Source organism: Aquarana catesbeiana, linkage group LG11 (genome assembly GCF_042186555.1).
Source record: "Aquarana catesbeiana isolate 2022-GZ linkage group LG11, ASM4218655v1, whole genome shotgun sequence".
Taxonomy (NCBI): domain Eukaryota; kingdom Metazoa; phylum Chordata; class Amphibia; order Anura; family Ranidae; genus Aquarana; species Aquarana catesbeiana.
In genome coordinates, this window is record NC_133334.1 from 28,695,305 (window position 1) to 28,767,393 (window position 72,089).

Genomic DNA, 72,089 nt, shown 5'->3' on the forward strand with positions numbered 1-72,089 from the left:
CTCACCTCAACACATGTAAAAACTATTTTTATCCACAGAAAATGCAAACGCTGAGTGGGTATCCCACCAGAGGGAATAATAGAGAGAGAGAGGACTATACTAAAGGCCGGCCTGCCCCCTGCAGGAGAGAAACGGCAGAACTGCAGCTAACACTCTGCTGCAGACAGACCTGAGAAAAATAAACATAATAAGCGGAAATCTGCACTGCAAAGACGAGCGTGTTCCCTGCGCCGACCAGTCAGCTCCAGCCGCCAATGTGTCTAGCGCAGGTTAGGATTAAATAAAGACATTTTCTTTCCAGATTTCTTTAATCTGCCACAAACTTTATTCGAATTCTGTGGACACGTTTACGGTAGGTTAGTCCTGCAAAGGCCAGGACCCCCCCACAGATCAGGTCATTGCCATAGTCATTAAAACCATCAGTTTATTTATTTTTTTCCTTTTATGAAATCCATCCTTAACTGCTTCAGCCCCGGAAGATTTTACCCCCTTCCTGACCAGGGCACTTTTTGCGATTCGGCACTGCGTCGCTTTAACTGATGATTGCGCGGCCGTGCGACATTGTACCCAAACAAAATTGACGTCCTTTGTTTCCCACAAATAGAGCTTTCTTTTGGTGGTATTTGATCACCTCTGCGCTTTTTATTTTTTGCGCTATAAACAAAAAATGAGCGACAATTTTGAAAAAAAAAAAAAACGCAATATTTTTAACTTTTTGCTATAATAAATATCCCCCAAAAGTATATAAAAAAAAAATCCTAATTTTTTCCTCAGTATAGGCCGATATGTATTCTTCTACATATTTTTGGTAAAAAAAAAAGAAAAAAATCGCAATAAGCATACATTGATTGGTTTTAGCAAAAGTTATAACGTCTACAAAATAGGGGATAGTTTTATGGCATTTTTTAAATTAGTAATGGCGTCAATCTGCGATTTTTATTGTGACTGCGACATTATGGCAGACACATCGGACACTTTTGACACTATTTTGGGACCATTGTCATTTATGCAGCGATCAGTGCAATAAAAATGCGCTGATTACTGTGTAAATGACACTGGCAGGGAAGGGGGTTAAACACTAGGGGGCAATAAAGGGGTTAAGTGTGTCCTAGGGAGTGATTCTAACTGTGGGGGCGATGGGCTACAACTCACATGACAGGGAGCAGTAGATCTCGGTCATGACACAAGACAGAAGAGGGAAATGACTTGTGTACATAGGCATCTCCCCGTTCTGCTGCTCCGTGACACGATCGCGGGACACCGGCGGGCATCGAGCCCGCGGGACCCACGGGGGCGGTCACGCTGTACGTGGCGGGCGCACACGCCAGCTAGCCCCGCCAATTAAAGGGGACGTACGGGTACACTCATTTGCCCTCCGCTGCCATTATGCTGACGTATATGGGCGTGCGGTGGTCGGCAAATGGTTAAAGTGGAATTAAACCCCCCCCCCTTTTTTTATTTTACTTGTACCTACAGGTAAGCCTATCATAAGACTTACCTGTAGGTACAGTGAATATCTCCTAAACTAGGAGATATTCACAATGCATGCAGCCGTTGATGTCACCGGCGCATGCGGTCTCAAGGAGCGACATTCCCGTGCCCATCCCTTCAGAGCTCCGTGCCGCGGCAGTAACGTCACCAAGTGGCTGGAGGACACAAACCCAGGAGAAAGACCGGGTGAAGATGGAAGCCCTGTCAGCGCGCCACTGGAGGGCTTCATTCTAAGGCAGGTGTGTCTCAAACTGGCAGCCCCCTCCAGGTGTTGCAAAGCTACAAGTCCCATCATGCCTCAGCCAGTGCTAGTCATGCTTGTAACTGTCAGCCTTACAAAACCCTCATGGGACTTGTAGTTTTGCAACAGCTGGAGGGCCACCAGTTTGAGCCCCTTGTGGTAAGCATTTCATAATGTGCTGGTATGTGATGCATACTAGCACATTATGTCATTGTCTTGCAGAGTTTAAAATTAAAAAAAAAAAAAAATTACTACATCGACTCAGCTTGGACCACTGTACGTATGCATGTGCCAATCCCTATGGAAGCTGGAGCGCAATGTAGGCACTGCTACCACAGTGATTACCATTGGCTTCCAGGTCCTGTGCTAAGCAGCTGCTCACAGTATGCAGGAGGTTGGTCACTTGGCACAGGGCCCAATCAGAGAACACTTTTCATTTTCTCAGCCAATGCAGTGTTCTCTGATTGGATAAGGTGGAAATTGTGACATCACCGCCCTGCCTCTCCATCTTGTCCAGTCCAAGAACATTTTGCATTCATTAAGAAAATGCAAAGTGCTCCCTGAATGGTGCCCATGCCATGTATAATAAAGATGCAAAATACTCTTGCGCACAGGTGTATTGGCTAAATGATCCCAAGGGTTCAAGAAGGACTGTGGGTTTTGGCTTTGCTGCTCTTAAGGATGGGATTATCCTAATAGTAATGAAAAGAAAGAAAAAAAGAGCGCACCAGCCTAGTGCATTATCCTTGACAGATTTATTAATTAAAAGCAAGATAAAATCTACTCACAAAGGTCGGAGAAAAAAAATCGCATTGTATATGGCACAGAGGCGATTGGTCCAGTGGTAGCAGTTTTTCCAGGTCCTAGGGAGAAGGCGTACGGACTACTGCTAGCTAACGCGTTTCGAAGGTTACCCTTCTTCATCAGAGCCTTCTGCCATGACTGCCTGTGTTCACTATGCAGCAGGGCAGCCTTTTGGCGTGGGACCCGGAAACTAGAAAAGATCACTGGTACCTGCTTTGGTCATTTCTATCTTCTTTGGGGACAGTGTTGCCAACCTCCCGCAGCATTTTTTTTTTTTTTTTACTGACAATCTGAAAAATTACGGAACTCCTAAAAAAATCTAAGACAAGTGATATACAGTGGGGACGGAAAGTATTCAGACCCCCTTTTCACTCTGTTATGTTGCAGCCATTTGCTAAAATCATTTAAGTTCATTTTTTTCCTCATTAATGTACACACAGCACCCCATATTGACAGAAAAACACAGAATTGTTGACATTTTTGCAGATTTATTAAATTAATTTATCAAAGTCACACTCCATGAACAGAATGAACACAAAAAAAAAAAAAAAAAAAAAAAAGCAGACCATGTCCAAAAAATGCACCGGAAAAAAGGCATCAATCGCAACACGCATAGGCTTTTTTTCCGGTGCAATTTTGACACATTCTACGTTTTTTTTTTTTGGCTAATAGGAAAGTATGAAAGTTCTGTTCATGGAGTGCAACTTTGATGCCACATTAACCACTTGCCAATCGCCTACCGCACTTGTACTGCGGCAGGTCGGCTCTATTGGGCGAAACGACTTACCTGTACATCATTTTTCATGCAATAGACACTGTGGGGTGTGCGTGCTCCGCCGGAGGCGCAATCGCACGCTGAAAACTGAAATATCACATGATCCTAAGTATTCAGACCCTTTGCTGTGACTCTCATATTTAACTCAGGTGTTGTCCATTTCTTCTGATCATCCTTGAGATGGTTCTACACCTTCATTTGAGTCCAGCTGTGTTTGATTATACTGATTGGACTTGATTAGGAAAGCCACTTACCTGTCTATATAAGACCTTACAGCTCACAGTGCATGTCAGAGCAAATGAGAATCATGAGGTCAAAGGAACTGCCTGAAGAGCTCAGATACAGAATTGTGGCAAGGCACAGATCTGGCCAAGGTTACAAAAAAATTTCTGCTGCACTTAAGGTTCCTAAGAGCACAGTGGCCTCCATAATCCTTAAATGGAAGACATTTGGGACGACCAGAACCCTTCCTAGAGCTGGCCGTCCGGCCAAACTGAGCTATCGGGGGAGAAGAGCCTTGGTGAGAGAGGTAAAGAAGAACCCAAAGATCACTGTGGCTGAACTCCAGAGATGCAGTCGGGAGATAGGAGAAAGTTGTAGAAAGTCAACCATCACTGCAGCCCTCCACCAGTCGGGGCTTTATGGCAGAGTGGCCCAACGGAAGCCTCTCCTCAGTGCAAGACACATGAAAGCCCGCATGGAGTTTGCTAAAAAACACTTGAAGGACTCCAAGATGGTGAGAAATAAGATTCTCTGGTCTGATGAGACCAAGATAGAACTTTTTGGCCTTAATTCTAAGCGGTATGTGTTGAGAAAACCAGGCACTGCTCACCACCTGTCCAATACAGTCCCAACAGTGAAGCATGGTGGTGGCAGCATTATGCTGTGGGGGTGTTTTTCAGCTGCAGGGACAGGACGACTGGTTGCAATCGAGGGAAAGATGAATGCGGCCAAGTACAGGGATATCCTGGATGAAAACCTTCTCCAGAGTGCTCAAGACCTCAGACTGGGCCGAAGGTTTACCTTCCAACAAGACAATGACCCTAAGCACACAGCTAAAATAACGAAGGAGTGGCTTCACAACAACTCTGTGACTGTTCTTGAATGGCCCAGCCAGAGCCCTGACTTAAACCCAATTGAGCATCTCTGGAGAGACCTAAAAATGGCCGTCCACCAACGTTTACCATCCAACCTGACAGAACTGGAGAGGATCTGCAAGGAGGAATGGCAGAGGATCCCCAAATCCAGGTGTGAAAAACTTGTTGCATCTTTCCCAAAAAGACTCATGGCTGTATTAGATCAAAAGGAGCTTCTACTAAATACTGAGCAAAGGGTCTGAATACTTAGGACCATGTGATATTTCAGTTTTTCTTTTTTATTAAATCTGCAAAAATGTCAACAATTCTGTGTTTTTCTGTCAATATGGGGTGCTGTGTGTACATTAATGAGGAAAAAATGAACTTAAATTATTTTAGCAAATGGCTGCAATATAACAAAGAGTGAAAAATTTAAGGGGGTCTGAATACTTTCCGTCCCCACTGTATAAAAAGTATAAAGACAATATGGACAATACCTATAACAAGTCATTTGTCTGCTTTACACTTAAAAAGTCAACAGGGCATGACAAACTATCAGCCCCTGGTATTTACAGACAGTTGTAAAAATCTAATTTTTACAAACTTTGCCAGGTATGGCACATGTATAAAAAAAATATAAGCCAAAAGCTTTTCTTTCTGTATTTCCCAGCAGTGGGAAAAAAAACAATGCCATATCATAAGTCCAAGTGGGAGGAATTGTGCTCCATTGTTGGTATCCGTTAACCACTTCAGCCCCGGACCATTTGGCTGGCCAAAGACTAGAGCACTTTTTGCGATTCGGCACTGCGTCGCTTTAACTGACAATTGCGCGGTCGTACGACGTTGCTCCCAAACAAAATTGACGTCCTTTTTTCCCCACAAGTAGAGCTTTGTTTTGGTGGTATTTGATCACCTCTGCGGTTTTTATTTTTTTGCGCTAGAAAAAAAAAAAAGCGACAATTTTTTTTAAAAAAAGCATTATTTTTTACTTTTTGCTATAATAAATATCCCCAAAAATATAAATTTTTTTTTTTTCCTCAGTTTAGGCCGATATGTATTCTTCTACGCATTTTTGGTAAAAAAAAAAAATCACAATAAGCGTTTATTGATTGGTTTGCGCAAAGGTTATTGCGTCTACAAGATAGGGGATAGCTTTATGGCATTTTTATTAATAATTTTTTTTTACTAGTAATGGTGGCGATCTGCGATTTTTATCGTGACTGCGACATTATGGCGGACACATCGGACACTTTTGACACTATTTTGGGACCATTCACGTTTATACAGTGAGATTAAAAATGCATTACTGTGTAAATGTGACTTGCAGTGAAGGGGTTAACTGGGAGGGGGCGCTGCAGGGGTTAAGTGTGTCCTAGGGATGTGTTCTAACTCTGGGGGGGAGGGGCTATGTGTGACACGACACTGATCACCGCTCCCGATGACAGGAAGCTGTGATCAGTGTTCGTGTCATTAGGCAGAACGGGGAAATGCTTGTTTACATCAGAATTTCCCTGTTCTTCCTCTCCATGAGACGGCAGACATCGGACCCGCTGATTGGCTCCCCCTCTGCCCTATCAAAGCGCAATTGCGCCTTCCGTCACCACGTGCACCCCTCCCCCACCCCCAGTGTCTATTGCACAAAATGACGTACAGGTATGTCATTTCGTGCAAAAGAGCCGACCTGCCACAGTACAAGTGTGGCAGGCGGCCGGCAAGTGGTATCAAAGTCACACTCCATGAACAGAATGAAAAAAAAAAAAAAAAAAAAAAGCAGACCATGTCCACAAAATGCACCGGAAAAAAGTCATCAATCGCAACACGCATAGGCTTTTTTTCCGGTGCAATTTTGACACATTCTACGTTTTTTTTTTTTTGGCTAATAGGAAAGTATGACAGTTCTGTTCATTGAGTGCAACTTTGATGCCACATTAACCACTTGCCGATCGCCTACCACACTTGTACTGCGGCAGGTTGGCTCTATTGGGCGAAACGACGTACCTGCACATCATTTTTCATGCAATAGACACTGTGGGGTGTGCGTGCTCCGCCGGAGGCGCAATCGCACTCTGAATGGACAGAGGGGGAGCTAATCAGCGGGTCTGGTAGGACCTGATGTCCCCCGGCCACCCGTGGACGTTCCTGAGGGAGGCAGAACGGCGATCTGCCTATGCAAGCAAGACAGATTGCTGTTCTAATAGGGGAGAAGATAGAGATCTTGTGTTTCTGCTAACCAACTAGGCACACATTTAACGCTTTGATCGCCCCTGATGTTAACCCCTTCTCTGCCATTGTCATTAGTACAGCGACAGTGCATATTTTTAGCGCCGATCACTGTAATAATGTCACTGGTTTCTAAAAAAGTGTCAGTTAGGCGTCTGATTTGTCTGATGCAATGTCGCAGTCCCGCAAAAAAAAAAAAAAAGCCATGAAAATATCCCATAGTTTGTAGACGCAATAACTTTTGCACAAATCAATATAAGCTCACTGGGATTTTTTTTTTACCAAAAATATGTAGCAGAATAAATTTATAAAGCAATTTGATTTTTAAAATGTTTTTATTGGGTGCGTTTTATAGCAGAAAGTAAAAAAAATTGTTTTTTTCTTCAAAATTTTCGGTCTTTTTTGTTTATAGTGCAAAACATAAAAACGGCAGAGGTGATAAAATACCAAAAGGAAGCTCTATTTGTGGGAAAAAAAAAAAAAAGAACATACGTTTTATTTGGGTACAGCGTCGCACGACCGCGCAATTGTCAAAGCAACGCAGTGCCGTATCGCAAAAAATGGCCTGGTCATTAAGGGGGTAAAATATTCTGGTGCTAAAGTGGTTAAACTCTTAAAGTACTGCAGGAACCTTTATGTGTCCAAAGTTGCATGTTAGGGTTAGGCTACTTTCACACTGAGGCGCTTTATAGCGCTAAAAACATCGCCTGCAAAGCGCCTTCTCCTCTCACTCCAGTGTGAAAGCCCTGAACCCGAACATGCGACTTTGGACACAAAGGTTCCTGCACTACTTTGACGTCACTTGAGTGGGAGAGAATGTAAAGCTGCAAAGTCGCAACTCCGTAAACAGAACTGTCATACTTTTTCTAATAGCCAAAAAAAAGAAAAAAAAACACCCGCGACAAAATTGCGACGCTTGCATCTTTGGTGCGGGTCCATGGAAGTCTATTACATGCAAAACGCAATCTGCTGCAGGAAAAAAGTCCGACCCCTTTCTAAAAAAAAAAAAAAAAAAAAAAAAAACCCCACAAACCATGTTTAATGGACTGTAGGCAGTTTCAGCAAAACGCTCTTAACCACTTGCCGACCAGCCGCCGGCGGCAGGTTGGCTCGTTCCCACGAATCGCCGTAACTGTACGGCGGTCCCTGCAACAGCTACAGCGTGCCCGCGGCGCGGGAGCCGATGCGCGTGGCCGGCGGTCGCTATGTCCGCCGGCCACCCGTGATCGCTCCACAAGAGCGCAAGAACGGAGATCTGTCAGTGTAAACAAACAGACGCCCGTTCTGACAGGGGAGTAAAGAGAGATCGCTGTTCCTCGTGATCAGGAACAGCGATCTCTCTCCTCCTCCAGTCAGTCACATCCCCTCCACAGTTAGAAACAAATTAAAACGTGGTTGTTGCGCTCATCCAACAAAGGCATGATAAATACAGTACATAAGCATATAAAAAGACTACAAAACCAAAGTGACAGTGCTAGTGGTAGATGCACTAATGCAATAACATAAATACAAAATATCAAAAAAAGTGGCAGTGCTTAAGGTATCATGCTAGTATTAGTTAATAACTAGTAACTGTGATAAAACATACAAGTAAATAAATCAGCCCACATGTGACCGGAAACGTGCAAAATAATAATGAATCACAGCGAATTATTTTGCACATGTTTCCGGTCACATGTGAGCTGATTTATTTACTTGTATGTTTTATCACAGTTACTAGTTATTAACTAATACTAGCATGATACCTTAAGCACTGCCACTTTTTTTGATATTTTGTATTTATGTTATTGCATTAGTGCATCTACCACTAGCACTGTCACTTTGGTTTTGTAGTCTTTTATATGCTTATGTACTGTATTTATCATGCCTTTGTTGAATGAGCGCAACACCACGTTTTAATTTGTTTGTCACTTACAATTAGGGGCAGGGTGTACCCTATCCGGTGTAGGCAGCTCTTCCACTAGCTCTTATGTTTCCACACATGGTAGCGCAGGAATAATTTTACATTTTGCACAGTTAGAAACAACTCCCTAGGGAACACATTTAACCCCTTAATCGCCCGCTAGTGCTAACCACTTCTATACAAGTGACATTTACACAGTAATCAGTGCATTTTTATAGCACTAATCGCTGTATAAATGTCAATAGTCCTTAAAAAAGTGTCAAAAGTGTCCGATCTGTCCGCCGCAATGTCGCAGTCCCGCTAAAAGTCACTAATCAACGCCATTACTAAAAAAAAAATATAACAATGTCATAAATATATCTGCTTATTTTGTAGACGTTATAACTTTTGCGCACGCCAATCAATATACGCTTATTGTAGTTTTTTTTTTTTTACCTAAAATATGTAGAAGAATACATATTGGCCTAAACTGAGGAAGAAGATTTTTTTTTTTAGGGATATTTATTATAGTAAAAAGTAAAACTTTTTTTTTTTTTTCCCAAAATGTTCAGTCTTTTTTTTTTTTAGCTTATAGTGCAAAAAATAAAAACCGCAGATCAAATACCACCAAAAGAAAGCTCTATTTGTGGGAAAAAAAAGGACATGAATTTTGTTTGAGTACAAAGCCACAGGACCGCGCAATTGTCAGCTAAAGCGACGCAGTGCCGAAGCGCAAGGGGGGCAAATTTTCCGGTCCTTAAGTGGTTAAAAACGCGTAGGAGGGAGCCATGGGTAAATACTCTCGAGTGAGCCCCCCCCCCCATGGTTTTGGAATCGGAAGTCCGACAAGCTCATGTAGGTGGAGAGGCCAGCTGTCCACAAACCTTCACCCGTACAGCGTTCCTTTATAATGCGATTTGCTAATTGACGGCGTTAAGACTTTATTCGTCATTTCACAAAAAAAAAAAACACACAAAAGCGGGGAAAGCTCATGTTGAACAGTTTTTATTGGAATAAGTATGTGCCCTGTACAGATTTGACTGCCGATATTACTATGAACCCGGCGAATTATTGCAAGGCTGTTTCACAGCAAGGGGGGGGGGGGGGGAGGGGAACGATTGGAGGATACGGCACGTATGACTGGAGCACGTTTAATGATTGGAAAATGGAATTGAACATTGCATTAAAATAAATTATTTTTTTTAATAAAACAAGAGGAAAATCTTGAAGCCTCATTTAAAAAAAATAAAATCACAGGTTTATTTACCAGTGCAAACAGAACTTGACCCACTAAACCTATACAGTTCTCTATGAAAAAAATCTAAAACTTGTGAGTTTGGCTGCTCAATAAAGTAAACGTAAACCCAAACGGAGCGACTTTTAGTCTGCCAAAGCACTACGCATCAAAAAAATAATTTTTTATTTTTTTAAATAACATACTTCAGTTCCTCTTTTGTTGCATCCTACTGCCGATTTCCTGCAGCCACTTCTTGTCTGGCATTTCTCAGGGCGGCTTTCCTGACGGGTGACAACAGCGGACCACGTCTGTGCAGGTTGTGTGGAAAAAAAAGGGTCACTTGTAGTCTTTCCTTTTCAAAATGTTACTTGTAGTTCTCTCATTTGCAGATTGCTGACGTGGCTGTCTGAGTGGAGCCCGAGAGCGCTCATTGGTACCTTCGCAGTTCATTGAGAACTACAAGCCGTTCGCCGCAGTGGCCAACGGTACTTGTAGTTCTCTCATTTACAGATTGCGGTGAATGATGCGGGCTGCGTGGGCGGAGCTACCTTCAAAATGCAACAGCGGGTGCAGGGAGAAGATCCCCCCCACTCACTTGCGACAGGGAGGGTGGGATTGAGGGGGGGGTCAGGTCTGAATTATGGGTGTAATGTATAACATGCTCTGAAAGGTGAACTGATCCTTTAATGGGAAAAAGGTCTATATGGGATTTTAGGGGTTGGATTTACATATAGTTCCATTGGTGAGCTAAGGGCTATGCAAAGCCTGAACTTCTCACAATGTGCATTAGAAGCTGCAACAAGTCAGACAGAGCCGGTCTCACTTCCTGGCTGGAGGACGTTCAGCATCTACCCCCACCCCCCGCCCCTTCCCTCCCCCTCTTATTCATTGGATTTCAGACCCTTCAATCACGGAGGCTCATCATCACATATGAATGTTACCCTAAGGCACAGGTGTCAAACACAAGGCCCGTGGGCCAAATCCGGCCCACCAGGCCATTGCATGTGGCTCTCACACCTCTCCTGCAACTACGGCACCCCCTAGCCTCGCCCCATCTTGTCTCAGCAGATGGCATCAGAGAGGAGGACAGAACTCCTATGCCAGATCCTGCACTTCTCTGTGCAGTTAAGGAGAGGCTCATCTTTGCCATCCTCCTCCCCATCTCAGGAGTCGGCAGCAGAGAGCAGGACAGAACTTCCTACAGATCCTGCGCCTCTCTGTGCAGCTGCGGCACCCCCTGGTCTCAGCAGACTCTGGCAGTTGACTCCAGCCCTCCTCCAGACTCTGCACTTTCTGCTTCCCAGCAGAAGCACAAGGTAAGAGGGGTGCACTATGGTGTAAAGGAGGGTGGGGGGGCTGATGACATCTGATGTAAGGTAGGGGGGGTGTTCTGTACATCTAGTCTTACAGATACAACCGACCCTTTGAAGGCAGCCATGATGAACCGGAGGGTGCTTCTTCACGATGACAATGCTCTGACCCCGACTACAGGTGGTTATTTCAAACACACATTACCCAAGGCATTGTCCACCATTGTCACCACTAGGAACCCTGCCCTAAAAAATGCCATCACTGGAATGCCTGTGGACAGGAAGTGGCTGCACGAGATACAGCAACACAGGAGGAAAAAGGTAAAAACAAAAAGGTTACTAAACAAACTCAACTGTTTATAATACACAGTACTAGGAGCAAACTAAATGTTATCCAGTTATGGCTTACATTGACTTTAAAGTACTGACCACTTCCAAGCACGTGCCCGAGACCGCCCTAAGTAGGGCCATTTCCCATAGAGATTAATGGGGCAGGGGACCGCATGCACAATGCAAAGAGGACTTTCCTGGAGGAAAGGCGGTGTGGTTCAGGGCTGCACAGTAAAAGATCAATTGATCGGAGGTTGAAAGCATGCTTATGACCAGATGGGCAATGCACCACTACCACAGCGATCTCCCCTAGCTTCTAGGGTCCCATGCCAAGCGGCTGCCCTGCAAACCCAGGAGTCCTCTTGCGTGGCACAGGAGCCATTTAGGGCAGCGTTTCTCAACCCCCAGTCCTCAAGGCGCCCCCAACAGGTCATGTTTTCAGACTCTCCATGATTTTGCACAGGGGAATTGATCAGTTTCACTGCCTTAGTAATTACCACAGCCGTTTCATCTGAGGGAAATCCTGAAAACATGACCTGTCGGGGCGCCTTGAGGACTGGAGAAGCACAGCCGCTGTTCAGCGCAGGACATGGAGGCCAGCAGTGATCACTTTAGTAGTGGTGAATGCTACAGCGATATCCAGCTTCCGTGAGAAACGCACATACAAGCTGGACCAATGTATGTTCAAATAGCATACAAAAGCGTTTTAAAAACTAGTCTATGTAGTACCCCCGTTTCCCCGAAAATAAGACCTAGCGTGATTGTCGGTGATGGCTGCAATATAAGCCCTACCCCCCAAATAAGCCCTAGTTAAAGTCCTTGTAGGTCTTATTTTCAGGGTAGGGCTTATTTTCGGGGAAACAGGGTAGGGCTTATATTGCAGCCATCCCCGACAATCACGCTAGGTCTTATTTTCGGGGGAAACAGGGTATGACATACATCCTGGCATAATTAATGGAATACCGCCTCTTTGCAGGATGTACGTCAGACTACATATACTAGTTTTTAAAACACTTTTGTATAGTATAAGGAAAGGCCGTATGGCCAAAACGCGTTAGGAAAGCCCAGTGTAAGTGGAAAGAGTTTAGCCCTTTCCTGTGAATCATTTTTTTATCTTTTATTATTGTCCATTAAAAAAAAAAAAAAACGAAAAAAACCCAAAACAAACAGTCCCTGTGTAATGTGGAATGCACAAGTACAAAACTCCACTTAACTAGTTGCCGCCCGCCCACTGTCAAATGACGGGGCAGCTCTCGTTCTGGGACGCCGTCATATGATGGTGTCCCAGAATGGCCACTTGGGGGCGTGCAGCTCGGCGATCGCAGCTGCGCCGCGAACCCCCGATCTCTAAAGCCTAAACTTTTTTTCTCTTTAGGTTTTGGAGAGACATGGGCAGAGTAAATTCTGCTGTTAAAGGGTTACTAAAACCTCTTTTTAAAAAAAAAAAAAACATGTCATACTTGCCTCCACTGTGCAGTCCGTTTTGCACAGAGTGGCCCCGATCCACCTCTTCTGGGGTCCCTCAGCGGCGCTAGTAGTTCCCCCCCCGCATCGAGTGCCCCGTGGGAAAAGCGCTCTCCTATGGGACACCCATGCGGGCGCGCTCACGTGTCCTGCTTTTGCGTCTATTGACATAGAAAGCAGGGCTCGGCCCACGTCATTGGATTTGATTGACAGCAGCGGGAGCCAATGGCTGCGCTGCTATCAATCTATCCAATCAGTACACGAGACACCAGCTGGAGCTGGTGTGTTCATCCCTGGGGAGAAGAAAAACGGGTTTAGGCAAGTAAAACGGGGGCACTGGGGGGGGGGGGGGGGGCTGCAGGACTACAGAAGGGTTCATAGAATGCACAGGGGTATACAACCCCTTTAAGTTGTTAAGACTGAAACCATTGGGGAGATTTGCCCTCACTTCCTGTCCCTGTAGACACCAGGACAATGAGATAGGAGAGGGAATGACTGGGACATAATCTCATGGGCCTCACGCTCCCGTGCGAGTTCACTGCAGTGAGTTTTCAGCCCATTTATTTAAATTGGGTGAAATCGCACCAAAAAAAAAAAAAAAAAAGTAGTACATGCGCTACTTTTAAAAATGCACTGCAACCGGATCGCATGATAGTTTGCTACCATGCAATCCAGTGCAGGCAAATGCATGGTGTTTGCTATAGCTGATTTGGGTGTCATTAACTTTACACTTGCTGCAGAACGCAGAAAAAAAAAAAGTGCGTTTTGAATGTGGTGCGGGAAACGCTTACAGAGGGTGGGTTTCCCAAATCCGCGCTCCAGTGTGAACTGGCACGAAGTCACAAAAAGGAATAAAAATCAGAAAGAAACTGCAACCCTTTTCCATTCTATGTTAAAAAACAAAACAAAAAAAAAAAAAAAACGGAGTTAGGCTTTAAAGTAGAACTACAGGAAAAAACTATTTTTTTTTCACTGTGAATAGCGTAAGGGAGGGTTATAACCTCGGTCAGATTTTTATTGCCATCAGTGTCCGCTTGCGGAGATTTCCCTTTCACTTCCTGTCCCCTAGCCAAAACAGGAAGCGACAGGAAATCCCTGCAAATTAAGGGAATCCCCAGAACTAGTGTCCCCACTGGAAGATTTCCCCTCTATTACTTTTCCGGGGACAACCCAAAATTTCAACAAATAGAGAGGGCGAATCTCCTCATGACCCCCCCTTTCACACTGAAGCGCTGCTAAAACAGCCGCTAAAGCAGCGTCGTTTTTGCGGTGCTTTAGTGGCATTTTAGCAGCGCTTTTGAGTCGCTTTTTTTTTTTTTTTTTTTTTTCAAGGTCACGTGACAACCAGAGAAAAAGACCCAATTAAATGGACAGGGGCGTTTTTGAAGCGCTCCCAACCCGCCCCAAAGATGCAGCTTGCAGGACTTTTTCTACCGTCCCGCAAGCGCACCGCTCCAGTGTGAAAGCCCTTATTCAAATGAATGGGAGGCAGTTTTCAGGCGCCATTTTTTGTGAAAAAAAAAAAAAAATAATAAAAACAAAATTATTATTCATCAAGCTCAACTGGAGTCAGATTCTGTTGCACAGAGTAATAACCATTTCTAGAAGTAAAAAAAAAAAATAAAAATCGCAACGGGCATTTAGGAAAATTATACAAGTGATTGATTGAAGGGGTAGGATGGAAACTCGATGACCAAAACAAAAGTGCAAAACGAGAAAATATCTGGCAATCCCTCTTGTCCTCCATCAAGTCTTTTGTCCAGCGACCCCCTGCGGACTAATTAGCTTATTTTTGATCAGCAATCCCCCCCCCCCCCCCCCCCCCCACTGTTTTTCCTGTGTAGGATAACAAGCAGCAATTTTAACCTTTGTTTTTCCAGGGTGGACCGCCCACACTGAAAAAGGTAAAAGCTCTTTAACTGTTTGGTAAAATAACATTAAAAAATAGTTATGGGTTATACATGAGTAGAGGCGGGGTTAAGGATAACGCCTCCCTTTCTTCATTAACAGGTGACACTGAATGGCACGAATTCTGTCCTTCGCTGGGGCAAATTCTGGTTGCAGTTCCAAAGTAGACTCATACCATCTCATCGCTTTCTCAAACTCCTCCTAGTGGTGGAAAAAAAGAATGCACCGGGTGTTAATTGCACACACAAAATGTTGCTAATTCACAAATCCAACCGTCCAAAAAGGTTTCTATTTGCAATATATTGTCTTTTAATGTTTTTTTTAAAATCTCTATAATAGAGATTATATCTCTATAGAGATATATAGATATCGATATCTAAAAATAACTATATATATATATATATATATATATATATATATATATATATATATATATATATATATATATATCTCTATTTATATCTCTATTTATCTAAATATATCTATATATCTCTCTATAGACAGATAGATATATTATATATATCTGTGTGTGTGTGTATATTATAATGATAGATAGATATAATATCTATCCATCCATCTATATATAAATATATACATATACAAAACGCACACCTCTACCCCCACAATCAATGGTGGTATACACAGGATTATCAGTTATAATTGTTTAGTATGGGTCCTGAACTTGTAAGATACACAGACAGACTCAACTAACAACTAAAAATGTACAATCTACAAATTAAATATAGTTGTGAATTTAAAAAAATATGCAAGTCAAAGCAGCTTGTTTATTTACAACGTACATCAGGGTATAATAAAAAAAAAAAAAAAAAAAAAAAAAAAAAACACATGCAATGCATTCATATTTTCCCATGTTGCATCCCATTAAAGACCTGCAAGTACAGCCAAATTATTTTTACTCGCCCTAAAATACATTTCTTGGAGTCCATTGAGAGAAGAGTAGAAATCGTTACCCATTGGGTTATGTCACTGCTTACAGGAGAGGTTTTCACACTGGCAAAACAAAACAAACAAAAAAACAACAAAAAACAAAACTGTACGCCAGCCCAGAAAACCCTCCACCTATCAGCATATCTTAGCTTTGTATCAAAGCAGTACCCAAGAGCATGAATCTAAACACGGAGGGGTGGGACCTGCGCCCCTCAATGGACTCCCAGAAAAGGATTTTGCAGTCAGTACTGTTAAGGGACACAGGAAGTCTTTAACCTTTTGGGATATCCGAAAGGAGTTTAGCTGAACACAGCAATCAATTCTGAAAAGTGGGGACTGTCTGCAGCTCAAACAGCTTTTTTAAAAGGACCTCCTACCTGAAGTGGGCATCAGATGAGGCCAAAATGTCCACCTGACAGAAATGAGAGAACGTGTGACCAGAAAACCAGACAGCAGCCTTGCATATCTGGGAAACAGCCGTTTGTAGACTGATTGCACCTTGACGAGAAAGGACGGACACCACATCCCTGAGAACATAAACTTCTATGGATGGTCTGCCTGGGCCACCTACAGATGTTGGAATGAGAAGCTGGTGCACCCCTTACACAGTCCATCCGGGAGGACAAAACAGGACTTTGTCTTCCTGAAAGAAACAAATGGCTGAGAGATAAACTCAAAGCTCAAATAAAAAAAAATGTGCTGGCAAAAAAGTAAGCTAGTCTTTAACAGAGCAGGGCTGTGGAAAAGATGTCCAACCTCCTCGGACACTAGCAAAAAAAACACGAGACACAATGCTGGTAGTGGAAGGGTTTATCCTAGGGGCTGGCCTAGTTATTTTTTTTTTTTTTTTTGCCACTGTCCCAATCTTTCTGTAGGTGGCAGTATAACCAAAAACATTAAAGGCTTTCTGTTCCCCTCGTTGGATGAGAAGGAAAGTATTTTTAGGGGAATCTTCTGCCTCAAAATTCCACTAAGAAACTAAATGCTGCAGATGCGGTGTTCTGCGATGGCTGCACTTACCATTGCTACATACACGTTGGCCAGTGTGAAGTGGTTCACCACAAAATGGGGAGCTATTTCTACCGCCATTGTGGCGACAATGATGGCGTCGTTCCATAGTTTGGCATTGTGAAAGATGTTTGCTAGGCTGATGAGGGGCACATCCTAAAAAAAACAAAAAAACCACAAGTATACAGGATTAAGAAACATTTTTAGATCCAAATTCTTCCCTTAAGATAAGCAATGTCAGGCAGCTGGACAATTCATCTGAAATCTTTCATTCCTGGGCTGCAGCAGCTTGAATGGCTGTGCCACACAGACACATGCAGTCGCCACACACAACTCTAAAGGAACGGCATGGTTATGCCGTTCCTTCAAAGCGCATGCGCCGGTGGCATCGCCGGCTGTTTGCTGGAATACAGTGGGGACAGAAAGTATTCAGACCCCCTTACATTTTTCACTCTTTGTTATATTGCAGCCATTTGCTAAAATCATTTAAGTTCATTTTTTCCCTCATTAATGTACACACAGCACCCCATATTGACAGAAAAACACAGAATTGTTGACATTTTTGCAGATTTGTTAAAAAAGAAAAACTGAAATATCACATGGTCCTAAGTATTCAGACCCTTTGCTGTGACACTCATATATTTAATTCAGGTGCTGTCCATTTCTTCTGATCATCCTTGAGATGGTTCTACACCTTCATTTGAGTCCAGCTGTGTTTGATTATACTGATTGGACTTGATTAGGAAAGCCACATACCTGTCTATACAAGACCTTACAGCTCACAGTGCATGTCAGAGCAAATGAGAATCATGAGGTCAAAGGAACTGCCTGAAGAGCTCAGAGACAGAATTGTGGCAAGGCACAGATCTGGCCAAGGTTACAAAAACATTTCTTCTGCACTTAAGGTTCCTAAGAGCTCAGTGGCCTCCATAATCCTTAAATGGAAGACGTTTGGGACGACCAGAACCCTTCCTAGAGCTGGCCGCCCGGCCAAACTGAGCTATCGGGGGAGAAGAGCTTTGGTGAGAGAGGTAAAGAAGAACCCAAAGATCACTGTGGCTGAGCTCCAGAGATGCAGTCGGGAGACGGGAGAAAGTTGTAGAAAGTCAACCATCACTGCAGCCCTCCACCAGGACGACTGGTTGCAATTGAGGGAAAGATGAATGCGGCCAAGTACAGGGATATCCTGGACTAAAACTTTCTCCAGAGTGCTCAGGACCTCAGACTGGACAGAAGGTTTACCTTCCAACAAGACAATGACCCTAAGCACACAGCTAAAATAATGAGGGAGTGGCTTCACAACAACTCTGTGACTGTTCTTGAATGGCCCAGCCAGAGCCCTGACTTAAACTCAATTGAGCATCTCTGGAGAGACCTAAAAATGGCTGTCCACCAACGTTTACCATCCAACCTGACAGAACTGAAGAGGATCTGCAAGGAGGAATGGCAGAGGATCCCCAAATCCAGGTGTGAAAAACTTATCGCATCTTTCCCAAAAAGACTCATGGCTGTATTAGATCAAAAGGGGCTTCTACAAAATACTGAGCAAAGGGTCTGAATACTAAAGACCATGTGATATTTCAGTTTTTCTTTTTCATTAAATCTGCAAAGAGTTTTTCTGTCAATATGGGGTGCTGTGTGTACATTAATGAGGAAAAAAAAATGAACTTAAATGATTTTAGCAAATGGCTGCAATATAACAAAGAGTGAAAAATGTAAGGGGGTCTGAATAATTTCCGTCCCCACTGTATCTCCTAAATGGTGCACATTTAGGAGATCTTATTTTACCTACAGGTAAGCTTTATTATAAGCTTACCTGTAGCAAAAAAAAAAAAAAAAGAAAAAAAGAAAAAAGAAAAAGGAGTTTACTTCCACTTTAAAGAACCAAGTTGTGTGACCACTTGCAAAACCACTGTACCTGATGGATGTCAGGAATACTAAAACTTCCAACACTCACTGAGTCCTCCAACTTGACATACATGCAGTATTTAAACCCTGATAAAAAAGGAGGAGTGGCAGAGCCCCAGCAGCACATTGATTTTTCATTTCACCTCAATATGAACTACAAAAAAAAAAAAAAAAAAAAAAAAAAAAAAAACAACTTCTTTTGGAATTTACAACCATTTCTGATTATGCTTTTATTACATCTTTCTATGCTTGGACCTTACCCGGCACCCCCCTCCCCCATCTTTAAGCTCTTGCTGTCAGCGCTATAGCTGAATGACGGCCACAGCGCGGACCTGATTTTCTGGGAGGCCGTCATATGACGACCTCCCCTGTGCACGCGCCCCCTGCAGGGCGCGCTGTGATCACCGAGTCACTGAGACTCGGGTGTTCACCGGTCCGAGTAAGGGGCCGATCCTGACCCCTTACCATGTGATCAGCTGTCAGCCAATGACAGCTGATCACATGATGTAAACAAAAGCTCGGTAATGGGTTTTTTTTTCTCCTCACGCTGACAGCGCGAGGAGAAAAAAAAGCTGATCACCAGCTTATCTACAAGGGACATCGGTCCCGAAGAGGAAGAGGCAATTATATGCCTCACCTGTGCCCACCAGTACCCTCTGCCAGTGCCACCTATTGCCACCTGCCAGTGTTACCTATCAATGCCCACAAGTGCCACCTATCAATGCCCACCAGTGGTGCCAATCAGTGCCACCTTAGCAGTGCTGCCCACTATCGGTGCCCATAAGTGCCGCCTCATCAGCGTACATCAATGAAGGAGAAAAATTACCTGCTTGCAAAATTTTATAACAAAATATATAAAAAAAATTTAAAATTCGGTCTTTTTAAATTTTTTTTAAACAAAAAATAAAAACTGCAGAGGTGATCAAATACCACCAAAGAAAGCTCTATTTGTGGGGGAAAAAAATGATAAAAATGTAGCATGACCGCGCAATTGTTATTCAAAGTGCATCAGCGCTGAAAGCTGAAAATTGATCTGGACACTAGGGGGGGTTTAGGTGCCCAGTAAGCAAGTGGTTAAGGGACACCCCCGTTTTATGAGAGAAACCCCACCAGAGCTCAATGCACTAAACTGGCTTTCCACGATTACGGGATATTAACATCTAGAACAGTGATGGAGAACCTTTGCACCCCAGATGTTTTGGAACTACATTTCCCATGATGCTCTACGCTACATTGCAGAGTGCATGAGCATCATGGGAAATGTAGTTCCAAAACATCTGGGGTGCCAAGGTTCGCCATCACTGATCTAGAACCTCGCACTTACACATTTAATGAAAAATAGCGGCAGGCCACACTGCATAGTGGAATACCAGAGGAGCCTGTCAGAGCTCCTGTGCACTTGGGGGGAATAATTTTATGGAAGCCCATCAGAGCTCTGATTTTGGCTCTCCTTGATCAGCCACATCCAGAAGTGAAAACGTATGTCCTGAGCCATAATGCTACAGAGAAGAGCGGTCTCAACGCAGAAGTCAGATGCCCCCCCCCTATGCGTGACAGCAAGAGCTCTCCAATCAACGGGGAGTATAAGCTCTGCTGATTGCAAAGCTTTAGTTGTGACTGAATTGAGGGTATGTCAGATTGCCGCAGATAGGCCGCTGCTTTCACACCGATAGCCACACCCTCCTCTAGGGGAAGACTATTCCTCTCTTGATGTGGCTATCTTGCAAAGAGAGACAAAACTTTAGGATAGGAACACCTTCTGTTTTGATGTACATTAAATATATTTAGCTAAATTTAAAAAAAGGAGAGTTCAGTTGGGCTTTAAGGAGTGAAAAATATGTGCAAGCCCCGGCTGGTGCCTGGTAGGCTGATACTATCACTACATTATCCCCACGTTGTTGCCAACTTGACGTCTCATTCAAACAAACATAAATCGCTGGGCTAAAAAACAAACATAAGATGCTGCACCAGTTCTACTGCATTACTGTACAAAACTCTTTAATGAATTAAAAGATTAAAACCATCACACTCACAAAAAGGGAGCAATAACGCATTTCGAGGGACATGCCCTTTTCCTCAGAGCTCTGAGGAAGAGGGCATGTCTCCTGTAACCCGTCAGCTGTGCCCTATCTGATGGCTATGTGTCTGGTGGTGATTTGCATAATATAAGGCCAGTGTTATTTCTCCTTTTTGCGAATGTATTGGTTTTAATTTTTTAATTTATTAAACTACTTGCTGACCAGCTGCCATTGTTGCACAGCAACAGGTTGGCTCCCCTGCGTGAATCGCCGTAGCGGAGGTGCCCGCGGCGCGACGACGGAGCCAAAGCGTGGTGCCGGTGGCAGCGACGTCCGCCGGCGACCCGCGAACGCTCCTCAGAGAGCCAGAACGGGGATCTGTCAATGTAAACAGACGGATCCCTGCTCCGTCAGGGAAGTAGAGAGAGATCTGCTGTTCCTAGTGATCAGGAACAGCGATCTCTCTCTACTCCCAGTCAGTCCCCCCCCCCACAGTTAGAAAACACCTAAGACACAACCCCTTGATCGCCCCCTAGTGTTAACCCCTTTCCTGCCAGTGATATTCATACAGTAATCAGTGGCTATTTTTAGCTCTGATCACTTTATGTCAATGGTCTCAAAAAAGTGTCAAAAAGTGCCTGATCTGTCCCCTGCAATGTCGCAAAAATTGCTGATAACCACCGTTACTGGGAAAAAAAAATAAAAAAATAAAAATGCCATAAATATATCCATTTTGTAGACGCTATAACTTGTGCAAACCAATCAATATACACTCATTGGGGTTTTTTTTACCAATAATATGTAGAAGAATACACATTGGCCTAAACTGATGAAGAAATTTGTTTGTTTTTTTTGGGGTTATTTATTAAAGCAAAAAAAATATTGTTTTTTCTTCAAAATGGTCGCTCTTTTTTTTGTTTATAGTGCAAAAAAATAAAAACCGCAGAGGTGATCAAATACCACCAAAAGAAAGCTCTATTTGTGGGAAGAAAAGGACGTTTTGTTTGGGTACAGTGTCGCATTCCCGTGCAATTGTCAGTTAAAGCGGCGCAGTGCCGTATCTTAAAAAATGGCCTGGTCATTAAGGGGGCAAATCTTCCAGTCCTTAAGTGGTTAAAGAGTTATACAGAAATGCACTCGGCTGGTGCATCATTGTCTTGTGTTTGTTTTTAGCCCCGGTTGTCCCTGAATTTAAAGGGGCGTTTCGGCCCCCGTTTTTATTTTTTTTTTAAGTCAGCAGCTACAAACACTGTAGCTGCTGACTTTTAATAAGGACACTTACCTGGTCCAGCGAGTCCGCGATGTCGGTCCCCCCGAGGCCGATCCGTCCATCGGATCAGCTTCCGCCGCCGCCATCTTCACGAAGGGAAACAGGCAATAGAGCCTTGCGGCTTCACTGCCCGTTTCCTACTGCGCATGCACGAGTCGCACAGCGCTTTGTGAACGGCCCCATTGTTTTCTGGGACACACAAATGTCCCAGAAGACAACGGGGCCGCTCGCCGAAGAGGAGGAAGCACCGCGGAATAGGAAGAGGCAGATTAGGAAGACTGCCTAGCAACAGGGGTTTCTGGTAAGTTAAAAAAAAAATTTTTTTCAAATTTTTTTTTTTCAAATTTTTTTAAAGAATATTAATGCTATTTTTTATTTTAGGGTGGCCCTCCACTTTAAGAGGGTAGCAAGGCTTTGGTGCATACATTGGTGGTTCAAGTTTATGGAAACCCTACAGCGGTTCATTTTGGGTTGCTGAAGATGGAAGATCTGTCCATTTGGGCTCCATGAACATTGGACTGCCAGGAAGATGTAGCGCTGACTGTTTGCAAAACCTGAATCCCTGATGGAAGAAAATCTTGAATTGGACAATGACTGACCTTCATGTGATGAGGGGCGTAGTGCAAAGCTTGGCGTAAGCAGTCTATGGCTTTTTTTCCTTGACCTCTTACTCTCCAGTACAAAGCAGCCATACTGGATAAAACCCATGATGTCTGGTTCTACAGTGTGAGGAAAAAAAGCAAAGGGATGAGGGGACATCAAACAGAAATGAACACTAAAAGCATATCTTGGCTTGTTACAATAAGGCATACGTTGTTCTGTATAAGGCCAGCCTTAGACGGTTCAAATCTCAGCTGGTTCAGCACAAACGGCCGAGATTTGAACCGTGTGTGGGCAGGCTGAATGTACCAAGCTGATCGATCAACTTGGGTACAACCAGCCTGCCAGACTTACTTGCGATCATCGCTAGCAATAACGACTGTCTTCTCCGGACGGGACGGCTTTCCCCGCTGGGAGAACAATGTCTCAGCAGGAGGGATTCCCCTGTCAGCACAATCTGTGGTGATAAAAGAATAATGCGAATTTTGCACCATCTATGACCGGCCTAACTACCGGTAAGTCAGGTTGGCTTCTTTAACAATTTAATTTCCCTGCCATTCTGGAAATTACTTTATACGTCTAAATTGTGTTCTGTATTTCAGAAACTCAGCTGCTCCCTGATGACAGACAAGGTCCTGGCAGTGGCATGGGAAGCCTTGTGGTCTGTAATAACTGTCAATGCAAATCAAATGGTGTCCATGGCCACTGCCAAGACCTTGGCTCACATAAGGGCTGGGGGAGAGGGGAGCAGCTGAGTCTTTCTGGAATCCCAAAGCTTTCCAACACCCCCGACATAATTAATAATATTAATGACAGAAAAAAAACAAACAAACAAACAACAGCTTTAATCACCTTTTCCAGCATCTTCATTATTCTGGCTCCCACTTGCTCTAAAGATTGTGGAGGGTACTTGTCCTTGCCAAGGTTCTGTAAAACCTGAAGGATAACACATAATGGCATCAACATCCTACCAGGGAGAATTCAGGTGTACTGCATGGGCAGAAAAGTTAGGAGACAAGATATGGGCAACAGTATGTGGACACCTCTCCAAAAAAATAAAATGGAGTTCAAGTGTTTCTAGTGAAGGGCACTGGTAATAGCAGCAAACGAGGACACATTAGACCAGGCAGACAATTGGGGACTTCCAAACTGATCTAACGAATCATCTTTTGGCTGAATGGGCACAGACTCCCACAGACACATTCCAAAATCTTGAGGAAAGCTTTGAGGAGACAAACCCATTTTAATGGCCATGGTTTGGAATGGGGTGGCCAACAAGCTCAGGATGGTCCGGTGTTGGTCAATGGTCCAGTTTTGGTCCTGGTCCCGGTGTCAGCCATGGTCCCCGTGTCAGCCATGGTCCCGTGTCCACAAACTCATGGCCAAATAATGCAGCACAAAGCAAAGACTGCAGCCAAATCAGATCAATTCATAAGCAGCAATTGAAATACAAAAAAAAATTCCCAGCACTCAACCCAACACAAATTAAGCTGTTTCAACATTTCAGATTTTGGAGGAATTTTATTATTGTTCGGTGGGTTGCTGTGCCTATGTGCCCCTTTTCTTTTTCTAGTTAGAAATAAAATTTGAGCGACTTCCATTTTTTCTTTGTTGGATTTGTGCAGACATACACCGGAGGTCGGCTGCCTTTAGCAAGTCTTCTAGTGTTCCGGTACCATTAAGAGAGTAATTTTTTTTTTTTTTTTAAGAATCATACTTACCTAGGAGGATGCTGCATATGTCCCTCACTGGCTCTAACACTGAGAACGGAGCGATCAAACACCGCCATCAGTTACCGCTGTCTGCTCTGCTCCCCCCACGCTCACTGGAGCGCTGGGCTGTGGAGTGGCTGGCTCAGGCTCTTAGCTGTTTGCCGAGAGACTGAGCCGGGTGCCGGTCCAGGCATGTGGGCTGATCGAGACTTCATTGTCGCGATCTTACCCAAGCCTGGACCGGCTGGGTGACGTCAGTCACTGTCTGCTAAAAACGGGTCACAGGAGTGCAGAGGGATCCACAGGAGAAGTACAGTCAAGCAAGATTTAGCTGTACTTCTCCTTTAAGGCAGATGGGGTTGTCTCCAGGGTATTTTCACAATCAATTTTTATCATTGCCATACAGTGGAACCTTGGATTACGAGCATAATTCGTTCCAGGAGAAAGCTTGTAATCCAAGGCACTTGCATATCAAAGTGAGTTTTCCCATAGAAGTAAATGGAAACGAAGATAATTCGTTCCGCGTTGACTTCTATTGCATGCAATACCGCATGTGGCCAGAGGTGGGGGGCGCCAGAGAGCCTCGGAAATACTCGGGGACAGCTCGGCTGAACTCGGAAACCCTTGGAATGGCTCGGAAACAGTTGGGAACGGAGTATTTCCGAACGGCTCCGAACCGTTCCGAGTGTCCCCGGCGCCCCCCGCACCTCTGGCCAAATACTGCACACCCCATTGGCTTGAATCCTGCTAGTTTTGCGAGACAACCGAGTCAAGATTTAAAAATAAAAAGTTGCTTGTCTTTCAAAACGCTCGTTAACCGCGTTACTCGTAGACCAAGGTTCCGCTGTAAAACTCTGTACCAGGTCGGGAGCTCAGACAGTTTAAGGTGATCGTAAACTTTTCTTTTAATAACGCAGTAGCAGGGGCCAACGGCTCCCGCTGCAGGCTCCAGGTCCAGTGAGGAGAGAGAGAGAGAGAGAGACAGTGGAGAGAGACGCTGCTCTCAGGCATATAGTGCTGGATCATAATCGGTCTCTGGTAAGTATTGGGGGGGATTCTATACACAGGTGGGTTTTTTTAACCTCAAAATGGTAGTAAACTTTGTTTTTCAAAAATTGCTGACAGGCAAGGTATTTATGACAGAAGGGAACCCTATCGGTCTCTTCCATCATAAATCTTCCTTCCTCCTGCCTGTCATCCGCATGCGCAGCTCAGTGGATTACGGCCTCAGATCTGTGCCGCGGTGATGCGACTCCTGCACACATGCACGGGAATGACGTCATCATGGTCCCGGCCAAACAGCTGAAGGCACAGAACCTGGAAGGAAGACAGGGGGGCGAAGATGGAAGGGCCTGCCGGATCGATCACACCGCAGCGCTGGAGGGCACTGTTTCACAGGTAAGTGCTATAAATGTGCCAATATGCTGTGCATACTAGCACATTATGGCATAACCCACCTGGGGGGGGGGGCCCTAAAAAGAGAAAAACAATCGAACTTAACTACCGCTTTAATGCAGAAAATGCATTAAGGTAAAAAAAAAAAAAAAAACCTTCCACCTTTACAACCACGTTAAATGTAGGTATTACACTGTGCAGAGATGCCTTGATGTAGCACTGAGGCTTCACATATACAAATATATGAAGCATAATCGGCTCACCTGAGACTGGACAAATGAGGCGGAGATTTGTCTGTTCAGAACCACCCAGCACTTCAGGGGGGTCGAGAGAGTAATGAGAGCTACGGCAGGTATACCTACTTTATGAGGTTTTCTTCATATAAACAAATCACCTTATGAATTTTATGAAGGAGTCTAAGCTGAATATACATGGGGCCATTTTGATCTCCATCTGCTCTGGAACACTTGTCCCTCACTATATATACCATATATGAATTATGAATTTAAGGTGGGTCTGGATATGGCCCTTACCTCTTTCAGCTGGCTCTCCCCAGTGTAGTGTATAGCAGCTCTATTGGCAACCCCGTACAGATGGTCCAGTGTATGCATGCTGGCCGCCATGTTGGCATTACAGAGAGGCTCCACCCCTGGTTCTTGCAGCGGAGTGGCAAAGTCCACATGTTCTGTAATGCTAAAGAGACAAATCCAAGAGTAAGAGAAGAACATTTCATTTGAAACTGATGGGTATGCAAACAATGCAAGGGTTTTTGTATATTATGTGAACAATTTGCCTTCATTTTCATTAACCGCTTCAGCCCCGGAAGATTTGGCTGCTCAATGACCAGGCCATTTTTTTGCGATTCGGCACTGCGACGCTTTAACTGACAATGGCGCAGTTCATTGGTATCAGTGAGGGGAATTATGCCCCATTGTTGGTATCCGTTAACCACTTAAGCCCCGGACCAATTGGCTGGCCAAAGACCAGAGCACTTTTTGCGATTCGGCACTGCGTCGCTTTAACTGACAATTGCGCGGTCTTGCGACGCTGTACCCAAACAAAACTGATGTCCTTTTTTCCCCCACAAATAGAGCTTTCTTTTGGTGGTATTGGATCGCCTCTGCGGTTTTTATTTTTTGCACTATAAACAAAAAGAGCGACAATTTTGAAAAGAAAAACAATATTTTTTACTTTTTGCTATAATAAATATCCCAAAAAAAAAAAAAAATTATTACAAATTTCTTCATCAGTTTAGGCCGATATGTGTTCTTCTACATATTTTTGGTAAAAAAAAAACCCCGCAATAAGTGTATATTGATTGGTTTGCGCAAAAGTTAGAGAGTCTACAAAATAGGGGATCACCTCTGCGGTTTTTATTTTTTGCGCTATAAACAAAAAAAAAGCGAGAATTTTGAAAAAAAAAACAAAAAACACAACAATATTTTGTACTTTTTGCTATAATAAATATCCCCATTTTTTTTAAAAAAAGAAGCTAATTTTTTTTCAGTTTAGGCCGATATGTATTCTACACATTTTTGGTAATAAAAATCACAATAAGCGTATATTGATTGGTTTGCGCAAAAGTTATAGCGTCTACAAAATTGGAGATAGATTTATAGCATTTTTATTATTATTTTTTTTTTTTTTTTACTAGTAATGGCGGCGATCTGCGATTTTTATCGGGACTGCTACATTATGGCGGACACATCGTTACACTTTTGACACATTTTTGGGACCATTGTCATTTATACAGCGATAAGTGCTATAAAAATGTACTGATTACTGTAAAAAGGTCACTGGCAGGGAAGGGGTTAACACTAGCGGGCAATCAAGGGGTTAACTGTGTTCCCTCTCTGTGTTCTAACTGAAGGGGGGGTAGGACTATCTAGGGGAGATGACATACTTTTCGCTGTTCATACTCTGTATGGTTCTCGGTGTGTCACGAGTGATTGCGGGAGCCCAGCGGTCATCGCGCCCGCCGTGCACTCGCATCGGCTCCGGGGGCGAGCAGCGGGCCCGCGCGCCCCTAATGGCGACAGGGCGAATCGACGTAACATAACGTCGTTTTGTCCAGCTGTGCCATTTTGCCACAGTAAAACTACGGCGGCTGGTCGGTAAGTGGTTAAAGTGGATGTGAACCTGACATTTTTTTTTTAAATTAAGGCTTGCACCTTGTACAGTAGAGGATTTCATGTCATCTGTGCCCAGTCTTGCCACGAAGAGTTAATCCAGCTGAGAGCAAACCTCTCATCTTTTTCAGTGAGATAAAAACTGACAGACAGAGAAATAGGAGTCAGTTTCTCTCCCTTGCTGTGAGTGACAGGTGATTTACATATTTCATGCAGGAGCTGGAGAGAGACATTCTGTGTACTTCAGATCCCCTCATTTCTTCTCCAGCTCCCCCAGGATTGGCTGCTCGACAACTCGGCATGATTGGGCATGTTGAAGTCACATGGTGACTTTTCTGGGTTTTGACTGGATGTTAGAGATCATAGCAGAAGTTCAGCGTAAGAAATACACAGGAGAAATGACAAGGGGAGTGTAGAGGTGGGCGGAGAGTCTACTGACATCGCGACTCCACCCACCGAGCTCCGGACAACAGACCCGCCCACAGAATCTGCAGTTTTGCGATTAGGAACAACTATCCCTCTCCTCCTGCAGGCAGCCCATCCCCCATACAGTTAGAAACACCTCCCAGGGAATACATTTAAAACCTTGAACGCTCCCTAGTGTTAACCCCTTCCCTGCCAGTGACATTTATACAGTAATCAGTGGCTATTTATTAGCTCTGGTCGCTGTATAAATGTCACTGGTCCCAAAAAAGTGTCAAGTGTCCGACCTGTCTGTCGCAGTCTCGCTAAAAATCGCAGATCAACACCATTACTATTAAAAAAAAAAAAAAGAAGGCAGGCATAAATCTATCCTATAGTTTGTAGACGCTATAACTTTTGCGCACACCAATCAAAATACGCTTATTGCGATTTTTTTTTTTACCAAAAATATGTAGCAGAATACATATTGGCCTAAACTGAGAAATAATTATTTTTTAAACATTTTTTTTATTGTTTAATATAGCAAAAAGTAAAAAATAGTTTTTTTTCCAAAATTGTTGCTCCTTTTTTGTTTATAGCGCAAAAAATAAAAACCATAGAGGTGATCAAATACCACCAAAAGAAAACTCCATTTGTGGGGGGGGGGGGGACATCAATTTTGTTTGGGTACAACGTCGCACGACCGCGCAATTGTCAGTTAAAGCAACGCAGTGCCGTATCGCAAAAAAAATGGCCTGGTCATTAATGGGCCAAATCCTTCTGGTCCTTAAGTGGTTAAAGTGTTACAAAACCCAGGAGCCTGCAGTCACTATATCTGGTCTCCCACAGTACACAGAACACGGAAATGCAATAGTTTAAGTAAATATAAACTGCTAAATACCTTTTCTCATCAGCAGTATATAGCAGTCTTGTGACTTGTATCAGTGTCTGGTTAAAACTTGTAGGAGGAGTTTTCAATCTCCACGATCCTCTGTCTGGACAGTGCCGATTGGCCCTGTGCTGATCACATGCACTTTCCCCAAGAAAAAACAAAACAAAACTCTAGCAATACACACCAAACCAAGCATGTGCAGCCTGACTCCTAACGCTCTGTTCTGTCAGTAGATGGGTTGGAGTCAGTTAAAGGAGGAGGAAGATCAGAGAGAAGACAGGATCACAAAACCTTTACACACAATGCAGAGGATTAACCCCTTAGGTTCTACAGTGAGTATAACAAGCATGCTTTACTGCATATGCAGACTGTTTTTACTGTTGTGGGTAAGCTCTGACAACAAAAAAAAAAAAAAGCAAAAAAAAAAAAAAAAAACCTGGAAGCCGATTGGCTTCCATGCAGAGCTTCATCAGATTTTGCATTTTTAGTAAATCAACCCCCATAGTGATTTAGGACTATATACCACCTCCCTCTCTCCCCACCTTCATAACACTGGGTGCTGGGAACAATGCTAACTGATAAGAGTGCAGCAAAGGCATAAGAGATCACTGGATGTTATCAGCTTACTGGATTTCTGGCAGGTTCAACCGTTTTTTTTTTGTTTTTTTTTAAAGATGGAAAAAATTCACATGCATATTTTTTACCTAAAGGAAAACCCAACATAAAGATTACCTATAGGGACAGTAAATGTCTTCTAAATGTGCACCGTTCGGGGGCGTGGCCAAGATGGCAACCTAGGAGGACGTGTTGCTTGGAGCTCTGCTGAAGGACATCCTAATATCCTGACTCCTGGCTAATACTTTGCGAGGGGAACCTCCTATAATAGCCTGAATGCCATATAGAACATGTCGGCGGGCCACAAAGCTACGATTCCCGCAGAATCTGGACGATATAGCCCCGATTGCGAACTCACACGTGGCGGAATCCCCCCGGAGGATATCCAACATGGCGTCTCAGACAGAGGCCGCAGACCCGGCTGAGACGGCACAGCTCGGATTCCCGGAGGTTATGGCTGCGATCGCCTCCTGCCAGGCTGCTTTGACGAGCAAGATCGAATCTGTGCAGCTGGACGTGAGTCTGATTAGACAGGACCAGGACAAGCTTCGGTCGAGAGTGTCGGAGGTGGAGGAGCGGGTAGGCCTGACCGAGGATGCGGTCGCGGACCATTCTGCATCCATCCGCACGCTACAGACGAAAGTCCGGGCTCTAGAATACAAAGTAGATGATTCCGAGAACCGGAACCGAAGAAACAATCTTCGGATTGTTGGCATGCCAGAAGGCGCTGAGGGGAAAAATCCTACGGTCTTTGTGGAGGAGCTACTGAAAACCCTGCTCCCAGCGGCGCAGTTTTCCCCCTTTTACACTGTGGAACGAGCGCATCGGGTCCCTCCTGTTCCCGGGCCGCCTGGATCCAACCCCCGCACCCTGATCTTCCGTATGCTTAACTTCAGGGACCGGGATGCGGTACTGAGAGAGGCGCGCAGGGTAGGTGAAGTAAAGTTCCAAAATGCAAACCTGCTTTTTTTTTCCAGACTATTCTGTAGAAACACAGAAAATGCGTAGGTCTTTTGACCAAGTGAAAGCATCGCTTAGAGCACGGAACATTAAGTATAGCATACTTTTTCCGGCCAGACTGAGGGTACAGGATGGTGAGACGGTTAAATTCTTTACATCTCCCCGGGAGGCTGCCACCTGGCTCGAGGCTCTCCAACAACACCGTTAATTTAGTGTTTGCTTTCTTTTCTCCCTGATTTGACATGGAACTCACAATGTAGTTATCATCTTCTTAAGTGCTAAAGCTGTTCTCTACTACTTGTACTCAGCGATGGTGACTTTGGTGCAAGCAGCTAGTTTTGTGCTAACCCGTTACTCTGGATGTCTTGGATGGCAAATCCTTCCGAGCACACCTAGAGTGGAGGAAGATTGACCCATGGATGACCCTCTAGGAGCTATCCCATCGCACCAGTTGGTGTTCTGATCGCTGTGTGGGATAAGGATGATGTTGGATCATTTGTCCAGTGCAGTTCCACAGGGACGTGCATGAAGTGAACTATTGAACTTTAGATCCTGATGCCTGCTTGGACTTTACAAATGCTGAGAGCAGCTACTGGGAGATAACTAACCTGAAGATGGTCTATGGGAGGGAGGGGGGGTCCTGTTCTATATATTTTTTTGGTCTTGGTTTTATTTTCCTTTTCTCTTGAATAGGTGCCCCCGTGATAACTATTAAGAAAGGATTACCGTACTTTATATATTTTTAATTTTCAGCATCGCAGTTTAAAGCGATTACATCTGGTATGGTAGTGCTGTTATTAAGAAATGTGCCCCTGTAATCAATCCAGGAGAATTGTTACACTTACTGTACGTTATGGTTATTAGTAATCAAGTTAAGAGAGAGAGTGTGCCTAACACTTGGGCATTGTAACTAAGATATTTACCCCTGCAACAGCCCAGGTGACATGAATCTGTATAACAAATGATATATGTTTTCGTTACTGGCTGAGTTAAATGAGAGGAGGCCCAGAGCCCTCACACTGTAACTAAGATCTGTGCCCCTGCATCAGTTCAGGAGAAATAGGCTGTTATATTATATATGTCTTGTAAGCATCTCTGTTGTCTGGCTAGACAACCTCATCGTATTTGAGTCCACGTCCCTACTACGGTTGTAATAGTTGGGATTTATGGGTACTGACACATCACCTGTTTCAAGGGGGTGTGGGGGAGGGGGGGATGGTTTCTGCCGTTGCAGACACAAGGGAGTTGAATATGTTCTTAGTTTTTCTAAACGAGGAGTTGCTCTTGATACAAGAGGGACAAGTTGCCCTTCACTACAGTACGAATTAAGTGTAGATATAAGCTTAGATCTATTTCTGTATAGAGTACATGATGCTGGGATATGCTGTCCCTTCAGTAGTTTGGGGGATGGGTGGGGCTTGCGGATCCTGATACAAGTTTCTTTTGGCAAATTGTTAGATGGCTGACATCTCTATTATATCGTGGAATGTCAGGGGATTAAACTCAGCCGTCAAGAGGTCTCTCGTCTTTAGATATATACAGAAACACTTACCCCATGTATGCATTTTACAAGAGACGCATCTGATTGGCTCAAAAATTATTGGGTTAAAAAAGGCCTGGGTGGGAGCACATTATCATTCTACCTACTCTGGCTATGCTAGGGGGGTGAGTGTTCTGATCCGCAGGTCCCTCCCATTCCAGATTCTTGATGTTAAGACGGATGTTGAGGGAAGATATGTGATAATCCATATGACTGTACATACTAGGCCAATGGTGTTGGTGGGTCTGTACCTTCCCCCTCCTGCGAGGGCTCAACTTCTCTATGACATTATGCAAATTGTCATGGGATACCATACACAAGTAGTATTTATTTTTGGAGACTTTAATTTGGTGCCCTCCCAGGAGGCGGATAGACTTAACCCCGGGTCTCGCATCTCGTCGGAGCTGCAGAACTGGGCAAGTACGTTTGCGCTGACAGATGCATGGCGACACTTTCATCCTAGGGACCGAGAGTACACCTGCCACTCAGCTTCATACAGGGCCCTATCCCGTATAGACTTGGCATATGTATCAGGGGGTGCACTCTGTTGGACGAGGGAGGTAAAACACTTGGCACGAGGTATCTCAGACCATGCTCCCCTAAGCCTTGTTCTCTCTTTGGGTAGACCTACAGGCCCTAGGCTGTGGCGTCTCTCCAGATACTGGGCGCTGGACGAGCGGATTCAGGAGGTGCTGCCGGAGGCTATTTGTAGCTTTTGGCTGCGACATAATGAATCTGTGGACTCCCTGATCCTCTGGGATACCTTTAAGGCCTGGGTTAGGGGGGAGTATATATCCCGTATCTCTTCACTTCAGAAAGAGGCTGGTCGATCCCTGGAGCGGTTGGAGGGAGAGGCGGGGGAAACTGAAGCTGCATATGTAAGAACACCTACTGAACCCAATTACCACTCTTGGCAGAGAGCTCTGAGGGAACTTTCCCTATTTAATATAGAACAAACTAAGAAATCCATGCTGCATTCCACACAGAGGATATTTGAATATGGTAATAAAAATGGGAGATTGTTGGCTTGGCTGGCGCGGGGACAGATGGCAACCACACATATAGCGGGGGTACGGGATGATAACGGAGTGTTGCTGACCTCTCCGGAGGATATTAATGCTAGATTTTCCCATTTTTTCAGTGATCTATACACTTCCAGAACTAGTGGTAATTCTTTGACATTGCAGGAGTACTTGAATAACATCCCCTTTCCTACACTATCTGAGGAGCATAGGGCAATGATGGATAAGGATATATCCCTGGAGGAGGTACAGGCTGCGATTGGGGGCTTGCAGAAAGGGAAAACCCCGGGGGTGGATGGGCTCCCCACGGAGTTCTACTCTCAGAATATGGAGCTGCTTGCTCCTAAACTTACGTCACTTTTTGCTGCATTTGCGGGGAGGGGTGCTTTACCGGAGTCCATGGAGGAGGCGGTCATAGTCTTGATCCATAAACAGGGTAAGGATCCTCAGGAGTGTGCGTCCTACTGGCCCATCTCATTACTTAACGTGGATACCAAAATTCTAGCCAAAATCCTTGCCACCCGTCTGTCCTCAATCATTTCCACATTGATCCACGTTGACCAGACCGGTTTTATGCCGGGCAAGGGGACAGACATTAATATTAGGCGTCTCTTCCTCAACCTGTCCATTGCCCATGATAACTGTGGGGATAGAGTGATCGCCTCCTTGGACGCTGAGAAGGCGTTTGACTCTGTGGAGTGGGATTTTCTTGGGGAAGTGCTGGAGAGATTTGGTTTTGGTCCTGGCTTTCGCCAATGGATCAAACTTCTGTATAGAGCACCGAGGGCTAGGGTGCGCACCAACGATAGGATATCTGACCCCTTCCCACTCCACAGAGGCACTCGCCAGGGGTGCCCGCTATCGCCTAGTCTGTTCGCTCTGGCCCTGGAGCCACTGGCGATTTTGGTCAGGGAGTCTTCGGAGATCAGGGGGATGCAGATTGGTAGACTTGAAGAGAAAATCTCATTATACGCGGACGACGCACTACTTTACTTGAATGATGCAGGACCATCTCTGCTGGCCGCTCTGACCATCTTTGATAGATTTGGTGCTGCATCGGGGATTCGAATAAACTGGTCTAAATCGGTCCTTTTCCCCCTGGATGGTGGGATCCCTGTCGCGACGGGTGGGGCGCCCCTCCAGTGGGTCTCAGAGTTTAAGTACCTCGGGGTTCGAGTATCCAGGGATGTTGCCCATTACTACAACCTGAATATTCTTCCATTGCTTTACCTCCTTAAAAACGTTGCCGTGCATGGTCTGGACTGCCCCTGAATTTGCTGGGGCGTATAAACATCTTGAAAATGATGCTTCTGCCCAAGTTCACTTATCTTTTTAGAAATAGTCCGATCTGGCTTCCGGCGTCCTTCTTTCAGGAAATAGATAAACAAATTATCTCCTTCATTTGGAATGCAGCTGTTCCGAGTCTAGCTAAGACCACACTGCAACTCCCTACACAGCTGGGGGGGCTTGCTCTCCCTAATTTTAAACTTTACTACTGGGCGGCGATGCTAGTGACGACGTACTGGTGGTTCGAGGGGAAACGTTCTAACGCGGCTGTATGTGTGGAGGCGGCGAGGCTGGGCTCGTTACAGGATCTCCAAAATCTGGTATATAGGGGGGTAAAAGCATATGCGGAGCTTCCTGCCCCGACCAAGGCAACACTCCAGGTGTGGAAAATGGCTAGAAGGAGCTTTTCTTTGGTGGGACGTTGGGCGCCGGTACAGCCACTTTGGGGAAATCCTCAGCTGCCCCACTACCGAACAATTCCTGATCCCCAGTTGTGGGCAGGATTCGGAATCAAAACCCTAAGAGACATTATGCCCAATGGAGAACTGTTATCCTTTGCACTAATGTCAAGGACGTATAGGCTCCCGGGATGGATGTTTTTCCGGTACGCTCAATTGCGTCATGCGACCCGGGCACAATTCCCTGTCCCGCCACTAATACAATTAGATCCGCTAGAAGACCTGTTGTCCAGTGAGGACCTGGGGAAACCCCTATCTGCCATAATAATATAATTTGTTGCTGCCCAGGGAGCTGCCCAGGATGGACAGGTTGTGGAATACCTGGAAATTGGACATCCCTACGTTGGATAGAGAGGACTGGGAGACCTCTCTGGAACAGGGTCCCAAACTGGTGATATCAGCAGGGGATAAACTGACACAAATAAACTTTCTTCATAGGGTTTACTTTACCCCGGAGAGGTTATCCAAAATATATCCTGACAGAGATCCCCATTGCCCTAGATGTCAAACTCAGATTGGCACATATCTCCACATGTTCTGGGACTGCCCTGCTTTGTCAAAATTCTGGCTGGGAGTGTATGATCACCTAAACTTTAGAATGGACTTGTCCGTTCCCAAAACACCCGAGATAGCCCTACTGGGAATACACGAGGATGAACACAGGTCGCACCATACAAAAATATTAATCTCGCTTCTATTCTATTACGCAAAAAAAAGAGATCCTTGCTAGATGGACCTCTGCTGAACCCCCGATCCTCCTGGGAAAAGAGAATTAACAAAGCATTGCCCCTCTATAGATTGACGTACACTAGTCGGGGATGCCCATGGAAATTTGATAAGGTTTGGTCACCATGGATGAGCTGACAAGGTTTTGATGTACCTGATGGAAATACCTAGTATGTTTTACAAGTAATTACTTATTGAATTGCGGTAGATGCTTTGAAAATGGTATGATAACAACTATGTGAGCAAGAGATTACCTCCAATCAAAATATGATCTGCATTTATATGTACTCGTATACACATGGTCTGTGTTACTCCTTTCTCTTTTGTAGTGTATATTATACCTTTCAATAAAGCACTCCTGATTGTTAAAAAAAAATGTGCACCGTTCAGCTGGTGACGTCACCAGCGCATGCGCTCTGAAGGAACGGCCACCCGGGCCATACCTTCAGAGTCCTCTGCCGTAAACAGCGGGTCTCCCTCGCACATGCACGGGAGTGATGTCATCGCGGCTCCAGCCACTCACACAGTTGGAGTCCGTGAACCTGGAAGGAGGACCGGGTGAAGATGGAAACGCCTTCAGCGGTGACAGTGTGTCGCTGGAGGGCTTTGTTCAAAGGGAAGTTTCACATAATGTGCTAGCATGCTAGGCATATAAGCACAATTATGACATTGCCTTGCAGGTTGCAAAAAAAGAAAAAAGAAGAAAAAAAGAAAAAAAGAAGAAAAAAAGAAAAAAGAAGAAAAAAAAAAAAACAAAAAAAAAAAAACAGCGGTTTACTACCGCTTTAATATTTATTCAAACGAATATAGCAAAACACTTTCAGCCCCCCGTTCACACCAGTGTGCAGTGCGATTGGACATGAGATTTGACAGTTCCAAATTGAATGACAAGTCGCAACCCATTGTCGGCAATGGAACCGTTCACATTGTCGATTTCATGTGCAACTTGCATTGACATCGGTGCACGAAAATCGCACAGATGTCAGCAAGCCGCAGATGAAATCGCACTGGCCGGCGGTTTCGAAATCATGATGGAGCGTGATTTCAAAGCCGCATTCAGTGTGAACAGGGACTTAACGGCATATTTACCAGATTGTATTGGACCAAATAAATGAAAAAAATTCATTGATTCAGTCATAATACTTCACTTGTATTAGGAGAAGTACTGCATTGTGGGCACCACTTTAGAAGCCCAGTGGTTACTGTAGTTTATTCAGCAGGCAGTGGGATAGAGCAGTGATAATATGTACAGGTTTATTAACAGCCAATAGGATTTCAGCTTACTAAAGTCTGATCACTGATAAAAAGTGCAAACCCTCTGCTATGAATTCTGGGTTGAAAGACCGGATTCCTTCATTGAGGACTGCACTGCTGACCTCCTTCCAATAACACAAGTCACAAGACTGCCATGCCGATCCTCTGGATTCTATACTTTCCATGGCACTCGCCCAGAAAAAAAAAAAAAATGTGCAGACCGGTTCTGACCCTGGCTGAGCGCTCATCTCTAAAGTTCCCGGCAGTTTTAGGAAGGCGTGTACCTGTAAATAAGAAAGAGAATACTTACCTTTTCTGCTGCCCGTGTCACTGCACTCTGCACCATTGCTGAGAAATGTATTCTCTGCTGGGGAACCGATACTCTGAGGAGTCTGCTGGATCCCCCGCAGTTCTCACTGGTTCCTCTTGCTCTTGGGGTTGTAAAGGTTCGGGGTTTTTTTTTTCTTCAAAATAACAAACATGTTATACTTACCTCCTCTGTGCAAGGGTTTTGCACAGAGCGCCCCAATCCTCCTCTTCTGGGTACCCCCAGCGGCGCTCCTGGCTCCTCCTTTTCACGAGTGCCCCCAGGGAGAGCTGCATTCTAATAGGGGCACCCGTGCGTGCGCGCTCCCGAGTCCTGCTGTTGCATCCATTAATACAGGCAGCAGGACTCGGCCCGCCCCCCCCCCCCCCCCCGGCTCCTGTGTTACCAGATTTGATTTACAGCTAATGGCTCCTGCTGATATCAATCTATCCAATGAAGACTGGAGACAGCTGCTGTGCACATCCACTTTGCTGGAAAGATCGGGTTCAGGTAAGTAAAAGGGAGGCTGCTGCACTAGAGAAGTTTTTTCACCTTAATGCATAGAATGCATTAAGGTGAAAAACCTTGAGTGTTTACAACCACCTTTAACATCATTAAAGGATTTAGCAGTGATGGTGAGGCTGGAAGGAGGAGCTAGTGAGAGATGCGGGAACCTGGTAGGTTGACACTCCAGGAAGTGTTGGTTGCTCTGAGGACTTCTGGGTACTATTTCTCAGCATCAGAGGGGAGTTCATTTGCACGGGCAGCAGGAAAGTGAAGTATTCCCTTTCTCCCTAAAGCGAAGCTCCAATAAAAAAAAATAAAAAAATAAAAGTCAGCAGCTACAAATACTGCAGCTGCTGACTTAATAAAATCGGACACTTACCTGTCCCAGCGATGCGGGAGAAGCCCCGCTCATCTCCCCCTCTTCTCTGCGGCGCCAGCATTGTCACTGTGGGCACTCAGCTGTGGCTTCACAGCCAGGCACGCACTGCGCATGCCTGAGCCGCGCTGTGACTGGCCGGGCAATTATCTGGGACCTGTCCCAGATGATTGCCGAGAGGGGAGAGGTGATCTTATGTCCGGGGGCCGTGGTGCCCCGGGAGGAAGTGGGAGCTGGAACCCTCTAAAAAGAGGGGTCCCCCCCAAAAAAAAAAATGGCATGTCAGGGGGTCACCTTCCTTTAAAGCAGAAGTTCCATTTTTGGGTGGAACTCCGCTTTAACATGTATCCCAATCTGTCCAGCTATCTCCTAATTGAGTCCACCTTTAAGGCGATCCCTGAAAACCCATCCTGCTTCTACCTAAGAACTGAACATTTATTTGCACCATCAGATCACCCCCCCCCCCCCCCCCCCACAGTTATTACCTTTTATTTCACCTTTCACACTCCCTTTTAGAATGTAAGCTCTAATGAGCCGGGCCCTTCTTGTACTGAATCTTATTTCAGGTGTACTGTCTGCCTTCATTCTTGTAAAGCAACATGCAAACTGTTAGCACTATATACAGTGCTGTGAAAAAGCATGTACTCCTAATTATTATTATTATTTTTTTTTTTTTTTGCATATTTATCAATATGATTCAGATTTTTTCACAGAATTTAAAAAAAGACAAGTGAAATCCAAAAATGCAGTTTTTTTGCGGAGAATGCAACGTTATAGCAAATTTTAAGGCTTCATTCATTTTAACCCCAGCTGCTGGAAGAATCCAGTGGATTCCTGCAGATGGATTCACAGGTGGATGAAGATGGTGTTAGATGCTCAGCCTGTATAAAGCAACGACAGACTGACAGGGGCCGTGGCCACAGCTGGTAATTGGGTGCAATTTGTACACACAACACTCTCCTGCATAGGTTGAGGAACAGAGGATTGCCCCTGGACATCATACACTTCTGTATCCAGGGGGATTATCTGTCTCTAAATATTATACATATATATAGGATTACATGTGAACACCCACAGCAGCTGTAAGCCTGTCATTGCATTGTACATGCTGAGTGACCACAACGGTCTGCAAGCACCCCTGAATCCACCAGCGGGATCCTTCCTGCAGCTAGAGTCGAAATGTCATGTGACTAGGCCCTAAAGCAGGCATATGCAATTAGCGGACCTCCAGCTGTTGCAAAACTACAAGTCCCATCATGCCTCTGGGTGTCATGCTTGTGGCTGTCAGAGTCTTGCTGTGCTTCATGGGACTTGTAGTTCTGCAACAGCTGGAGGTCCGCTAACTGCATATCCGTGTCCTAAAGCGTTTGTAAACCTAAATGCTGTTTTTACAAATGTAGGCTGGGAATTTCCTGATAGAAGGCAGCGTATTAAAAAAAAAAAATGCTTTCAAATACCAATATTCCATGTTTTTTGCCCCAGGTCGCAGCACTGCCTTGCTCTTTCTCCAATCGGAAACGTCCTGGGCGGTGGGTGGGGCCAGTCTGCCCTGCCATGAATTGCAATGACAGGTGGAATCACTGCCAATCTTACCTGTCCTCTCAGGCTGCCCAGCTGCCTATGTCACCAGTAGTGTTCAATTCCTCCCGTCATTGCAATTCAGCAGACTTGTCCCACCCACCGCCTTGGTCGTTCGGATAGTGATCCATGGCAATGTGAAGTGGTGCAGAGGACCCTGCAGATCGTCGACACCACTAACAAGCAAGTGACCTTAATGTGGACTTGGAGCAGCACTCAAAAGGTAGGGACTCTGTTCCCGTGATCGCAAAAGTAACGAGGTGCATGTGTGCCGATATACTCATCCAAAGAGATGTAAGCAGTAAATAGATAAGCAATGCGAGAATACCAATGCGCAAACCACTATAAAAGAAATATATATGAACCAACGAATAGCTGCCAGCATCACAAGGTGCCCTCACACTGCATAAATGGATAAAGAAAAATAATGTGGCGCATATTCAGTGTAAACAGTAATATAAAGCGCAATGTTCAAAAGTGCAAAAATCAGAAGAACTTCATATAATATGATCTTGCATACAACTGTGGTGCAAAGGGTGCATCAAAATATTAATAAGTACATAAAAATGAATGTCCAATCAAAAAGTTACAAAAAATAATATATAAAGTGCTTGTGCAAATAAACAGGAAACATCCAAAGTGTTGTCACCATCCACTCAGTAATGTCCAATCATGGATAATAGAACGTTAATAAAGTAAAGTGCTTTGTGCAAGAAAAAAAAAAAAAGGAAGACATGCAATTCATCCAAGTGTTGTCACCATCCGCTGTGTACCAATAGTTTGCCCCAGCCTCTCACCTCAGAGACCCCTACGGGTCTAGTCAAGCCTCTTGTAAAGATGGGACAATGATTCCCCAGCAAACAGTTGATCTCCAGAGGTATCCACAGACCGACTATATAGGGATCACTTCCGTGGCTCATCAAGTAAAGTTTACATGGAATGAGAGAAGGTGGGCTCCATAGTGTAGCAATCCAATAAAAGTTTATTTTAAAACACACGTAGTAACTTTGTTAAAAACGGCGCAAACAGCTTCACAAACGATACAACTTCTGGTCTCGGCCGCGACCGGAAGTGACGACACCCGTCTCCTTCCTGACACGTTGCGTCACTGAACACGTGACTTCATCAAGGGGCATGGAGCCTTATTATAGGCTTACCTCTACCCTTCTCCAGAAGAAGATCACAGGTTTGTCAGGAGCCAGAATGATGAATCATTGTCCCATCTTTACAAGAGGCTTTGACTAGACCCGTAGGGGTTTCTGTATGAGGCGAGAGGCTGGGGCAAACTATTGGTACGCAGCGGATGGTGACAAAAACTTGGATGAATTGGATGTTTTCCATTTTTTCTTGCACAAAGCACTTTACTTTATTAACTATCTATTATCCACGATTGGACATTACTGAGCGGATGGTGACAACACTTTGGATGTTTCCTGTTTATTTGCACAAGCACTTTATATATTATTTCTTCTATATTTCTATATTATTTCAACTGTGCAAAGAAATTTCCAAAAGTGCAAAGGTGCATCAAAGTATTAATAAGTACATAAAAATGAATGTCCAATCAAAAAGTGACAAAAAAAAAATATATATATAAAGTGCTTGTGCAAATAAACAGGAAACATCCAATTCATCCAAAGTGTTGTTTATTTGCACAAGCAGTCACTTTTTGATTGGACATTCATGTTTATGTACTTATTAATACTTTGATGCACCTTTGGAAATTTCTTTGTATGCAAGATCATATTATATGAAGTTCTTCTGATTTTTGCACTTTTGAACATTGCATTTATATTTATTACTGTTTACACTGAATATGCGCCACATTATTTTTCTTTATCCAGTAAATAGATATGAATGCCCCTCCCCCGACCAGCAAGTGTAACAACGAAGTATGGAGCAACCTCAGTCCCCCCCCGAAGCATTTTTCCGCACCCATGGGTGCTTAGTCACAGTCCCTGGTGGGAGGAGTTAAATGTGTTAGTGGGCGTGGTTTCTTGGTGGAGACATGTAGGCGGAGGACGCTCCATATTTCGGTGTTCCACTAGTGGGTGTGTTAGACTGGTCAGGAGAGCGGTCTCTTCTCCATTTACTGCAAGCAAGGAGGAAGTCACTGGCAGGATCCACATTTCATCCAAATACATTGCATTAAAAAAAAGGCACACCCTGTTTATTGTAGAGACTGCTTTTTTTTTGGAGGGGGGGTTTACAATTGCTTAAACTAAAAAGCTGTGATTCCCCTCCAAAATGAACCTTTCTAGAAGGATAACCCTACTGCCTAAAATTGTACTTACTCTATATTTTTAGCGGATACAGCCAGCCACGTGCTGGCTACTGTAGACAATTCAACGCGGCGCAATTTCAGGCACTCATCTGGACTCGGCCATCCCAGACTGCGGTAATCAGGTCGTCTGCCTGCATGAGATGTGCACAAGAGAGTCAAAATATAAGAAAAATCCAAGCCAGGACATGATTAAAAAGTCGCTGTTCGCTTCTACTGAAGATTCTTCAGAAAAACGACACTTCCAGTAGTATTAATCGCCTCCTCCCCACCTGAGCTCAGTGGTTTCTCCCGCCGGCCCCTACATCACTATAGGGTGGTATAGCAGTGGTGGGAGGAACCACTGAGGGCAGCCACAAACCAAGACTCTCCCGTCAAGACACTCTTGTAGTGTTGGTTTATGAAGATTCTTCAAATTGAGGATTTCACTGCAGAAGCGATTGGCTGGGCCGACAGCAGAAGAGGCAACTATCTAACGTGATCTTTAAAAGGTGCAGCTTCATTTTTTTATATTCAACCTAGGGGTCAGAAACTGGTTGATTGTAGCCACCCGACAGGGAAGATTGTGACCCCCCCCCCCCGCTGTGCCGCCAGCTCCTGTCCTCAGATTAGAGAGGCAATATGGTTGGACCTTGCGAACTAGAAAACCAAATGGCAATCGGCAAAGAAAGGCCCTGACCAGCCAGTGCTTCCAAATCACAAGATGTGTCTGTGTTAAAGCGGCGACAAAGGGAACTGGTGGGCCACGGTGGGACTTGTGCTGCAGATCAAGTCTCTGCAGGCTGGGAGTGTGTAAAAGGACAGGTTTGCTGCCAGGGGGAAGCAGGCAGCACAAGTGTGCCAGCTGTAATGACAGGTCATCAGTGGTGGGCTGGCAATGTCATAAGAGGAATTGGCAGTTTTCTGCTGCCTACAATGCGAATGAGTGTGTACTTAGACTTCTGCATTGTGCATGACTTACTAAAGACCCCCGCACTCTGTTTACTTACTCCAGACCTCTGCACGTTGCGTTAAATTGAAAGGACAAAAAACAAGGACGCCTCTAAGTGCAGCATAAACAAATTTATTGACCCAAAGATATTAAAAACACTCACATTTGTAAATGGTGTGAAAGGATGTCATGTACATAAAAAGGAGCACCCTGGTCACAGGCATCAGAGGATTGATCCAAGTACATGAAGGTGCCGAGCCTTTGATGGGCATAATGGAGAACAGAGCATAGATTCACAAGCAGGACACTTCAACGGAGCCGAGCCGTGAGAACCTGACAGTGTTGGAACCCACTGTGACGTCAGAGGCATGTAAGGGGCGTGATTACGCAGTTTGAGGCGGTACCGCCTCTTTTTTTAAACCTATCAGCAAATCAATAAATGTGTTTATGCTGAACTTAGGAGGTGCCCTCCTGTGTCCTATGCATTGCAGATTAACTTTCTATATGGAGAGGAGCTGCCCCAAGGAGTTTTGCAATTCTGGCCCCCCCAAGGAGTTTTGCAATTCTGGCCCCCCCAAGGAGTTTTGCAATTCTGCCCCCCCAAGGAGTTTTGCAATTCTGCCCCCCCCCAAGGAGTTTTGCAATTCTGCCCCCCCCCCAAGGAGTTTTGCAATCTGCCCCCCCCAAAGAGTTTTGCAATTCTGCCCCCCCCAAAGAGTTTTGCAATTCTGCCCCCCCCAAAGAGTTTTGCAATTCTGCCCCCCCCGCCAAGGAGTTTTGCAATTCTGCCCGCCCCGCCAAGGAGTTTTGCAATTCTGCCCGCCCCGCCAAGGAGTTTTGCAATTCTGCCCGCCCCGCCAAGGAGTTTTGCAATTCTGCCCGCCCCGCCAAGGAGTTTTGCAATTCTGCCCGCCCCGCCAAGGAGTTTTGCAATTCTGCCCGCCCCGCCAAGGAGTTTTGCAATTCTGCCCGCCCCGCCAAGGAGTTTTGCAATTCTGCCCGCCCCGCCAAGGAGTTTTGCAATTCTGCCCGCCCCGCCAAGGAGTTTTGCAATTCTGCCCGCCCCGCCAAGGAGTTTTGCAATTCTGCCCGCCCCGCCAAGGAGTTTTGCAATTCTGCCCGCCCCGCCAAGGAGTTTTGCAATTCTGCCCGCCCCGCCAAGGACTCTGCCGCTCTGCCCCCCCCAAGGACTCTGCCGCTCTGCCCCCCCCCAAGGACTCTGCCGCTCTGCCCCCCCCCAAGGACTCTGCCGCTCTGCCCCCCCCCCCAAGGACTCTGCCGCTCTGCCCCCCCCCCCCAAGGACTCTGCCGCTTTGCCCCCCCCAAGGACTCTGCCGCTCTGCCCCCCCCAAGGACTCTGCCGCTCTGCCCCCCCCAAGGACTCTGCCGCTCTGCCCCCCCCAAGGACTCTGCCGCTCTGCCCCCCCCCCCAAGGACTCTGCCGCTCTGCCCCCCCCCCCCAAGGACTCTGCCGCTCTGCCCCCCCCCAAGGACTCTGCCGCTCTGCCCCCCCAAGGACTCTGCCGCTCTGCCCCCCCAAGGACTCTGCCGCTCTGCCCCCCCAAGGACTCTGCCGCTCTGCCCCCCCAAGGACTCTGCCGCTCTGCCCCCCCAAGGACTCTGCCGCTCTGCCCTCTGGGTGAGGTTAGATCTCTTCCATGATGTTCGGGCAGATCTCTGCCTCTCCAAGGTTATCTACCACTGGATTGAATGAGAGTGTCGATTAAATCTGCTTGTTTGAAATTAATTTTGGGCTTGCGTGGCTTATTAAAAGGGGTTTATTCAAGTAGGAAATAAACATGCTGGTTGTCAAAGGAGCCCCTAAAAATGGGTTTGCTTGTTTTCTTTGGATTGTCATAATGAAAAAGTCCTGAGACTTCTACATTTTTCCTGTGGAGCTCTCGTTTCCCCTAGTCTATGTGAAAGTGTATTATTCAAAATGACATTGTGTAGGATATGAATTACCTAATTACAATAGCAGACCCAAAAAAACCCGAATACTATTAAAAATAAATATACCGCATGCACTGCGTAAGAGTAAAGCCGGACATAGTTGGATCGAATCTCCGCCGGTTCGATGTGGCCGAGGTTTGATCCATTTATGGGAAGGCTGGTTGTACTGAAGTCGATCCATTGTTTGACTTCAGTACAACCAGCCTGTCAGGTTTTTTTCATGTGATCACTGTTGGTGGCTTTGTATTCTGTCGGCAGGGAAGGCTTCTTGTTGGCAGAACACAGTAGCAGTACGTTGAGAGATTTCCACTTCATCAACATTGAATGTGATTGATGGGGGAATAGAGTACTATACTTAACTTCCACCCATGGTGGAAGGAAAGAAATTGGCATAGTTCATGGGCTGCTTTAATCACAGCTGTTTTTATTGCTGTTTGTGTTCCCATTGGGGAGATTAGATTGCTTAAATTGGTCACCAATAAATTTGTACATATGGTCACCTTTTATTCAGTGCAGAACAGAGTGGAATAAAAGGTATTCTACCTTGTGGACCTGGAGCAGGTATTTTTGGACCACTAATTTCCAGTGCAGCTTGCAAGTCATCACTTCCTCCATCAACAGTATCTTCATAAGCCCCATATGGGAGGTCCGCCATGTTAGTACGATCCAATTTTGGCTTCTTAAGACGTTTGACTTGAAAAGTAATCTGCAAAATATTAAACAAAGTAAAGGATGTGTCGTGTCTCCGAGTCAGACTTCTAAAAAATGTCTAGCATAGTTAAAGATTAATACCAAGTACGGCTTTTTTTTTTTTTTTTTTTTTTTACATAGTTACATCATTCCGGCTTGGACCAATGTAACTATGTATATACACACACCATACCTGTGGGATCTCTATAGAAGCTGGAAATAAATTAAAGCAGGCACCAATACTCCAGCGATCTCCGCTTGCTCCCGGGTTCCGTGCCATTCAGGGAACATTTTCTCAACGAATGCAAAGCATTCACTGATTGCACAAGGTGGGAAAGTGGGACAGTGATGTGAAAAATACGTACGCGAAAAGTGCCAAACCTGGAATTCTTCTTTATTAGCTTAAAACAGAACTAAACGCAACCACCAGAGATGTGCCAGAGATGAGGTATATAGTGCAGTAATTTATTATTAAAGGTAATTGTAAAGTCTCTCTTTTTTTTTATAAATAACAAACATGTCATACTTACCTGCTGTGTACAGTTGTATTTACACAGGGCAGCCCGGATCCTCCTCTTCTCAGGTCCCTCTTCATTGCTCCTGGCCCCTCCCTCCTGTCGAGTGCCCCCACAGCAAGCAGCTTGCTATTGGGGCACCCGAGCCGAGCTGCAGCTCCACGTGCCCATTCAGACACGGAGCTGCCATTCTGCCCCGCCCCCTTTCTCCCCTGATTGGCTGGCTGACTGACAGCCGTGGGAGTCAATGGCGCCACTGCTGTCTCTCAGCCAATCAGGGGGGAGAGTCCCGTATGGCCGAGGCACTCATGGACATCGCTGGACAGAGAGGGGGCTCAGTTAGGTATTAGGGAGGCTGCTACACACAGAAGCACAGATTTATATATACACAAACATATTTTATATATATATATACATATATTTTATATATATATATATATATATATATATATATATATATAAATAAAACAGCCACGTAGTATTGACAGCAGCAAGCAGCCGTATCCCCTGAGGACGTGCGTACGAAGCATGTTGGGAGGGGCCTTACGTGCTGACGTCACACAGCCGCTTCCAGATCAGCGGCCATTACTGCGAGTCCGGACTGTTTGTTTTAACCACGTGGAAGTTTTCTATTGATTTGTGCTGGTGGTTTTAAAAATAAATCGCTTCACTATATACCTCATCTATGGCTCCGTAGTGTGCGTTTTTTTTTTTGGTCTAGGACAGGGTTATGCAATTAGCGGACCTCCAGCTGTTGCAGAACTACAAGTCCCATGAGGCATAGCAAGACTCTGACAGCCACAAGCATGACACCCAGAGGCAGAGGCATGATGGGACTTGTAGTTTTGCAACAGCTGGAGGTCCGCTAATTGCCTATTCCTGGTCTAGTTCATGCTCGTGACTTAAAGCTGTATTGCTGAGGAGAGTCCATGGACACACAGTTATAGCTATTATATATGCCTTTATTTTAGCTGTCTGGTCAGTGCATAAAGGTGGAGGAGGTACACATTTCTGGTGATGGAGCGAAGGTACTATACTTTGCACTTGCGGACATTGCTTCCTGATCTTGGAGAAATACTTCTCGGACATTGGTTTACTAATATTTTCCAGAATATTTTATAATTGCTGTGTTAGTGATGCTAACACTGCTGTAAATGTTGTGTTTTACGATTTGATTACTTTTTATTATTTGTGTCACTATGTATATTTAAGCGCTGCGCTATTATTTTCTAATATTAAACATTTTCATTATTTTTTAGCAGCCATAAAAAAGAAAAAACAAAAAAAAACAAAAAAAAACAAAAAAAAACAAAAAAAAACAAAAAAAAAAAAAAAAAAACGGTCCATACCCATTCAGCTTCATCATCATCATCACAGTCGCCAAAGCAGGAGCCCGACTGGCCATCCTGAGCCCCTTTCTTCAACACTCTTATTCCCTGAAGGTCCATTCGCCTGCCTTTAAGCTCCAGGGCACCTTCAAAGGCTTCTAGGGGCCAGGAGTTTTCAAACTCGTCTACGAGGGCCAGCATCTCTTCAGACATTGGATCCTCAGGGGCGGGTTCCTCTGTATTGTTTGATTCAGCTAAGACAACATCTGGGGGGTGGGGGTGGGGGGGGTGGGGGGGGGGGAGAGGAAATCAGAAAGTAGGGGGAAAAAAAGGGTGACAAAGGGATATTCCATGCTAATAAATGCTGTATTATGTGCTACGCTCCCAGTTATATCCTATTACCTATAGAAGCTTTAGAACACTTCATAACGGTATTTACAGTAACCACAGGGATATCTACCTCTTCTTTGCACTTTAAATTTCTCATGTTCCTTTCTTGTAAGCTTGGTGTCCCTTTATCCTTTAACCTAGTGGTCATCAACGCCTGATAGCAGTATTCTAGTCTGCATTTCCCCAAGGTAATACATAAAACCTGGCCTGTTAGTGGGTCCTGAGGACAGGAGTTGATGACCACTGCTTTAACCTCTTGCAAACCATGTATTGCGTATATGCAGCAACAAGAAAATAGGATTTTTTATTACAGCTTACCTGTAAAATCCTTTTCTTTCGACGGACATCACGGGACACAGAGCCACAGTAATTACTGATGGGTTATAGGGTATCACTAGGTATTGGACACTGGTCACACCCTAATCAGGAAGTTCAACCCCCTATATAACCCCTCCCCTTCCAGGGATACCTCAGTTTTGTAGCAAAGCAGTATAGGTGTATTAGAAGAGGGGCGGGACCTCTGTGTCCCGTGATGTCCGTCGAAAGAAAAGGATTTTACAGGTAAGCTGTAATAAAAAATCCTATTTTCTTTTCTCGGACATCACGGGACACAGAGCCACAGTAATTACTGATGGGATGTCCCAAAGCAATGCCAACTGAGGGGGGGGGGAATCACAACCAAGTAGGGTGCTATCAGACCTGAGGACCTTGTACCGCTGTCTGCAGCACACTACGCCCAAAGGCGATCTCCTCATGCCTTCTCACATCCACCTGATAGAATCTGGTGAATGTATGAACTGAAGACCAGGTTGCGGCCTTGCAGATCTGAGCCATAGAGGCCCGGTGATGCACTGCCCAAGAAGCACCAATAGCCCTTGTGGAATGTGCCTTGATCTGAAACGGGGGGCCCTTCCGTTTCAAACCGTAAGCTTGAATAATCAACTGTCGAAACCATTTAGGAATGGTCGCTTTTGACGCTGCCTGTCCTCTATTGGGACCCTCCGGCAGCATGCACAAGACATCCGTCTTGCGAATCTGAGCAGTTGCCTCCGGATAGGTCTTGACTGCTCTTACTACATCCAAAGAATGTAATGACCTTTCTTCCGAAGAACAAGGTTCTGGAAAAAAGGAAGGTAGCACAATGTCTTGGTTTAGATGAAAATCTGAAACCACCTTCGGTAAAAAACTAGGATGGGGGTGCAGTACCACTCTATTCTTGTGTATAATCAAGTAAGGCTCTTTACAGGAAAGAGCTGCTATTTCTGATACTCTTCTAGCAGAAGAGATAGCTACCAGGAAAATTAGTTTCCTCGTCAGTAAGACCAAAGGAATCTGACGTATTGGTTCAAAAGGTTGTTTTTGTAACACCGATAGAACCAAGTTCAAGTTCCAGGGCTTTAGGGGCGCTTTAACCGGAGGATTAAGACGCCTCACCCCCTGTATAAAGTTTCGGATCAGAGAATGCGAAGCAAGCAGCCGTTGAAACAACACTGATAAGGCCGACACCTGGCCCTTGATGGTACTCAAGGCCAGCTTCATCTCTAATCCTAACTGTAGAAAATCCAGATTTCTACCTGTGACATATTTCCTGGGATGCCAACCCCTGGATTCACACCAGGATACATAAGCTTTCCAGACACTATGATAAATCATTCTGGAAGCTGGCTTCCTTGCATTGATCAAGGTAGATATGACAGGACCTGAAAGCCCACGATTTTCCAGAACGTGGGATTCAATAGCCCACCCGTCAAATCTAGCATTTGTGAGGCAGGCTGGAACACCGGACCTTGAGCTAACAGGTCTGGGTGTATCGGTAGGGTCCACCGGGAACCCACCATCATCCCTGCTATTTCTGCTTATCAGGTTCTTCTGGGCCAAACGGGGGCCACCAGAAGTGCCGACTTCCCTTCTTGCCTGAGTCTGCGAAGGAGCCGTGGCAGTAGCAGAATGGGAGGGAATGCATAAATCGGTGAGAGCCGATGCCACGGAATCACCAACGCATCCGTCCTGCCTGCAAGAGGATCCCAGGCAACCGGTAGGAAGGATTTCCCCTTCTGTAGGTTTTCGGGTATGAGCCATCAACTGAGGCTCTGACGCATCGCATGCGATAGGTGCATTGGAAAGTTTAATGCCTGCACCTTCCTGTTCCAGGTCAACAGAATACTGTGTTACAACAGTTCTGCTTGGAACTGCGCATAGGGAACTGCTTCGAATGAAGCCACCATCTTCCCCTGCAGCCTTATACAAAGGCGGACAGAAAGACCCTTCTTGGCCCTGACTGTCAGAATCAGCTCCCTTAGAGCAGTGATCTTGCCTGCAGACACTTCAGTTAAGCAGGAAAACTGGGCACATATAGGCCTGCATCTCTGATGCCTATTGATATCAGAAATTCTCCTCCCTGCAAGAGGAGATTACTGTCTGAATTGATTCCAAACGAAAGGACTGCATCCTTGGGAATCGTTTCAGATCTCTCAAATCCAAAATGGGTCTGTCGTCCCCATTTGGTTTTCGGACCATAGAAAGATTGGAACAAAGTCTCAATCCTTGATCCTTTGTGGGAACCCCCACAATGACCTCTTGCGACAAAAGTCGCTTTATCGCTAGAAGGAGCGACTGCTTCTCTTCTGGCTTTCTGGGAACACCTGATCTGAGGAAACGAGGAGAGGGACATTCTTGGAACTCCAGTCTGTACCCTAAGGTTACCGTGGAGATCACCCATCTGTCCTGGAAGTCCTTCTGCCAGGGCCCTGAGAGCTGCAGCAGTCTTTCCCCCCACTCGAGCAAGCGGGGCGCCCCTTCATGAAGAGGTCTTAGTGTCTTGCTTAGAAGACCTTTTCCCCCAGGATTTCTTGTGTCCCTGGGGTTGACTCTTGTTTCTTGCCCCATACGGAGGAGACCCTCGTGGCTGCCTGGAGGCTGATGCCCCTGGCGCTGGGGAAAGAGTCCGTTTAAAAGAGGGACGCTTACTCTTCTTCTTATCAGGTAAGAGAGTGCTTTTCCCACAGGAGATCATCTTGATATAATTATCCAAGTCCTCTCCAAACAACCTTTCACCACGGAAGGGAAACCCAGCCAGTAGCTTCTTACATGGTGCTTCGGCTGACCAGTTTTTCAACCATAAGATTCTACGTATATGCACCAACCCAAGCAAGAGGCGAGAGGTTTGCACGATAGAATCTCTAATGGCATCAACAGCATAACATAAAGCCGCAGGAAGGTTAGCAAACCCCTGGGCCTGCTGTTCAGGTAATACTTTGATGACCTGTTTAACATGGTCTCTTAAGTATTGACAGACTCCAATCGCTGCTACTGCAGGTTGGGCCACTGATCCTGCTAAAGAGAACACATCTTTCAATAAGAAGTCCATCTTTTTATCCACAGGATCTTTGAGCATCTGAGCGTTGTCTACAGGACAAGTCAGATTACTATTTACAGAGGAAATGGCGGCATCAATGGCCGGTATTCCCCACCTCTTAATAAACTTTTCTTCCATAGGATAAAGTGTAGAAAACTTTTTCGGCGGAAGAAATCGCTTATCTGGGTGATCCCACTCAGAATAAAGCAGCTTTTCAAGTAAATTATGAACAGGAAAAGCATGTGCTGCTTGGAAAGGTTTCAGTGACCCCAAAGCAGAAGAGGTTTCTGTAGTAGTTTCAGGTAGGGACAACTTAAATGTGGAGCGGACCAAACCAGTGAGGATCTGCACTAAGACTTTCTCCTCTTGGGAAGTCGCAGAGGGTCGCTCTCCACCTGAATCCTCCGAAGAGGAATCATCTGTCCCATCCCGATCCTCTGAAAGGGATTCATCTCCTTTATCCCAGAGCTCCTCTGACTGAGGGTCTTGGGAAGCAGAGGAAGGCCTTGTGCGTTTTCTTTCACTGCGTGAAGATGTAATCGCGGCCATTAGCTTTTTCTCTAATCCAGAAATGGTTGAGGAAAAAACTTCTTGTGTAATGTACACAGGGGCTGAAGTGCCGGCAGCAGATGTAGCCCCTAACCCCAATGGCTCTCCCTGCCCAGCTGCCCCTGGTCCCTCAGGAGGGGATGGTGTAGCAGACAGGGGGTCCTCAGAACCTGAACGAGACCCCCTAGTGCCTCTGGTTCTTGGGGTGCTTGAACCTCTTCTACCCATAGTGCAAAGCAACAAGGTGTGAGGTATCAAAAGCGAACACTGACTGCTGAGCGATGTAGTCTGGCTAAAAGCCTTGCTACCAAACGCCCAGTCCGGTGTTCTTTAGTAAATGCAGCCTAGGGGAATGCCTGTGTCCCACTTTACATGTGACTGTCAGCTCTGTGTCTCTCCAAAGCTCAGAGCACCTGTACAGTGTGCTTTAAATGGCCATGCTTTCTGGCACTGTGGGCGTCTGGGCACGCTGACGCTGTGCTGACGCCCCGCCCCCCCTCCCCCCCCCTCGTTTTTGAAAAACGAGCGCTTCCCGCGCGAGCCGACCCTTTCTGACAAGCCTGAAGGGAGGCTGGGGTTGGGGGAATAAGGAGGAGGCCGGCAGTGATGGGCCCTGCATCGCAATGCGGCTTCGGTGGCGGCGGCGGCAGCGGCTGTGACAGTGCGGTCTCACCCGCCTTACAGCATACCTGAGCCTTTCCCTAGCCTGGGGGGACCATCCCAGCAGAGAAAACCCCCCACCATCTACCTTTGGAGCTGGAGGAAGAGCCAATGCAGCGGACGCTGAGACAGATCAAACATGAAAAGGTTTGTGCTCTTGGCCGCCCCCGGTGGTCACAATAGGCACAGCATGCATTCACCTTAAAGGAGAAAAGCCACTAGAATTAAAATTCTGTGGAATCTCCTCTTACCTTATCCAGGCCGCAGGGTTCAGTTTACACAGACCCAGCCTTCGCCTCTCACGGTGGGCTCCGTTTGTGGAAAAACCGTCAGAGACTGGGGCCCCCATCAGTAGGGGGATCCTTCAGTTCTGGGCCTGTAAAGCACCTCGCCAGAAATTAGGAAGTTTAAAGCCATTTTCTGATCCGCGGGTCCAGCTCTCTAAAAAGAGAAGCGTTACAGGTAAAACCTCGTTTCTTCGGACACGAGGCCCGGGTACCATCCAATTCGGCCATGAAAAGACACTTTGAATGGATCCGGTCGCCTGGCTTGCCCCAGTATAGGATCTTAGAATATTCCTTTTGGAGCTTCAGCACAGGACATCTTTGCACGTCCAACACCTAAGACACTGGTGTAAAAACTGAGGTATCCCTGGAAGGGGAGGGGTTATATAGGGGGTTGAACTTCCTGATTAGGGTGTGACCAGTGTCCAATACCTAGTGATACCCTATAACCCATCAGTAATTACTGTGGCTCTGTGTCCCGTGATGTCCGAGAAAAGAAAGGTGGGCTTTAAAGACCCATCTACTGCACATGTGCATTCATTATTGGAATGAGGTTTTTGCACAGACAGTACCCCTCCAGCACAATGATAAACTTTCAGGGGGGACAACAGCCAAGGAATCTCATTGGAAGCCAGTGGGGTGGGTTTCCAATCATATGGCTGCTGGGAGGGCCAATCACATCGGTCACATGATACAGAAGCCACGCCGTCTCCTAGGCATTAAAGCTCACCTAAAGGGGTGAAAGGGTTAAACTTCATTTGCATCTACTGCTGCCATTGATCATGTGTTCAGGGAACTAATGAATATGTCTTCTACCCTCTGTGTTGTTAAAGGAAGGGGAGGGCTCACAGATGTGAACATACAGGGGGCGTCATTTACTAAAACTGGAAAGTGTAACATCTGGTGCAGCTGAACATAGAACCCAATCCGCTTCCGGGTTTTATTGTCAAAGTTTAATTGAAGAAGCTGAAGTTATAAGTTGATTGGTTATCATGGACAGCTGCACCATATTCCGAGTGCTCCAGTTAGTAAATCTCCCCCACAAGGTTTACATCACGGGATTACGGTCTCGTCTTTCTTGAACCAATCACAGAGATCCTAAAGGTACAGAATCCCTCGTTATGTCTCTGTACACAGTGCCTGTGAACCGAGTCGTCCAAGGGTGGACAGATATTACCAAGCACAACCACTGCCTGAAAAGCAACTCCATTGCAATGCTTCCATGCAATCCATAGTTCTGGTCTAGTATTTTCAACAAGCTTATGTAAATGTAGTGGTCAGGTCACAAACATTGGCCATATAGTGTATATCCAATGTGCCCCTCATATCAACCTCTGTATGTCCTTCCTGTTACATCTATATTCTGATTGATGGGGTCACTCCACCCTCCCTCTATTTCTGAACTTTGTCATTTCCAACAAGGCAGGAAATCAGACTGATGCTTACTCTCGAGATGCAGCGAGGAGCTCGTACTTGGGTCTGTCCCCAGGTCCTCTGAAGTCTTTTCTTCTTCTTGAGAGTAAGTTTGGAAGTATTTCTGTGCATTGTGCTCCCCATCGTTCAAGTGAGACTGGCAATGTCCTATTAACAGAAGCCGAAAAAAAATAATTCAGAAAAAAAAAAAAAGACCACAAGCCTATTAGAGATCTCCAAGTATCCAATTATTGAATAATTCCTCTAAACCAGGGGTCTACAAAAATGTTACTAAACAAAGGCCCAGTTTACTGTCCTGCAAACTTTAGGGGGAGCGGACTGTGGCCAGTGGGAGAAGAAAATGTCCTGGGGACAGTGGGAGTAAACAATGCCTCATCATTGGTATTAAGAAGGAATAGTGTCTCATTGTGGGTTTCAGTGGGAGGAAAAGTGCCCCATCATTGGTTTTAGTGGGAGGAATAGAGCCCCCATCATTGATTTCAGTGGGAGGAATAGAGCCCCCACCATTGGTTTCAGTGAGAGGAATAGAGCCCCGTCATTGGTTTCAGTGCCCCATCATTGGTATCAGTAGAAGGAATAGTGCACCATCAATGGGATCAGTAGGAGGCATATTGCCCCATCATTAGAAACAGTGGGAGAAATAGTGCCCCGTCATTGGAAATATTAGTGCCCCATCATTGGTGTTATTGGGAGGAACAGTACTCCATCATTGGTATTAGTGGAAGGAATGGTACCCCATCATTGGAAATAATATTGCCCCATCATTAGTGTCAGTGAGAGGATTAGTACACCATTGTCTGCAAGAACTATGCCCCACTGTTGCTGACAGTAGGAAGAAAAAAATGCCCCAAGGGCCAGAAAATAAGCAAAGGGCCATATCCCAGCCCCCAGGCTGCAGTTTGGAGATCACTGCTCTGAATTGAAGGACAGTATAACAATAGTTAGAGATGAGTTCAATTGTAAGTGATTATTTCCTTGAAATTTCACTGAAAATTATGCCATTTTGGCAAAATGCATTGTTGTCAATACACAAGGTAAAAATAAAGCTTGTTTTTAAAGCCCAACTGAACTTTCTATTTAAACCAACAAAATGTTATCAGGGACCATGAATCAGACAGAGACAGAAGTATCGTTTAATCACACTTGTATAATAATAATAATAAGGTAAACAGAGTAAGCGTAGTCCAAACAAGCCAGAGTTCTGTAACTGGATCGGGTAGTCAGCCAAGCCAATGTCAGAGAGCCAGAGATAAACGTAATAGTACAGCAAGCAGGATCAGGAGCCAGAAGGAACGTCAGCTGAGCAAGTCTTCAACAGGAATGCAGGAGAAAGTCTCTGTGATGTTGACAAAGGCGAAGGCAGAGATCAAGTGAGCTGGACGACTTTAAGTAGGCAGGACTGATTAGCAGAATCAACAACAGCTGGGTAACTGTGGAGAGAGATGGGAGCTGGCAATAAGCTGACAGCTGAGCGGCCTGCTCAGAGAAGGAAGGGCTGAGCCCAGCCCTGACAAATGTCCTCCAAATGCATCCACAATCTAGTCTCACCACACAAGACTCCATTGCTGAAGAAGCATGTTGAAGCTTGTTTAAAGTTTGCTGCACAACATTTAAAACAAGCTTGTGAAATACTGGGAAAATATAGTCTGGTCAGATGAGACCAACATTGAACTCTTTGGATACTATAATACACACCATGTTTGGATGTCAAATGGCACATCACCCCAAAAACACCCCCCATACCATCAGTGATGTTTCGAGGTAGGAACATCATGGTGTGGGGCTGTTTTCCAGCATACTGTACTGGCAAACTTCATATCATTGAAGGAAGGATGGATGGAAAAATGTACCAAAACATTCTTTATAAATATCTGCTGCCATCTACCAGGATGATGAAGATGAAACGAGGGTGGACATTTCAGCAAGACATAGAAGAGGCCCACGGAACCTTCAAGACTTGTTTATGTAGAAGAATGGGCCAAAATCACACCTGAGCAACGCATGCGACTAGTTTCTCCATACAGGAGTCTTGAAGCCGTCATTACCAACAAAGGATTTTGTACGAAGTTTTAAATAAATTTCAGTTGGCATGTTCAATACTTTTTCCATGTGTGATTCCATTTTATTACACAGAACTTAATTTCTGAACATATTTCTTTTGATGTCTTTGTATGTATGGACTGCAGGGGTTGTTACCGACATGTGGAAAAAAATGTCATGTTAATAGCACCTTTAGAGAGAGATTTACCTAGAAAAATGGTGACGCGTACTTATTTTAATACTTATTTTCCCACTGTATCTATATATGTATGAATGAGATATTATATATATGAATGAGAGAGAGAGAGATAGATATCTATTTCTCTCTCTCTCATATATAGATAGAGAGAGCTATCTATATCTATATATCTCTATATCTCTATATATCTATATCTATATATATATATAGTTCTACAAAGGTCAAAGTTTTCCAGAAACGATGAGCCAGACAATGTATGAGTCAGGAAAGGCACCAGGTTTGTTTGGCAACCAGCACAAAAAGAAAGCAGAAAGTTCGTCAATGGAGGAGAAGGTGCTCGGAGGTCTGGTTGAGACGTGGCGCGTTACATACAACATCAGTCACTCAGATGTCTCTTAAACACTCCGACAAGCAGCTGAAAGCTAAGAGCCAATTATGCCCTTAAATGACTCAGTGCTGAATTACAGCCATAACCCAGGATAGATGGGCCCGGCATTATCCCAAACACAATTCAGCACTTTTTCTGTACGCAAAAAAAAATAAAAATGAAATTGTACCTCTATCTTTGCTATGTGGACTATATGAAAAATACACCACAGAAACCAATTTTTATTTACCAAAAGCAGAACTATTAAAGATCGTTTTGACTCCAGACAAAATGTCCTTTTTTGGGTGGAATATACAGAATGGCCCCAGTCAGCCCAGAAAAAGAAGCTCTTCTACTTACACCATCATGGCAATGATTGGGAAGATCTTGGGGAAAAGCCAAGGTGCTTGTCGTCATTGGCCATGATGTTCTTCATACATTTCTATGCACAACCCCACTCAAGCTCTGGTACTTCAGTTTTGGTCTTAGAATTTTGGTGCAAGTTTTTGACACATAATTCGTTCATGAGCATATTTTTGGAATATCTAAACCTGAGCTCATCGTTTTTTTTTCTTCAGACTGTGCCCCCTCCCCTGACTTCTCCATCAAGATTAATACAACGGTTAGTCTCCTTCCCCTCATGTCAGGGTGCTAGGTGTAATCCTGGACTCTGACCTGTCCTTTCAGCCCCAAATCCAATCATAATCCAAATCTTGCAGACTTCACCTCCGAACAATGGCGTCCCTAGGGGGGGCCAGAGGGGGCCCTGACCCCCCCCCCCCCCCCCAGCATTATGCTGTGCCCCACCATGTGCCCCCCCCCCCCCCCTCATAAAAAAAAAAAAAAAAGATTTTTTTTTTTACAAAAAATCAATGTCTAAGAGGGAGAGAGTCCCCAGTCAGCTCCTGCAGGTGATTCCTCCCCCTCCCTCTGCTTGCTGACACTGCATAATGCGAGCGCTCACACAACCACGGCCACCCGATCTGCTCCTTCTCCTGCATCCTCATTGGCAGGGAGAAGAGCGAGTTGCAGGAAGGACTCCACCAGGACTCTCAGTTACTGAAAAAACAGACTGATTTCTCCCATCCTTAGGACAGGAGAACAAGCCTGTAAATTCCAAGAGATGCCGGACCAGAGCAGTCAATAGCAGGGGCAGGACAGCAAGTGGAGGCTGGGGGACCCCACAGTGGCAGAACACCAGGGCCCGGTGGCAAGACAACCTTTGCAACCCTGACAGTTCTCCCACTGCTTTGGATCCTTATATTTTCTTGGTATGCTGGTGACATATATCTCTTGTTTTCTGCCACCCTGGGGGGCCCCAATACAGTAGGAAGGGAGCTCACTGCAGAACATGTGAAAGGGCCATTGTGGGGTCGTAGTAAGGGGCCCCAGGATATATATATATTTGCATTTTATAGTTGCCCCACTACTTTTGTCCCTGTCCCCCCATGTGCCCCCCCTAAATATGAAAGCTGGAGACGCCACTGCCTCCGAAACAGCTCCAAAATATGCCCCCTTCCCAACTTTTCAAACCACCAAGCTACTCATTCACTCCCTTGTCATCTCTCGCCTTGACTATTTTAACTCCTTCCTCATTGGCCTACCTCTCAGCAAGCTATCCCCTCTTCAGCCTATCATGTATGCCGCTGCCAGACTCATCCACCACTCCTCTCTGCCAACAAATAAAATTCAAAACACCAATAACATACGAAGTCATTTACAACTCTGGCCCGAGCTACAGCAACAATCTTGTCTCCAAATATCACACAAACCGACCTCCCAATACCTCCTGCTCTCTAGCTCTCCTGTCTCCTCCCCATGCTGGTCTCCAGGACTTCTACAGAGCCTCTCCCATCCTCTGGAACTCACCACCCCAATCTGTCGGGTTATCTCATACTCTGTCCACTTTTAGGCCACCCCTGAAAACTCATCTCTTCAGGGAGGCCTATCCTGCATTCAGCTAATAACCAAATCTTCTATCTCTCCCATCAGTTCATCCCTCACATTTAATACCCTTTGTTCCACCAGCCTCTCCCTTATAGATTGTAAGCTCCCAAAAGCAGGGCCATCCTAACCCTCTTGTATTGAATTGTATTGTCTCCCCTTTATAATTGTAAAGCGCTGTGCAAACTGTTGGCGCTATGTAAATCCTTTATAATAATTGATGTGTTCTGGCACTTCCCATACAAGTTAAAGTGATTCTATAGATTGTAATAAAAAAAAAATTAAATAAATAAAATAAAAACACGTTACACTTACCTCCTCTGTGTAATGATTTTGCATAGCGCAGCCCAAAACCTCTTCCTTTTTTGGTCCCTTACCGGCGGTCTTGGCTCCTTCTCCCCACCGAGTGTCCCCATTAGCAAACCTCTTGCTATGGGGGTACTCAGGTTGGCTTGCTCCCGATCAGCGCTGTGTGTGTCCATTCACGGGGTTCAGCCCCCCCCTCTCCTCATTGGCTCACTGGCTGTGACTGACAGCAGCAGGAGCCGTTATCTCCCGATGCTGTGTGAGCCAATGAGGAGACACCTGGGAGAGCTGCTGCTCTGATGCCCATTGCTGGATCAAGATGGGGCTCAGGTGATTATAAAGGGGGGGCTAGGTGGGGAGCTGCACCTAGAAGGTTTTTACCTTAATGCATAGAACGCATTAAGGTAAGAATCCTTGAGCCTTTAGAACCACTTTAAAAAACATTTTTATTATTAAAAATCAATAGGAATTTTGATTTACCTGTAAAGTCCATACTTTGGAGTGCAGTACAGGACTTGTATGCATAGACCAGGGATATGCAATTAGCGGACCTCCAGCTGTTGCAGAACTACAAGTCCCATGAGGCATAGCAAGACATATGACACCCAGAGGCATGATAGGACTTGTAGTTTTGCAACAGCTGGAGGTCCGCTAATTGCATATCCCTGCCATAGACTATGGGTTGTGGAACTTGGGAATCAAAGAGAGGGGGGAAGAATGGAATTCTATTTTGTAGCCACTGGAAATGACAGATTGGGCCCAGAGGTTTGGGATGGCTCACATCCATCTTGGCACAAATGCCAACAGACACCTCCCACTCTATTGATTGAGGATGTCCTTTCATTATGTAGAGGGCTTCTGGGTAGATTTGGAAGGTTTTGGGGTCTTTCAGAAGCTTGAGAAAGGAGCGCGCCTGTCTTGTTAGCCGGAGCGCATGCTCCGAAACGTTGTCGCGCCCGACGCCTGTGCTTCAACACCGTTGTACAGCTTCAATCAAGCCTCGGTTTCAGCTCTGCTGGACAGGATTCTCCTCCACTGGAAAAGTTGCAGTAAAGCCAAAGCACAGGACATGTGCCGGATTTCCATCATTTAGATGCAAGTCGATAATTGCACCTGTAATCTATTAAACACTACTAGTTATAACCTGGGAGGAGCCTTTTTTCTTTTCTTTTTTGCATTTGCTGGAGTCTGCTCTCAACTTCCCCCTGAAGGCTGCCCTGTTTTATGGACTATTTGCATATTATACACAGGTCTTTTCTCCCCCCCACCCCGCCCTTCCCCCCATTTTAGACTCAGTCCCTTTTCATTTACTTCAAGAATGACGCAATTGATGGACTAATTGTTATTATGCATACCAAGTGACAGCGCCACTATCCCCCATGCCTTTCGCAGGTATAGCCAAAAAAAAAAAAAAAAAAAAAAAAAAAAAAAAAAAAAAGCACCTATACTGTTTAAAATCCATTAATACACGGTCTCACCCTGCTCTTCACTTAATGCTTAATTACTCTCTATTTTTGGGATTATGCCAAAAATCAGAGCCACTAGAGGCCGATCTGCTGAGAGCCAAGATTTACTGTTGCTCGGGGCTCTGAGGTTAAAGAGTTTGTTACCCCAACACTTCGCATTCCTGATATGTGCCTGCTGTACCATGTACTTGTGTGAGAAGTTATCTTGTTCTCTTTATTGATTCCTTTGTGTGAAATCCCTGGTGTTCCTGCCAGTCCCCTTGCTTTCCTCTTAAAAACTGACCACACTAAGCAGGAGAGTACAGTGTGGTCAGTTCATCTATGCTGAGAACTCCAAAGAAAGGCATTTGTGGGTTTTTTTTAGATCTATACACAAATATGGACAAGGAAGGGTTTTTTGGCGGGATTTTTGGGGGTGCCAGAAAAGGTATTTTATTACATACAGGACATAGTTAAGAAAAACTTTTAAGATATAAGTTATGTGCACATGTACAAGGATACAGCTAAAGTTCTAAACAGTTGATCAAATTTGATCACTCAGCAGTAGCATTGGAGTAATTGTCCCGACATGTTTCGCTGTCTGATCAGGGGATGTTTTAGATACAGTTAGATGTAGCACTGCATAGAACAGAACAAGACAGAATCGCTCAACCATATAATGATCTCTGTCCTGCATATGCACTACCTAGTGACGGTTCCTTTTGGTTTGACACTGACCTGCAGGACAGAGACCATTTTATGGGTGAGCGATGGACGATGGGCATGGTATTCGACAGCCTATTCCACCGTACTACTACTACTCTTGTTTCTTATAACTGTTTTGTTCTGTATCTCAAATTAATGTAATGTTTTTAATTCTGTCTTGTTCTGTTCTATGCAGTGCTACATCTAACTGTATCTAAAACATCCCCTGATGAGCCCAAAGCGACGAAACATGTCGGGACAATCACTCCAATGCTACTCCTGAGTGATCAAATTTTATCAACGGTTTAGAACTTTAGATGTATCCTTGTACATGTGCACATAACTTATATCTTAAAAGTTTTTCTTAACCACTTGCCGCCCGCCATATAGCAGAATGACGGCTGCAAAGTGGTTTCAATATCCTGACTGGGCGTCATATGACGTCCTCAGGATATTAAGCCAATGCGCGCCCCTGGGGGAGCGATCGTTGTTGCGGTGTGTCAGTCCAATCACAGCTGATCACGATGTAAATAGGAAGAGCCGGTGATCGGCTTTTCCTCACTTGCGTCTGACAGACGCGAGTAGAGGAGAGCGATCGGCTGCTCTCCTGACAGGGGGAGGGAGTCTGTGCTGATTGTTTATCAGCACAGCCCCCCCTCGGATCCCACCCAGGACCACCATCATGCCGTCCAGGACCACCAGGATGGCCATCCACACTGGACCACCAGGTATGCCCCCCCAAGACCCCCAGGGAAATACTAATTTGTGCCCAGGCAGCTGCCAATCAATGCCCACTCACAATGCCTACCACTGCCAGTGCCACCAGGGATGCCTATCGGTGCCTCATAGTGCCCATCACTGCCACGTATCAATGCCCATCAGTGCCTATCAGTGCCCATCAATGCTGCCTATCAGTGCCACCCATAAGAACCCATCTTTGTAGCCTTTCAGTGCCTAGTGTCGCCTATCAGTGCCCAGTGCCACCCATGAGTGCCGCCTATCAATGCCCATCAGTGCTGCATATCAGTGCCACCCATCAGTGCCCCCTCATTGGTGCCACTTCATCGTGCCGCCTTATCAGTGCCGCCTTATCAGTGAAGCAGAAAACTTATTTACAAAATTTTATTAAAAAAAAGCAAAACTTTTTTTTCAAAATTTTCGGTCTTTTTTTATTTGTTTAGCAAAAAATAAAAACCGCAGAGGTGATCAAATACCACAAAAAGAAAGCTCTACTTGTGGGAACAAAATGATAAAAATTTAGTTTGGTTACAGTGATGGATGACCGCGCAATTGTGAAACTGCGACAGCGCTGAAAGCTGAATATTGGTCTGGGCAGGAAGGTGTATAAGTGCCCGGTATTGAAGTGGTTAACTATGTCCTGTATGTAATAAAATACCTTGTTATATTTTTTTCTATCTTTGTTGTGCAGTATTAAAATTACTTCCCTCTTTTTCTGGCACCCCCAAAAATCCCGCCAAAAAACCCTTCCATATTTACTTACAGGGATGTTGGTGCCATTTCTTTATTATTGTCACCCACCCATATTGCCACTTTCCAATATCTATACACAAACGTTTTGCCTTTCACTTCTATCTTAACCTGAATGTTTTTTTTTTTTTTTTAATAAGGTGATCGTTTACAATCACTTTAAGAAAAATGGTAGCATAATTTATATGGAATGTATGTTCCTTGCTAAAGAACATTCATCAAGTTATGGGTAAAGTTCCGCTTTAAACACAAAACCCTACCAAAAATACATGTACACGTGTCTTTCACTCATTTTTGATGTGCTTCCGTTGAAGTCTATGGACCTAAAAATGCACCTTCTTGCATGAAAAAAAGCCCCTGAACATCTTCCAAAAGCGCACAGCAGGAAACTGCATAGATGTGAATGGGACTCATAGAAAACCATGTTAAATAGAGTGTTGTGTGCTCATGCACTTTTGAAAATGCACAAAAAAAAAAAAAAAAAAATAATATATAATATCACACAGGTGTGAATCTAGCCTGAAAGGAGGAGCAGCGAGATACTTGAGAACAGAAAGAGCAGAATCCACTACCAGGACAGACCATTTTTTTCATAAATGTATTTTCCATAGGATATAACCGAGCAAAGTGTTCTGGAGAAAGGAATACTTTCAGGATCTGGTCAATCGTGCAAAGCACAGGTAGTTCGTGTCCATAAGAGCACGTTTTTACGCTGAGGAGATCTTGGTGCTGCTAAGCAAAGGCTAGTACGCACCACATCAATGGCGAGCTCAGAGTAGAAACCATATGGAGTGAAGTCTTCGCTCGTGTCTCATAGTATGCAGGAGATCAAAATTCCTCTGTAGGATCCTCTTCTGCATCTACTTCTCCTGCCTCAATATCTTCTTCAAAGAGATTCAGGGTCATTCTCCTGAATAGATTCAGGAGGTGGAGAGGTAGAAGAGTGCTTTTGGGCCCTGGAGACTGAAGAGGACAAGGGGAGAGTGTTTTTTTAAAGAAATCAGACATAGTTTAGGTGAAATTTGCCTTAGTCAGAAAGGCCAACTCTAGCAGGCCAGGAGCTGGAATTAGAGGAAGGGAGTAGTATCAATATATGACCTTGCCTCGGTGCAGGGGGAAGAGCTATCACCCTGAGCTTTTTGCTGGTTTTCCAGTGCTATTAGCTCTTTTTTTTCCCAGCTCCCCATGTCTTGTCAATGCTATTGCTAATTGAGGGGATCCCTTGTGGGATACTTACAAAACGTGGACTGAGAGGGTATGGATACATCGGGAAAGGTGCTTCCAAAAACCAGGTGCACCAATGTTCTGCGTCTCCAGAAAATCAGGCAGTTGGGAGACCAGCTGACATCTTCTTACATTTGTGACGAACATGGTGGGCCGAAGTGCATTAGTCAGAAAGCATTTTACACTGTCACCACCAACAACAGAAAACGCTGAGTGGGAAAAATCCACCAAGGTAAAACGTAAAAACATCATCTACCGCCAACAGATACTTCTATAGAGAGGGATAAGACACTAAAGTGAATACTACCACACGTAAAAAAAAATAGGACTTGAGTATAACTATAGGAAGATGCAGACTTACCTTATCCACACTGCAGGCTCCTGGTAGGAAGCAAACTTCACCCATCACAGTGGGCATAACTGCAAAAGCGGTCTTCAGGGTCTGGGTGCCATAGGAACAAAAAACTGCCCTGGTCCCGTATAGCACCCTGCGGCAAACTACACACAATGCACTACATACAAAGTTGAGTGCCAAGTGCAGGACCCAGTGCCTGAAACACTGAAGGCCAACCCCACTTCTGCAGGGTCTGGGTACAGTTCCCAAATTGTACATGAAGGGTAGCCAATCCAAAAACTGCTAGTGAGCCCCTGAGGCAATAAGCGGGAGATCTTTACAGAAGTGTCAGTTGAAGTAGAGAAAAAAAATAATGGTTGGAAACTGCTCCATTAGGAGAAGAGGGCCATCACCTAAGTACACTAGCAAAAAAAAAAAAAAAAAAAAAAGGAAGGAGTTCCACAGAGCGGGTGGGTTTATATGACGGTGCACTGGTGGTAGCGGCAAATAACCCATGGTCCATAAATACAATTCTTGCACTGTACGATTAAGATCTAAGATTTTTGTGCTCATTGTTAAATCCTTGGAGTCCATTAAGGGAAGTTATTTGCTGTAGGGTTGTACTGCCACATGCAGGAGGACTGGATACTTGGCATTCAAAAAAATTTGAAGGCAAGCCCAGGATAACCCCCCTGCTGTTCCTAGCATGCTTCCATTTTTGCTAGTGTCCTAGGAGGATGAAAAAACCCAACCTAAATTTTTGCTAGCAAACCAGCTCCATAAGGACATGCCTTGAGGAACGTGGTGTGGAGAAACAAGCGTGGACTGCATAAAGCCCTGATCTCAAAATTGGAACATTGTTTATGAGCCACGTCGTCTCATCCTCTAGTACCTGACCTCACAAATGCTCTTTTCGCTGATGGGGTACAACTCCAAAAACTTTCCCAGGAGAGTGGGAGGCAGTTATAGCATGGTTTGACCAGTTTGGTGTGAAGTAACTCAAGTGTTCTGCACAGAGCCCTGACCTCAACCCTACTGAATACCTTTGAGATAAATTAGAGGACTGTGAGCCAGGTCTTCTCCTCCAACACCAGTACCTGACTTTAAAAACGGACACAAATTTCAGGCACTCTCCAAAATCTTCTGGAAAGCCCTCCTAGAAGAGTGGAGGCTGTTACAACCGCAAAGAGGAGGAGGGGTCCAAATTCCATTTTAGGGCCCACGATTTGGGAATGGGATTTCCAACAAGTTCATATAGCAGTGTTGATCAGGCGTCAACAAAACGTTGCCCACATAGTAATTCCCTAAAGGGCTTATGAATAAAAAAAAAAAAAAAAAAAAAAAAAAGGTGCTAACCGGAATTTTTTTAATTTTTTTTTTTGCGACCTTTTGTAGGGAAACAATTTTTATTTTCAACCTGGCACTACAGAAACAGTAGGTAGCTGGTTGGTTTGGACAACAAATTTCCCCTTAGCCAACTTTCACACCGGCCTCATGTACACTGCTGCTGGTAAACGGACGTTCAGAGGCAGTTGGACGCTTTTTTCAGCTGCCCCTGAAATCATCCAATGTTAGCTTATGTGTTCATGTACACAGGGTAGTTTAAAGTGGTTGTACACCCTGTACAACCACTTTTACCTACAGGTAAGCCTATATTAAGGCTTACCTGTAGGTGCTGGAAATATCTCCTAAACCTCCACGGTTTAGGAGATATTTACGAAAAAGCCGAGCACCGATGATTACGGCGCATGCGCACTTTAGAAAAGGCACATCATGCCGTTTCTAATAGGGGTCCTGCCGTGACTGGCGGCTCCCGTGTGCATGCGTAGGAGTGACGTCACGCGACTCCAGCCGGTCACAGAGCCAGAGTTTGTGGCCCCGGAAGGAAGAGGAGTGAAGATGGACACTCCCTGCTAGTGGGGACAATGGTGACATCGCAGGCTTTGGTTTCAGGTAAGTGACACAAAATGGGCTACTATGCGATGCATAGTAGCCCATTCTGCTTTACCTGTGCAGGGAAATAAAGAGGAAGTAAAACCCACCAGGGTTTACTTCCTCTTTAATGTCGGTTTTAGAGGCTCTTCTTTGAAGGCAAAAAAATGGGTTCCTAAACGTGGTACCGCCGTTTACGTTTAGAAGTGTTTTTAAAGGTGCCCTATTGAATTTTAGGGTCTAATAAGGATATCTTAAATAAAACGCTCCTAGACGCGAACATGGCAAAACGCCGCTAAACGCATCATGCAAACGCGGCTAAACGTTCAGAAGAGGTTGCCTCAGCGCCCCGTGTACATTAGGCCTAGATGGCCATTTTAAAACGCAAATATCTAATTTCATCTGGGAAAAGCATTCAATACATTTATGAAATGAACATCTACCATACAAAAAAAATATATATTTTTTTAAAAAATCGGGGTCTAAATTTTTAAGAAATGATTGTCCTCTTCTTAAAAGATAAATACATTTTCACTTCAACATTAGTCACCCCACACCAGCATGCTGGAAAGTAAAAATCGAGAAAACTTGCATATTTGTCAATCACATCAACTTCACAGTTCAGTGGCTGCGAAATTTTTCTTGTGGAGCCTCTGATGAGCGGAATAATAAATAGTGAATTAAAAGAGCCTTTTGATCTAATGCCATTAAACCAACTCTGCGTAGAAAGCGGGAGAATCGTCACTTACAAACCAGCGCGGCACAGCGAGGCACGCGTTCGCCTATTAACGACAATCTGTTTTACACTTACTTGAAATAAGTGGCAACACCTAACGAAGCTTAATGTGTAATTCATGAGAGGGGTGACGTGCAATTTCTACTCTTTGCCTTGAAGGCTAAAATTAGCCTGTTCGTTGACATCAAATAAAATCAAATTCTTAAAAAGGCAAGGAGGGTTTTATGATAAATTACGTCTCCCTCTCCATCACGCAATAAATCTTTCTCTGTGAAGCCCTTTCTGATACCGCAAGGCTGGTTGGCGTCCTCTTTCCGTTGCCAGGTCTCGAGAGAGCTCAAATACTATAATTTTTATTTACTGGGCAGGTCTCCGACTCCTGCCGACGTCATCGCTGACTGAATACGACATCAGGAGCTGGAAACATTTTACATAAGCTGTTGACGGGTTTCTGTTGTGACTCATTCGACAATCTGGGAAAAACTTTTTTTTTTTTTTTAATAAAAAAAAAAAAAAAAAAAATGTATACAGTCGCCAAGTCAAAAGTTTTTAAAATTGCAAGCCAAATTTTTGCTGTGGATTTTTTGCCCATTGTGGATTGCAGCACCCCTCCATACATTCTATGCTTTTCGTGAAGATATTCTTTAAACACTTGTCGACCGGCCAGTAGTAAATTTTACTGCTAGCCGGCGGCTCCCCCGGGTACCACGATGTACCTGTAGGTCGTCCTGAACTTCAGGGTTTACAGGCGTGTGCGCCCCCTGCCTCTCTTGCTGTTGCTAGTATTATGCTTTTCGTTGTGATATTCTTTAACCACATGCCAACCATCCATTAGTAATTCTACTGCTGGCTGGCGACTCCCCCAGGCACCGGGATGTACCCATACGTCTTGCCGTACTCCGGGGGTTTACAGGCGTGCCCACGACCTGCCTCTCGTGCTGTTGCTAGCATTAGGCTTTTCGTGATGATATTCTTTAACCACATGCTGACCGTCCAGTAGTAGTAAATTCACTGATCAAACCTGTTTTTATAAAATTTCTCTGAGCATGAATGATTTTCTAATCGATGGGAGATTAGTTTGAGAGAACTAAAAGGCCCCTGGGCACCTAGACGTACCCGCCGTACTTCTAGGATTACAGATGCGCCTCCCTGCCTCTCATGCTGTGTCCAACCACAGTTCATCAGCAGGCTCGCAGCTAATGATTTTGGCTGTGAACCTGCTGATTGCTGTGGCCAAAGCACAGAAGAACGTATTAGTAAAAACAACACAGATCTGAGAGAAGGAAAGGCTCCAAATCACCAGCCCAGTGCATTAGTATGTAGATGAAGGTGCCATTAGCCAGCGCCACTCCCCCCTCTGACATGTTTCACACAACTCATTGGGGCTTGGTCACAGGGGCCTTTTATTTCTCTCAAACTAATCTCCAATCGATTAGAAAATCGTTCATGCTCAGAGAAATTTTATTAAATCATGTTTGATCAGTCAATTTTGATGGCTGCACCAAAATTGCCTGTTGCTGGGGGCACACCATTTATTCGAAAATTGAACAAACGTTCTTCAAACGTGAATTTTTGCTCGTTATTTTGACCCATAAACTGCTGGCTTTAGCTGTAGTGAGTACAGTCAGTCTTTATGTTCTGGGGTTGGCCAATACAGTGCCTTGAAATTTTCCACATTTTGTCATGTTACAACCAAAAATGTAAATGTATTTCATTGGGATGTGAAAAGTGTGGTGTGCATTTGTATTCAGCCCACCTGAGTCAATACTTTGTAGAACCGCCTTTCACTGCAATTACAGCTGCAAGTCTATTTGGGGATGTCTCTACCAGCTTTGCACGTCTAAAGTGACATTTTTGCCCATTCTGCTTTGCAAAATAGCTCAAGCTCTGTCAGATTGGATGGAGAGCGTCTGTGATCAGCAATTTTCAAGTCTTGCCACAGAGATTCTCAATTGGATTTAGGTCTGGACTTTAACTGGGCCATTGTAACACATGAATATGCTTTGATCTAAACCATTCCATTGTAGCTCTGGCTGTATGTTTAGGGTCGTTCTCCTGCTGGAAGGTGAACCTCCGCCCCAGTCTCAAGTCTTTTGCAGACTCTAATGCCGCGTACACACGGTCGGACTTTACGGCGGACTTTGCCCGGCGGATTTTTCGACGTACTTTCCGACGGACTTTGTGAATGAACGGACTTGCCTACACACAATCCACCAAAGTCCGTCGAATTCGTACGTGATGACGTACGACCGGACTAAAACAAGGAAGTTCATAGCCAGTAGCCAATAGCTGCCCTAGCGTGCCTTTTTGTCCGTCGAACTAGCATACAGACGAGCGGACTTTTCGACCGGACTCGATTTCAACGGATAAATTTTAAACAAGTTTAAAATCTAAGTCCGTCCAACTTTTGAGAAAACAAAGTCCGCTGGAGCCCACACACATCGAATTGTCCGACGAAATCCAGTCCGCCGGGCAAAGTCCGCCGTAAAGTCCGCTCGTGTGTACGCGGCATTACAGGTTTTCTTCTAAGACTGCCCTGTATTTGGCTCCATTCATCTTCCCATCAACTCTGACCAGCTTCCCTGTCCATGCTGAAGAAAAGCATCCCCACAACATGATGCTGCCACCACCATGTTTCACAGTGGGGATGGTGTGTTCATGGTAATGTGCAGTGTTAGTTTTCCGCCACACATAGCATTTTGCTTTTAGGCCAAAAAGTTCAATTTTGGTCTCATCTGACCAGAGAACCTAATTCCACATGTTTGCTGTGTCCCCCACATGGCTTCTCGCAAACATTACTTCTTAGGGCTTTCTTTCAACAATGGCTTTCTTCTTGACACTCTTCCATAAAGGGCAGATTTGTGGAGAGCACGACTAATAGTTGTCCTGTGGACAGATTCTCCCACCTGAGCTGTGGATCTCTGCAGCTCCTCCAGAGTTACCATGGGCCTCTTGGCTGCTTCTCTGATAATGCTCTCCTTGCCCGGCCTGTCAGTTAAGGTGGACGGCCATGTCTTGGTAGGTTTGCAGTTGTGCCATACTCTTTCCATTTTCGGATGATGGATTCAACAGTGCTCCGTGAGATGTTCAAAGCTTGGGATATTTTTTTTTTTTTATATAACCTAACCCTGCTTTAAACTTCTGCACAACTTTATCCCTGACCTGTCTGGTGTGTTCCTTGGCCATCATGATGCTGCTTGTTCACTAACAAACCTGAGGGGTTCACAGAACAGCTGTATTTATACAGAGATTAAAATACATACAGGCAGTCTCCAAGTTATGAACGACTCCTACTTACGAACGGCCTCAAATGCCGGCCACTTGTGCTCCACGCTGGTCCTGGATACCCTTCGAGCACCTCCGGACACATCCCACACTGCCGTACTACGCCCCAGATAACATAACAGGCGCCCGAAACATCCCACAACCATGCACAGGCGGCAGTTACACTTACTAATGCAGTGTTGCGACTTACGAACAACTTTGACTTACGAACAACCCTACAGTCCCTATTGTGTTCATAACTCGGGGACTTCTGTATAGGTGGACTCCACACCACACTTTTCAGATATTTGTAAAAAAAAATTGAAAACCATTTATTTTTCTTCCACTTCACAATTATGAGCCACTTTGTGTTGGTCTTTCACATAAAATTCCAACAAAATACATTTACGTTTTTGGTTGTAACAACATGACAAAATGTGTAAAATTTCAAAGGGTATGAATGCTTTTTCAAGGCACTGTATGCATCATCCGCAGAGCTTATCCTGTAGTTCTAAATCTGCTTTTTATACATAAACCTGCAGCTGCTATGTCAGACAGCACAATCACAATAAGGGGTCATGAAGTGACCGAACCGGTGTGGGCTGTAAATAGGCAAGTATACACAGGTTAGTCAGCATAGGTAGCAGGAGGGGAGAGAGGCTAGTTAGTCAGCCCTTAGCCAAGAATGAGGTTTGGAACCAAAGCCTCCAGCGCCTGGAAATTACTTGACCCCACCCAGGATTAACGCCCCTGCACCATCTGGGCAAACAGGAACACAGCCAAGCAACAAAGTCAATGCAGCTACCGTGTGAGCCCCCACTAAAAAGTGCCAGACAGTGCATGCACCCAGACTAGGAACCCAACCTTCCCAGGCCGGTTCCTGTCAAGGGGGTTGTGCCTCTTCCAAACACCTTAACCAGGCGCAGAAGGGAAAAGGGTAACCAAGCCACCACATTTCTGTACCAAGGAGGGGTCCTGGAGGGCAATACAGCAGAGAACCCCACCAGCTGCTTTTAGGGGAGCCAGGTATGAAAAGATGTGGGTTGAAAAAAAGACTAGCCAGAGTAACAGTGGCCTCCCTAACCCAGGTGACGCATCTCCTCCGGGAGGAGGAAACAGAAAAAACGACCATTTCAGAAGGACTTCCTTTTAAAAAGTGTATTTGGTGATGCGTTTCCTGTTCTTGTTGGAGGTGGTGCCTATAGCTCATATGCTGTCCTGGAACAGGGAAATTATGCTCACTCCAGAGTGCGTGACGATCCCCAATATATGTAGCGCAATTGGAGGTTTTGTATATAGACCCCCCCCAACGCATGTGTCTGGTTATGAGTGCATATACATCGGGGTAAGTTTAAGTGCTTGGGTGTAACTTTTTAATCTCCCCCCCAGTTAAACTTTATTGCTAGCACATGACAGAGCTGACTATGCGATAGCACTTTGCTGTGAGAGGTTCTCTTTACTAAAGGCATCAGGGGATGAGCTGTACAGCCACTGGATCCCCTCCATCTAAAAAGACAAAACAGTTGGCTTGTGAAGTTTACATTCACAGTTAGTGTGTTTAACACCCACTCCCCCCAAATGACTGCAAAGAGGTTAGAGGTGAACTACACTTCGGTCATAAATATTAATGCATGAAGTTAAAAAACCTTGAGCCTTTAGGCCCACTTTAAGCCGCCCAGAAACTTGAGTTAATATTTACCAAATCTGATTTTTGTTTTTTTCTGCTGAAAACAAAATGCGTGGATGAGGACAAGGCCTCATCACCACAACCCTGGCCCGGTGGTTATTATGGGGGTTCGGGGGGTAGCTTAACCGGTTCCCGACCAACCGCCGACGTTATACTGCAGCAGGATGGCTCCCCTGGGCGAGCCGTCGTAGCTGTACGTCAGGCCTTTAAGATGCTGTAGGAGGCGCGCGCGCCTGCAGAGTGTCCCCCCGGAGCCGAAGCGAGTGCCCAGCTGGAGCGATGACCGCCGGGCATCCGCAATCGCTTGTGACAGCGTGAGAACCGGGATGTGTGTGTGTAAACTCAAAGTTCTCTCATGGGAGAGGAGACAGATCATGTGTTCACACTAAGTATGAACA

The 72,089-nt window shown here is 45.1% G+C and overlaps 1 protein-coding gene across 1 annotated transcript; it reads right to left on the reverse strand.

Annotated features, from left to right (window-relative positions):
• Positions 1-9,478: 9,478 nt before the first annotated feature.
• LOC141111917 (tetratricopeptide repeat protein 17-like) lies at positions 9,479-54,163 on the reverse strand. The gene is made up of 9 exons (XM_073604129.1): positions 54,033-54,163; positions 47,370-47,614; positions 45,359-45,521; positions 41,945-42,065; positions 26,131-26,290; positions 23,343-23,426; positions 22,490-22,609; positions 16,707-16,850; positions 9,479-14,939 (listed from the first exon to the last, which is right to left on the reverse strand). The coding sequence occupies exons 2-9, from the start codon at positions 47,559-47,561 to the stop codon at positions 14,808-14,810; spliced, it is 1,116 nt and encodes a 371-aa protein (XP_073460230.1). The 5' UTR covers positions 47,562-47,614; positions 54,033-54,163; the 3' UTR covers positions 9,479-14,807.
• Between the last annotated feature and the right edge of the window lie 17,926 nt (positions 54,164-72,089).

Excerpts from the sequence above, each read along its gene's own strand:
- LOC141111917 (XM_073604129.1), bottom strand. The coding sequence starts at position 47,561 with ATGTCTGAAGAGATGCTGGCCCTCGTAGACGAGTTTGAAAACTCCTGG. Across the intron at positions 42,066-45,358 it reads ACCTGCTCCAGGTCCACAAG|GCAGACGACCTGATTACCGC; the intron begins GTAGAATACCTT and ends CATCTCATGCAG. Across the intron at positions 14,940-16,706 it reads CCAACGTGTATGTAGCAATG|GAGGAGTTTGAGAAAGCGAT; the intron begins GTAAGTGCAGCC and ends TTCCACCACTAG.